The following is a 70,663-nucleotide window of genomic DNA, read 5'->3' as shown; positions in this document are numbered from 1 at the left end:
GTGACGAACGTCTAGTAAAAATTTCAGATCAAAACACCCAGGGAGTAAGGCGTAGTAAGTCCCAGACCGAGAGTGAACAAAACTGGTTTTCCGAAAACAAAACGTCCTGGATTTTCTTCCCCGTATCTCCTTTTTGTGATTCTTTTATGGACGTGCCTCCTTACCTGGGTGCAAACAGCACAGGGAAGTACTTGTGTGAACCTTTTTAGCGCAATACGGACCCAGAATAAAAATTGCCGAAAGTAGGGCGAAATTTCACAAGTATCGGTAGAGGATAGCCCTGGTTTGCACAAAATTTCCGAAAAATTCTCACGAAATAGTTTTTTCCTGAAATCCCACGTAAGAATCTCCACTGAATTTGGGACAAAACGCGTCAAATTTCAGGTCAAACGGATGAGTATTCGACCACGAAAAAAATCAAACAGCTTCGCACACAAACGAACCTTCCTTTCAGCCCTGACAGTGATCAATAAAAATTTATTGCCAATCTTGTGGGACGAATCTGGGCCTCAAACCTCAGCCAAAACTCAATCGACACAGTGACGAACGTCTGGTAAAAATTTCAGACCAAAACACCCAGGGAGTAAGGCGTAGTAAGTCCCAGACCGAGAGTGAACAAAACTGGTTTTCCGAAAACAAAACGTCCTGGATTTTCTTCCCCGTATCTCCTTTTTGTGATTCTTTTATGGACGTGCCTCCTTACAAATTTCAGGTCAAACGGATGAGTATTCGACCACGAAAAAAATCAAACAGCTTCGCACACAAACGAACCTTCCTTTCAGCCCTGACAGTGATCAATAAAAATGTATTGCCAATCTTGTGGGACGAATCTGGGCCTCAAACCTCAGCCAAAACTCAATAGACACAGTGACGAACGTCTGGTAAAAATTTCAGACCAAAACACCCAGGGAGTAAGGCGTAGTAAGTCCCAGACCGAGAGTGAACAAAACTGGTTTTCCGAAAACAAAACGTCCTGGATTTTCTTCCCCGTATCTCCTTTTTGTGATTCTTTTATGGACGTGCCTCCTTACCTGGGTGCAAACAGCACAGGGAAGTTCTTGTGTGAACCTTTTCAGCGAAATACGGACCCAGAATAAAAATTGCCAAAAGTAGGGCGAAATTTCACAAGTTTCGGTAGAGGATAGCCCTGGTTTGCACAAAATTTTTGAAAAATTCTCCCGAAATAGTTTTTTCCTGAAATCCCACGTAAGAATCTCCACTGAATTTGGGTCAAAACGCGACAAATTTCAGGTCAAACGGATGAGTATTCGCCCACGAAAAAAATCAAACAGCTTCGCACACAAACGAACCTTCCTTTCAGCCCTGACAGTGATCAATAAAAAATTTATTGCCAATCTTGTGGGACGAATCTGGGCCTCAAACCTCAGCCAAAACTCAATAGACACAGTGACGAACGTCTGGTAAAAATTTCAGGCCAAAACACCCAGGGAGTAAGGCGTAGTAAGTCCCAGACCGAGAGTGAACAAAACTGGTTTTCCGAAAACAAAACGTCCTGGATTTTCTTCCCCGTATCTCCTTTTTGTGATTCTTTTATGGACGTGCCTCCTTACCTGGGTGCAAACAGCACAGGGAAGTACTTGTGTGAACCTTTTTAGCGCAATACGGACCCAGAATAAAAATTGCCGAAAGTAGGGCGAAATTTCACAAGTATCGGTAGAGGATAGCCCTGGTTTGCACAAAATTTCCGAAAAATTCTCCCGAAATAGTTTTTTCCTGAAATCCCACGTAAGAATCTCCACTGAATTTGGGACCAAACGCGACAAATTTCAGGTCAAACGGATGAGTATTCGCCCACGAAAAAAATCAAACAGCTTCGCACACAAACGAACCTTCCTTTCAGCCCTGGCAGTGATCAATAAAAAATTTATTGCCAATCTTGTGGGACGAATCTGGGCCTCAAACCTCAGCCAAAACTCAATAGACACAGTGACGAACGTCTAGTAAAAATTTCAGATCAAAACACCCAGGGAGTAAGGCGTAGTAAGTCCCAGACCGAGAGTGAACAAAACTGGTTTTCCGAAAACAAAACGTCCTGGATTTTCTTCCCCGTATCTCCTTTTTATGATTCTTTTATGGACGTGCCTCCTTACCTGGGTGCAACCAGCATAGGGAAGTACTTGTGTGAACCTTTTCAGCGCAATACGGACCCAGAATAAAAATTTCCGAAAGTAGGGCGAAAATTTCACAAGTTTCGGTAGAGGATAGCCCTGGTTTGCACAAAATTTCCGAAAAATTCTCCCGAAATATTTTTTTCCTGAAATCCCACGTAAGAATCTCCACTGAATTTGGGACAAAACGCGTCAAATTTCAGGTCAAACGGATGAGTATTCGACCACGAAAAAAATCAAACAGCTTCGCACACAAACGAACCTTCCTTTCAGCCCTGACAGTGATCAATAAAAATTTATTGCCAATCTTGTGGGACGAATCTGGGCCTCAAACCTCAGCCAAAACTCAATAGACACAGTGACGAACGTCTGGTAAAAATTTCAGACCAAAACACCCAGGGAGTAAGGCGTAGTAAGTCCCAGACCGAGAGTGAACAAAACTGGTTTTCCGAAAACAAAACGTCCTGGATTTTCTTCCCCGTATCTCCTTTTTGTGATTCTTTTATGGACGTGCCTCCTTACCTGGGTGCAAACAGCACAGGGAAGTACTTGTGTGAACCTTTTCAGCGCAATACGGACCCAGAATAAAAATTGCCGAAAGTAGGGCGAAATTTCACAAGTTTCGGTAGAGGATAGCCCTGGTTTGCACAAAATTTCCGAAAAATTCTCCCGAAATAGTTTTTTCCTGAAATCCCACGTAAGAATCTCCACTGAATTTGGGACAAAACGCGGCAAATTTCAGGTCAAACGGATGAGTATTCGCCCACGAAAAAAATCAAACAGCTTCGCACACAAACGAACCTTCCTTTCAGCCCTGACAGTGATCAATAAAAAATTTATTGCCAATCTTGTGGGACGAATCTGGGCCTCAAACCTCAGCCAAAACTCAATAGACACAGTGACGAACGTCTGGTAAAAATTTCAGATCAAAACACCCAGGGAGTAAGGCGTAGTAAGTCCCAGACCGAGAGTGAACAAAACTGGTTTTCCGAAAACAAAACGTCCTGGATTTTCTTCCCCGTATCTCCTTTTTGTGATTCTTTTATGGACGTGCCTCCTTACCTGGGTGCAAACAGCACAGGGAAGTACTTGTGTGAACCTTTTTAGCGCAATACGGACCCAGAATAAAAATTGCCGAAAGTAGGGCGAAATTTCACAAGTATCGGTAGAGGATAGCCCTGGTTTGCACAAAATTTCCGAAAAATTCTCACGAAATAGTTTTTTCCTGAAATCCCACGTAAGAATCTCCACTGAATTTGGGACAAAACGCGTCAAATTTCAGGTCAAACGGATGAGTATTCGACCACGAAAAAAATCAAACAGCTTCGCACACAAACGAACCTTCCTTTCAGCCCTGACAGTGATCAATAAAAATTTATTGCCAATCTTGTGGGACGAATCTGGGCCTCAAACCTCAGCCAAAACTCAATCGACACAGTGACGAACGTCTGGTAAAAATTTCAGACCAAAACACCCAGGGAGTAAGGCGTAGTAAGTCCCAGACCGAGAGTGAACAAAACTGGTTTTCCGAAAACAAAACATCCTGGATTTTCTTCCCCGTATCTCCTTTTTGTGATTCTTTTATGGACGTGCCTCCTTACAAATTTCAGGTCAAACGGATGAGTATTCGACCACGAAAAAAATCAAACAGCTTCGCACACAAACGAACCTTCCTTTCAGCCCTGACAGTGATCAATAAAAATGTATTGCCAATCTTGTGGGACGAATCTGGGCCTCAAACCTCAGCCAAAACTCAATAGACACAGTGACGAACGTCTGGTAAAAATTTCAGACCAAAACACCCAGGGAGTAAGGCGTAGTAAGTCCCAGACCGAGAGTGAACAAAACTGGTTTTCCGAAAACAAAACGTCCTGGATTTTCTTCCCCGTATCTCCTTTTTGTGATTCTTTTATGGACGTGCCTCCTTACCTGGGTGCAAACAGCACAGGGAAGTTCTTGTGTGAACCTTTTCAGCGAAATACGGACCCAGAATAAAAATTGCCAAAAGTAGGGCGAAATTTCACAAGTTTCGGTAGAGGATAGCCCTGGTTTGCACAAAATTTTTGAAAAATTCTCCCGAAATAGTTTTTTCCTGAAATCCCACGTAAGAATCTCCACTGAATTTGGGTCAAAACGCGACAAATTTCAGGTCAAACGGATGAGTATTCGCCCACGAAAAAAATCAAACAGCTTCGCACACAAACGAACCTTCCTTTCAGCCCTGACAGTGATCAATAAAAAATTTATTGCCAATCTTGTGGGACGAATCTGGGCCTCAAACCTCAGCCAAAACTCAATAGACACAGTGACGAACGTCTGGTAAAAATTTCAGGCCAAAACACCCAGGGAGTAAGGCGTAGTAAGTCCCAGACCGAGAGTGAACAAAACTGGTTTTCCGAAAACAAAACGTCCTGGATTTTCTTCCCCGTATCTCCTTTTTGTGATTCTTTTATGGACGTGCCTCCTTACCTGGGTGCAAACAGCACAGGGAAGTACTTGTGTGAACCTTTTTAGCGCAATACGGACCCAGAATAAAAATTGCCGAAAGTAGGGCGAAATTTCACAAGTATCGGTAGAGGATAGCCCTGGTTTGCACAAAATTTCCGAAAAATTCTCCCGAAATAGTTTTTTCCTGAAATCCCACGTAAGAATCTCCACTGAATTTGGGACCAAACGCGACAAATTTCAGGTCAAACGGATGAGTATTCGCCCACGAAAAAAATCAAACAGCTTCGCACACAAACGAACCTTCCTTTCAGCCCTGGCAGTGATCAATAAAAAATTTATTGCCAATCTTGTGGGACGAATCTGGGCCTCAAACCTCAGCCAAAACTCAATAGACACAGTGACGAACGTCTAGTAAAAATTTCAGATCAAAACACCCAGGGAGTAAGGCGTAGTAAGTCCCAGACCGAGAGTGAACAAAACTGGTTTTCCGAAAACAAAACGTCCTGGATTTTCTTCCCCGTATCTCCTTTTTATGATTCTTTTATGGACGTGCCTCCTTACCTGGGTGCAACCAGCATAGGGAAGTACTTGTGTGAACCTTTTCAGCGCAATACGGACCCAGAATAAAAATTTCCGAAAGTAGGGCGAAAATTTCACAAGTTTCGGTAGAGGATAGCCCTGGTTTGCACAAAATTTCCGAAAAATTCTCCCGAAATATTTTTTTCCTGAAATCCCACGTAAGAATCTCCACTGAATTTGGGACAAAACGCGTCAAATTTCAGGTCAAACGGATGAGTATTCGACCACGAAAAAAATCAAACAGCTTCGCACACAAACGAACCTTCCTTTCAGCCCTGACAGTGATCAATAAAAATTTATTGCCAATCTTGTGGGACGAATCTGGGCCTCAAACCTCAGCCAAAACTCAATAGACACAGTGACGAACGTCTGGTAAAAATTTCAGACCAAAACACCCAGGGAGTAAGGCGTAGTAAGTCCCAGACCGAGAGTGAACAAAACTGGTTTTCCGAAAACAAAACGTCCTGGATTTTCTTCCCCGTATCTCCTTTTTGTGATTCTTTTATGGACGTGCCTCCTTACCTGGGTGCAAACAGCACAGGGAAGTACTTGTGTGAACCTTTTCAGCGCAATACGGACCCAGAATAAAAATTGCCGAAAGTAGGGCGAAATTTCACAAGTTTCGGTAGAGGATAGCCCTGGTTTGCACAAAATTTCCGAAAAATTCTCCCGAAATAGTTTTTTCCTGAAATCCCACGTAAGAATCTCCACTGAATTTGGGACAAAACGCGGCAAATTTCAGGTCAAACGGATGAGTATTCGCCCACGAAAAAAATCAAACAGCTTCGCACACAAACGAACCTTCCTTTCAGCCCTGACAGTGATCAATAAAAAATTTATTGCCAATCTTGTGGGACGAATCTGGGCCTCAAACCTCAGCCAAAACTCAATAGACACAGTGACGAACGTCTGGTAAAAATTTCAGATCAAAACACCCAGGGAGTAAGGCGTAGTAAGTCCCAGACCGAGAGTGAACAAAACTGGTTTTCCGAAAACAAAACGTCCTGGATTTTCTTCCCCGTATCTCCTTTTTGTGATTCTTTTATGGACGTGCCTCCTTACCTGGGTGCAAACAGCACAGGGAAGTACTTGTGTGAACCTTTTTAGCGCAATACGGACCCAGAATAAAAATTGCCGAAAGTAGGGCGAAATTTCACAAGTATCGGTAGAGGATAGCCCTGGTTTGCACAAAATTTCCGAAAAATTCTCACGAAATAGTTTTTTCCTGAAATCCCACGTAAGAATCTCCACTGAATTTGGGACAAAACGCGTCAAATTTCAGGTCAAACGGATGAGTATTCGACCACGAAAAAAATCAAACAGCTTCGCACACAAACGAACCTTCCTTTCAGCCCTGACAGTGATCAATAAAAATTTATTGCCAATCTTGTGGGACGAATCTGGGCCTCAAACCTCAGCCAAAACTCAATCGACACAGTGACGAACGTCTGGTAAAAATTTCAGACCAAAACACCCAGGGAGTAAGGCGTAGTAAGTCCCAGACCGAGAGTGAACAAAACTGGTTTTCCGAAAACAAAACGTCCTGGATTTTCTTCCCCGTATCTCCTTTTTGTGATTCTTTTATGGACGTGCCTCCTTACAAATTTCAGGTCAAACGGATGAGTATTCGACCACGAAAAAAATCAAACAGCTTCGCACACAAACGAACCTTCCTTTCAGCCCTGACAGTGATCAATAAAAATGTATTGCCAATCTTGTGGGACGAATCTGGGCCTCAAACCTCAGCCAAAACTCAATAGACACAGTGACGAACGTCTGGTAAAAATTTCAGACCAAAACACCCAGGGAGTAAGGCGTAGTAAGTCCCAGACCGAGAGTGAACAAAACTGGTTTTCCGAAAACAAAACGTCCTGGATTTTCTTCCCCGTATCTCCTTTTTGTGATTCTTTTATGGACGTGCCTCCTTACCTGGGTGCAAACAGCACAGGGAAGTTCTTGTGTGAACCTTTTCAGCGAAATACGGACCCAGAATAAAAATTGCCAAAAGTAGGGCGAAATTTCACAAGTTTCGGTAGAGGATAGCCCTGGTTTGCACAAAATTTTTGAAAAATTCTCCCGAAATAGTTTTTTCCTGAAATCCCACGTAAGAATCTCCACTGAATTTGGGTCAAAACGCGACAAATTTCAGGTCAAACGGATGAGTATTCGCCCACGAAAAAAATCAAACAGCTTCGCACACAAACGAACCTTCCTTTCAGCCCTGACAGTGATCAATAAAAAATTTATTGCCAATCTTGTGGGACGAATCTGGGCCTCAAACCTCAGCCAAAACTCAATAGACACAGTGACGAACGTCTGGTAAAAATTTCAGGCCAAAACACCCAGGGAGTAAGGCGTAGTAAGTCCCAGACCGAGAGTGAACAAAACTGGTTTTCCGAAAACAAAACGTCCTGGATTTTCTTCCCCGTATCTCCTTTTTGTGATTCTTTTATGGACGTGCCTCCTTACCTGGGTGCAAACAGCACAGGGAAGTACTTGTGTGAACCTTTTTAGCGCAATACGGACCCAGAATAAAAATTGCCGAAAGTAGGGCGAAATTTCACAAGTATCGGTAGAGGATAGCCCTGGTTTGCACAAAATTTCCGAAAAATTCTCCCGAAATAGTTTTTTCCTGAAATCCCACGTAAGAATCTCCACTGAATTTGGGACCAAACGCGACAAATTTCAGGTCAAACGGATGAGTATTCGCCCACGAAAAAAATCAAACAGCTTCGCACACAAACGAACCTTCCTTTCAGCCCTGACAGTGATCAATAAAAATGTATTGCCAATCTTGTGGGACGAATCTGGGCCTCAAACCTCAGCCAAAACTCAATAGACACAGTGACGAACGTCTGGTAAAAATTTCAGACCAAAACACCCAGGGAGTAAGGCGTAGTAAGTCCCAGACCGAGAGTGAACAAAACTGGTTTTCCGAAAACAAAACGTCCTGGATTTTCTTCCCCGTATCTCCTTTTTATGATTCTTTTATGGACGTGCCTCCTTACCTGGGTGCAACCAGCATAGGGAAGTACTTGTGTGAACCTTTTCAGCGCAATACGGACCCAGAATAAAAATTTCCGAAAGTAGGGCGAAAATTTCACAAGTTTCGGTAGAGGATAGCCCTGGTTTGCACAAAATTTCCGAAAAATTCTCCCGAAATATTTTTTTCCTGAAATCCCACGTAAGAATCTCCACTGAATTTGGGACAAAACGCGTCAAATTTCAGGTCAAACGGATGAGTATTCGACCACGAAAAAAATCAAACAGCTTCGCACACAAACGAACCTTCCTTTCAGCCCTGACAGTGATCAATAAAAATTTATTGCCAATCTTGTGGGACGAATCTGGGCCTCAAACCTCAGCCAAAACTCAATAGACACAGTGACGAACGTCTGGTAAAAATTTCAGACCAAAACACCCAGGGAGTAAGGCGTAGTAAGTCCCAGACCGAGAGTGAACAAAACTGGTTTTCCGAAAACAAAACGTCCTGGATTTTCTTCCCCGTATCTCCTTTTTGTGATTCTTTTATGGACGTGCCTCCTTACCTGGGTGCAAACAGCACAGGGAAGTACTTGTGTGAACCTTTTCAGCGCAATACGGACCCAGAATAAAAATTGCCGAAAGTAGGGCGAAATTTCACAAGTTTCGGTAGAGGATAGCCCTGGTTTGCACAAAATTTCCGAAAAATTCTCCCGAAATAGTTTTTTCCTGAAATCCCACGTAAGAATCTCCACTGAATTTGGGACAAAACGCGTCAAATTTCAGGTCAAACGGATGAGTATTCGCCCACGAAAAAAATCAAACAGCTTCGCACACAAACGAACCTTCCTTTCAGCCCTGACAGTGATCAATAAAAATTTATTGCCAATCTTGTGGGACGAATCTGGGCCTCAAACCTCAGCCAAAACTCAATAGACACAGTGACGAACGTCTGGTAAAAATTTCAGACCAAAACACCCAGGGAGTAAGGCGTAGTAAGTCCCAGACCGAGAGTGAACAAAACTGGTTTTCCGAAAACAAAACGTCCTGGATTTTCTTCCCCGTATCTCCTTTTTGTGATTCTTTTATGGACGTGCCTCCTTACCTGGGTGCAAACAGCACAGGGAAGTTCTTGTGTGAACCTTTTCAGCGAAATACGGACCCAGAATAAAAATTGCCAAAAGTAGGGCGAAATTTCACAAGTTTCGGTAGAGAATACCCTGGTTTGCACAAAATTTCCGAAAAATTCTCCCGAAATAGTTTTTTCCTGAAATCCCACGTAAGAATCTCCACTGAATTTGGGTCAAAACGCGACAAATTTCAGGTTAAACGGATGAGTATTCGCCCACGAAAAAAATCAAACAGCTTCGCACACAAACGAACCTTCCTTTCAGCCCTGACAGTGATCAATAAAAAATTTATTGCCAATCTTGTGGGACGAATCTGGGCCTCAAACCTCAGCCAAAACTCAATAGACACAGTGACGAACGTCTGGTAAAAATTTCAGGCCAAAACACCCAGGGAGTAAGGCGTAGTAAGTCCCAGACCGAGAGTGAACAAAACTGGTTTTCCGAAAACAAAACGTCCTGGATTTTCTTCCCCGTATCTCCTTTTTGTGATTCTTTTATGGACGTGCCTCCTTACCTGGGTGCAAACAGCACAGGGAAGTACTTGTGTGAACCTTTTCAGCGCAATACGGACCCAGAATAAAAATTGCCGAAAGTAGGGCGAAATTTCACAAGTTTCGGTAGAGGATAGCCCTGGTTTGCACAAAATTTCCGAAAAATTCTCCCGAAATAGTTTTTTCCTGAAATCCCACGTAGGAGTCTCCACTGAATTTGGGGCAAAACGCGACAAATTTCAGGTCAAACGGATGGGTATTCGCCCACGAAAAAAATCAACCAGCTTCGCACACAAACGAACCTTCCTTTCAGCCCTGACAGTGATCAATAAAAAATTTATTGCCAATCTTGTGGGACGAATCTGGGCCTCAAACCTCAGCCAAAACTCAATAGACACAGTGACGAACGTCTGGTAAAAATTTCAGACCAAAACACCCAGGGAGTAAGGCGTAGTAAGTCCCAGACCGAGAGTGAACAAAACTGGTTTTCCGAAAACAAAACGTCCTGGATTTTCTTCCCCGTATCTCCTTTTTGTGATTCTTTTATGGACGTGCCTCCTTACCTGGGTGCAAACAGCACAGGGAAGTACTTGTGTGAACCTTTTCAGCGCAATACGGACCCAGAATAAAAATTGCCGAAAGTAGGGCGAAATTTCACCAGTTTCGGTAAAGGATAGCCCTGGTTTGCACAAAATTTCCGAAAAATTCTCCCGAAATAGTTTTTTCCTGAAATCCCACGTAAGAATCTCCACTGAATTTGGGACAAAACGCGTCAAATTTCAGGTCAAACGGATGAGCATTCGCCCACGAAAAAAATCAAACAGCTTCGCACACAAACGAACCTTCCTTTCAGCCCTGACAGTGATCAATAAAAATTTATTGCCAATCTTGTGGGACGAATCTGGGCCTCAAACCTCAGCCAAAACTCAATAGACACAGTGACGAACGTCTGGTAAAAATTTCAGACCAAAACACCCAGGGAGTAAGGCGTAGTAAGTCCCAGACCGAGAGTGAACAAAACTGGTTTTCCGAAAACAAAACGTCCTGGATTTTCTTCCCCGTATCTCCTTTTTGTGATTCTTTTATGGACGTGCCTCCTTACCTGGGTGCAAACAGCACAGGGAAGTACTTGTGTGAACCTTTTCAGCGCAATACGGACCCAGAATAAAAATTGCCGAAAGTAGGGCGAAATTTCACAAGTTTCGGTAGAGGATAGCCCTGGTTTGCACAAAATTTCCGAAAAATTCTCCCGAAATAGTTTTTTCCTGAAATCCCATGTAAGAATCTCCACTGAATTTGGGACAAAACGCGTCAAATTTCAGGTCAAACGGATGAGTATTCGCCCACGAAAAAAATCAAACAGCTTCGCACACAAACGAACCTTCCTTTCAGCCCTGACAGTGATCAATAAAAATTTATTGCCAATCTTGTGGGACGAATCTGGGCCTCAAACCTCAGCCAAAACTCAATAGACACAGTGACGAACGTCTGGTAAAAATTTCAGACCAAAACACCCAGGGAGTAAGGCGTAGTAAGTCCCAGACCGAGAGTGAACAAAACTGGTTTTCCGAAAACAAAACGTCCTGGATTTTCTTCCCCGTATCTCCTTTTTGTGATTCTTTTATGGACGTGCCTCCTTACCTGGGTGCAAACAGCACAGGGAAGTTCTTGTGTGAACCTTTTCAGCGAAATACGGACCCAGAATAAAAATTGCCAAAAGTAGGGCGAAATTTCACAAGTTTCGGTAGAGGATACCCTGGTTTGCACAAAATTTCCGAAAAATTCTCCCGAAATAGTTTTTTCCTGAAATCCCACGTAAGAATCTCCACTGAATTTGGGTCAAAACGCGACAAATTTCAGGTTAAACGGATGAGTATTCGCCCACGAAAAAAATCAAACAGCTTCGCACACAAACGAACCTTCCTTTCAGCCCTGACAGTGATCAATAAAAAATTTATTGCCAATCTTGTGGGACGAATCTGGGCCTCAAACCTCAGCCAAAACTCAATAGACACAGTGACGAACGTCTGGTAAAAATTTCAGACCAAAACACCCAGGGAGTAAGGTGTAGTAAGTCCCAGACCGAGAGTGAACAAAACTGGTTTTCCGAAAACAAAACGTCCTGGATTTTCTTCCCCGTATCTCCTTTTTGTGATTCTTTTATGGACGTGCCTCCTTACCTGGGTGCAAACAGCACAGGGAAGTTCTTGTGTGAACCTTTTCAGCGAAATACGGACCCAGAATAAAAATTGCCAAAAGTAGGGCGAAATTTCACAAGTTTCGGTAGAGGATACCCTGGTTTGCACAAAATTTCCGAAAAATTCTCCCGAAATAGTTTTTTCCTGAAATCCCACGTAAGAATCTCCACTGAATTTGGGTCAAAACGCGACAAATTTCAGGTTAAACGGATGAGTATTCGCCCACGAAAAAAATCAAACAGCTTCGCACACAAACGAACCTTCCTTTCAGCCCTGACAGTGATCAATAAAAAATTTATTGCCAATCTTGTGGGACGAATCTGGGCCTCAAACCTCAGCCAAAACTCAATAGACACAGTGACGAACGTCTGGTAAAAATTTCAGGCCAAAACACCCAGGGAGTAAGGCGTAGTAAGTCCCAGACCGAGAGTGAACAAAACTGGTTTTCCGAAAACAAAACGTCCTGGATTTTCTTCCCCGTATCTCCTTTTTGTGATTCTTTTATGGACGTGCCTCCTTACCTGGGTGCAAACAGCACAGGGAAGTACTTGTGTGAACCTTTTCAGCGCAATACGGACCCAGAATAAAAATTGCCGAAAGTAGGGCGAAATTTCACAAGTTTCGGTAGAGGATAGCCCTGGTTTGCACAAAATTTCCGAAAAATTCTCCCGAAATAGTTTTTTCCTGAAATCCCACGTAGGAGTCTCCACTGAATTTGGGGCAAAACGCGACAAATTTCAGGTCAAACGGATGGGTATTCGCCCACGAAAAAAATCAACCAGCTTCGCACACAAACGAACCTTCCTTTCAGCCCTGACAGTGATCAATAAAAAATTTATTGCCAATCTTGTGGGACGAATCCGGGCCTCAAACCTCAGCCAAAACTCAATAGACACAGTGACGAACATCTGGTAAAAATTTCAGACCAAAACACCCAGGGAGTAAGGCGTAGTAAGTCCCAGACCGAGAGTGAACAAAACTGGTTTTCCGAAAACAAAACGTCCTGGATTTTCTTCCCCGTATCTCCTTTTTGTGATTCTTTTATGGACGTGCCTCCTTACCTGGGTGCAAACAGCACAGGGAAGTTCTTGTGTGAACCTTTTCAGCGAAATACGGACCCAGAATAAAAATTGCCAAAAGTAGGGCGAAATTTCACAAGTTTCGGTAGAGGATACCCTGGTTTGCACAAAATTTCCGAAAAATTCTCCCGAAATAGTTTTTTCCTGAAATCCCACGTAAGAATCTCCACTGAATTTGGGTCAAAACGCGACAAATTTCAGGTTAAACGGATGAGTATTCGCCCACGAAAAAAATCAAACAGCTTCGCACACAAACGAACCTTCCTTTCAGCCCTGACAGTGATCAATAAAAAATTTATTGCCAATCTTGTGGGACGAATCTGGGCCTCAAACCTCAGCCAAAACTCAATAGACACAGTGACGAACGTCTGGTAAAAATTTCAGACCAAAACACCCAGGGAGTAAGGTGTAGTAAGTCCCAGACCGAGAGTGAACAAAACTGGTTTTCCGAAAACAAAACGTCCTGGATTTTCTTCCCCGTATCTCCTTTTTGTGATTCTTTTATGGACGTGCCTCCTTACCTGGGTGCAAACAGCACAGGGAAGTTCTTGTGTGAACCTTTTCAGCGAAATACGGACCCAGAATAAAAATTGCCAAAAGTAGGGCGAAATTTCACAAGTTTCGGTAGAGGATACCCTGGTTTGCACAAAATTTCCGAAAAATTCTCCCGAAATAGTTTTTTCCTGAAATCCCACGTAAGAATCTCCACTGAATTTGGGTCAAAACGCGACAAATTTCAGGTTAAACGGATGAGTATTCGCCCACGAAAAAAATCAAACAGCTTCGCACACAAACGAACCTTCCTTTCAGCCCTGACAGTGATCAATAAAAAATTTATTGCCAATCTTGTGGGACGAATCTGGGCCTCAAACCTCAGCCAAAACTCAATAGACACAGTGACGAACGTCTGGTAAAAATTTCAGGCCAAAACACCCAGGGAGTAAGGCGTAGTAAGTCCCAGACCGAGAGTGAACAAAACTGGTTTTCCGAAAACAAAACGTCCTGGATTTTCTTCCCCGTATCTCCTTTTTGTGATTCTTTTATGGACGTGCCTCCTTACCTGGGTGCAAACAGCACAGGGAAGTACTTGTGTGAACCTTTTCAGCGCAATACGGACCCAGAATAAAAATTGCCGAAAGTAGGGCGAAATTTCACAAGTTTCGGTAGAGGATAGCCCTGGTTTGCACAAAATTTCCGAAAAATTCTCCCGAAATAGTTTTTTCCTGAAATCCCACGTAGGAGTCTCCACTGAATTTGGGGCAAAACGCGACAAATTTCAGGTCAAACGGATGGGTATTCGCCCACGAAAAAAATCAACCAGCTTCGCACACAAACGAACCTTCCTTTCAGCCCTGACAGTGATCAATAAAAAATTTATTGCCAATCTTGTGGGACGAATCCGGGCCTCAAACCTCAGCCAAAACTCAATAGACACAGTGACGAACGTCTGGTAAAAATTTCAGACCAAAACACCCAGGGAGTAAGGCGTAGTAAGTCCCAGACCGAGAGTGAACAAAACTGGTTTTCCGAAAACAAAACGTCCTGGATTTTCTTCCCCGTATCTCCTTTTTGTGATTCTTTTATGGACGTGCCTCCTTACCTGGGTGCAAACAGCACAGGGAAGTACTTGTGTGAACCTTTTCAGCGCAATACGGACCCAGAATAAAAATTGCCGAAAGTAGGGCGAAATTTCACAAGTTTCGGTAGAGGATAGCCCTGGTTTGCACAAAATTTCCGAAAAATTCTCCCGAAATAGTTTTTTCCTGAAATCCCACGTAAGAATCTCCACTGAATTTGGGACAAAACGCGTCAAATTTCAGGTCAAACGGATGAGCATTCGCCCACGAAAAAAATCAAACAGCTTCGCACACAAACGAACCTTCCTTTCAGCCCTGACAGTGATCAATAAAAAATTTATTGCCAATCTTGTGGGACGAATCTGGGCCTCAAACCTCAGCCAAAACTCAATAGACACAGTGACGAACGTCTGGTAAAAATTTCAGGCCAAAACACCCAGGGAGTAAGGCGTAGTAAGTCCCAGACCGAGAGTGAACAAAACTGGTTTTTCGAAAACAAAACGTCCTGGATTTTCTTCCCCGTATCTCCTTTTTGTGATTTTTTTATGGACGTGCCTCCTTACCTGGGTGCAAACAGCACAGGGAAGTACTTGTGTGAACCTTTTCAGCGCAATACGGACACAGAATAAAAATTTCCGAAAGTAGGGCGAAAATTTCACAAGTTTCGGTAGAGGATAGGCCTGGTTTGCACAAAATTTCCGAAAAATTCTCCCGAAATAGTTTTTTCCTGAAATCCCACGTAAGAATCTCCACTGAATTTGGGACAAAACGCGACAAATTTCAGGTCAAACGGATGAGTATTCGCCCACGAAAAAAATCAAACAGCTTCGCACACAAACGAAACTTCCTTTCAGCCCTGACAGTGATCAATAAAAAATTTATTGCCAATCTTGTGGGACGAATCTGCGCCTCAAACCTCAGCCAAAACTCAATAGACACAGTGACGAACGTCTGGTAAAAATTTCAGGCCAAAACACCCAGGGAGTAAGGCGTAGTAAGTCCCAGACCGAGAGTGAACAAAACTGGTTTTCCGAAAACAAAACGTCCTGGATTTTCTTCCCCGTATCTCCTTTTTGTGATTCTTTTATGGACGTGCCTCCTTACCTGGGTGCAAACAGCACAGGGAAGTACTTGTGTGAACCTTTTCAGCGCAATACGGACCCAGAATAAAAATTTCCGAAAGTAGGGCGAAAATTTCACAAGTTTCGGTAGAGGATAGCCCTGGTTTGCACAAAATTTCCGAAAAATTCTCCCAAAATAGTTTTTTCCTGAAATCCCACGTAAGAATCTCCACTGAATTTGGAACAAAACGCGTTAAATTTCAGGTCAAACGGATGGGTATTCGCCCACGAAAAAAATCAAACAGTTTCGCACACAAGCGAACCTTCCTTTCAGCCCTGACAGTGATCAATAAAAAATTTATTGCCAATCTTGTGGGACGAATCTGGGCCTCAAACCTCAGCCAAAACTCAATAGACACAGTGACGAACGTCTGGTAAAAATTTCAGGCCAAAACACCCAGGGAGTAAGGCGTAGTAAGTCCCAGACCGAGAGTGAACAAAACTGGTTTTCCGAAAACAAAACGTCCTGGATTTTCTTCCCCGTATCTCCTTTTTGTGATTCTTTTATGGACGTGCCTCCTTACCTGGGTGCAAACAGCACAGGGAAGTACTTGTGTGAACCTTTTCAGCGCAATACGGACCCAGAATAAAAATTGCCGAAAGTAGGGCGAAATTTCACAAGTTTCGGTAGAGGATAGCCCTGGTTTGCACAAAATTTCCGAAAAATTCTCCCGAAATAGTTTTTTCCTGAAATCCCACGTAAGAATCTCCACTGAATTTGGGAAAAAACGCGACAAATTTCAGGTCAAACGGATGAGTATTCGCCCACGAAAAAATCAAACAGCTTCGCACACAAACGAACCTTCCTTTCAGCCCTGACAGTGATCAATAAAAAATTTATTGCCAATCTTGTGGGACGAATCTGGGCCTCAAACCTCAGCCAAATCTCAATAGACACAGTGACGAACATCTAGTAAAAATTTCAGATCAAAACACCCAGGGAGTAAGGCGTAGTAAGTCCCAGACCGAGAGTGAACAAAACTGGTTTTCCGAAAACAAAACGTCCTGGATTTTCTTCCCCGTATCTCTTTTTTGTGATTCTTTTATGGACGTGCCTCCTTACCTGGGTGCAAACAGCATAGGGAAGTACTTGTGTGAACCTTTTCAGCGCAATACGGACCCAGAATAAAAATTGCCGAAAGTAGGGCGAAATTTCACAAGTTTCGGTAGAGGATAGCCTTGGTTTGCACAAAATTTCCAGAAAAATTCTCCCGAAATAGTTTTTTCCTGAAATCCCACGTAAGAATCTCCACTGAATTTGGGACAAAACGCGACAAATTTCAAGTCAAACGGATGAGTATTCGCCCACGAAAAAAATCAAACAGCTTCGCACACAAACGAACCTTCCTTTCAGCCCTGGCAGTGATCAATAAAAAATTTATTGCCAATCTTGTGGGACGAATCTGGGCCTCAAACCTCAGCCAAAACTCAATAGACACGGTGACGAACGTCTGGCAAAAATTTCAGACCAAAACACCCAGGGAGTAAGGTGTAGTAAGTCCCAGACCGAGAGTGAACAAAACTGGTTTTCCGAAAACAAAACGTCCTGGATATTCTTCCCCGTATATCCTTTTTGTTATTCTTTTATGGACGTGCCTCCTTACCTGGGTGCAAACAGCATAAGGAAGTACTTGTGTGAACCTTTTCAGCGCAATACGGACCCAGAATAAAAATTGCCGAAAGTAGGGCGAAATTTCACAAGTTTCGGTAGAGTAGAGCCTTGGTTTGCACAAAATTTCCGAAAAATTCTCCCGAAATAGTTTTTTCCTAAAATCCCACGTAAGAATCTCCACTGAATTTGGGACAAAACGCGACAAATTTCAGGTCAAACGAATGAGTATTCCCCACGAAAAAAATCAAACAGCTTCGCCCACAAACGAACCTTCCTTTCAGCCTTGGCAGTGATCAATAAAAAATTTATTGCCAATCTTGTGGGACGAATCTGGGCCTCAAACCTCAACCAAAACTCAATAGACACAGTGACGAACGTCTGGTAAAATTTTCAGACCAAAACACCCAGGGAGTAAGGCGTAGTAAGTCCCAGACCGAGAGTGAACAAAACTGGTTTTCCGAAAACAAAACGTCTTGGATTTTCTTCCCCGTATCTCCTTTTTGTGATTCTTTTATGGACGTGCCTCCTTACCTGGGTGCAAACAGCATAGGGAAGTACTTGTGTGAACCTTTTCAGCGCAATACGGACCCAGAATAAAAATTATCGAAAGTAGGGCGAAATTTCACAAGTTTCGGTAGAGGATAGCCTTGGTTTGCACAAAATTCTCCCGAAATAGTTTTTTCCTGAAATCCCACGTAAGAATCTCCACTGAATTTGGGACAAAACGCGACAAATTTCAGGTCAAACGGAGGAGTATTCGCCCACGAATAAAATCAAACAGCTTCGCACACAAACGAACCTTCCTTTCAGCCCTGGCAGTGATCAATAAAAAATTTATTGCCAATCTTGTGGGACAAATCTGGGCCTCAAACCTCAGCCAAAACTCAATAGACACAGTGACGAACGTCTGGTAAAAATTTCAGACCAAAACACCCAGGGAGTAAGGCGTAGTAAGTCCCAGACCGAGAGTGAACAAAACTGGTTTTCCGAAAACAAAACGTCCTGGATTTTCTTCCCCGTATCTCCTTTTTGTGATTCTTTTATGGACGTGCCTCCTTACCTGGGTGCAAACAACATAGGGAAGTACTTGTGTGAACCTTTTCAGCGCAATACGGACCCAGAATAAAAATTGCCGAAAGTAGGGCGAAATTTCAAAAGTTTCGGTAGAGGATAGCCTTGGTTTGCACAAAATTTCCGAAAAATTCTCCCGAAATAGTTTTTTCTTGAAATCCCACGTAAGAATCTCCACTGAATTTGGGACAAAACGCGACAAATTTCAGGTCAAACGGATGAGTATTCGCCCACGAAAAAAATCAAACAGCTTCGCACACAAACGAACCTTCCTTTCAGCCCTGGCAGTGATCAATAAAAAATTTATTGCCAATCTTGTGGGACGAATCTGGGCCTCAAACCTCAGTCAAAACTCAATAGACATAGTGACGAACGTCTGGTAAAAATTTCAGACCAAAACACCCAGGGAGTAAGGCGTAGTAAGTCCCAGACCGAGAGTGAACAAAACTGGTTTTCCGAAAACAAAACGTCCTGGATTTGCTTCCCCGTATCTCCTTTTTGTGATTCTTTTATGGACGTGCCTCCTTACCTGGGTGCAAACAGCATAGGGAAGTACTTGTGTGAACCTTTGCAGCGCAATACGGACCCAGAATAAAAATTGCCGAAAGTAGGGCGAAATTTCACAAGTTTCGGTAGAGGATAGCCTTGGTTTGCACAAAATTCTCCCGAAATAGTTTTTTCCTGAAATCCCACGTAAGAATCTCCACTGAATCTGGGACAAAACGCGACAAATTTCAGGTCAAACGGATGAGTATTCGCCCACGAAAAAAATCAAACAGCTTCGCACATAAACGAACCTTCCTTTCAGCCTTGGCAGTGATCAATAAAAAATTTATTGCCAATCTTGTGGGACAAATCTGGGCCTCAAACCTCAGCCAAAACTTAATAGACACAGTGACGAACGTCTGGTAAAAATTTCAAACCAAAACACCCAGGGAGTAAGGCGTAGTAAGTCCCAGACCGAGAGTGAACAAAACTGGTTTTCCGAAAACAAAACGTCCTGGATTTTCTTCCCCGTATCTCCTTTTTGTGATTCTTTTATGGACGTGCCTCCTTACCTGGGTGCAAACAGCATAGGGAAGTACTTGTGTGAACCTTTTCAGCGCAATACGGACCCAGAATAAAAATTGCCAAAAGTAGGGCGAAATTTCACAAGTTTCGATAGAGGATAGCCTTGGTTTGCACAAAATTCTCCCGAAATAGTTTTTTCCTGAAATCCCACGTAAGAATCTCCACTGAATTTGGGACAAAACGAGACAAATTTCAGGTCAAACGGATGAGTATTCGCCCACGAAAAAAATCAAACAGCTTCGCACACAAACGATCCTTCCTTTCAGCGCTGGCAGTGATCAATAAAAAATTTATTGCCAATCTTGTGGGACGAATCTGGGCCTCAAACCTCAGCCAAAACTCAATAGACACAGTCACTAGTACAAAATATGAAAACAACGACCCCTTATTTAGTGCGGCTTTGCGCTTAAACGCATTTGTAAAAAATGCGGTGGCATTTTTGTAATTAAATTGATTTACAAATGCGGTTCTATGGTAAGACCGCATTTGTAATTCAATTTGAATAATTTACAAATGCGGTCTTTACTATGACCGCATTTGTAAATCATTCTGAATTGAATTACAAATGCGGTCTTTAGTATGACCGCATTTGTAAATCAATTCAGAATGATTTACAAATGCGGTCATAGTAAAGAGCGCATTTGTAAATAATTTTAATTGATTTACAAATGCGGTCTTACCCTAGAACCGCATTTGTAAATCAATTTTACCCTAAAAATTGAAGCGCGCCACTAGTTTTCACTTTCACTTTCGTCTTCTCCGCTCTTCGTTTCAACGATTCGTCTTCTGTTTCAGCTCTCCCTTTGCATTGTAAGTTTCAGCTTCTCCGCTCTTCCGCTTCAACGTTTGTTTTCGTTTTCGTTTTTGTCATTGTCATTATTCACTTCCTTGGCATTGTCATTTCGTTTCCTAACTCGTTTTTGTCATATAGGTGGTTATTGTTCTATTGGGTTCGCCGGTTTTTTCAGCTCCGCCACTGCCACTGTCATAGTCGAAAACTTCCGCCACCGCTGCGCCTTCGTCTTCGTCTTCGTCCTCGTCTTCGTTTTGTGCCTCTCCGATAACCGCCTACGCCACTCCGATCACCATCAACCTAAAGGTTGGTGTTGTATTTAATTTATATTTAATATTTTGAATTTATATTTAATATTTTAAATTTATATTTAATATTTTGAATTGTTATTTTTCTGTATTATAATATATATTTAATTAATAACTAATACAACTTGGAATTTATAACTAATAACTAATAATTTATATATTTGTGTGTATTTTGAATTTTTGTATTATATAATTTCTATTTTCTTAAATTTATATTATATATTTAGTTAGTTGTTAATTACATTTTAATAAAAGTTTTATGTTATGTTAGTTATTGTTACTTTTAGAATAGAAATATCGTGTTTGGATTGAGTCCGGGGGTGTTCGACCCTCGGCAAATGTGTGAGATTGAATAGAATACTAATTATTACAAAATCCTAACTATATTCCAGACTATATAATGGATCGAAGTTGGATTAATATTGTTCGTATAAGTGATGAGTACGAAAGGGGAGTAGAGGAATTTATACAATTTGCGCAGCGTAACGCGATTATTAGTGGTCATGATGGAGCAAAGATCAGGTGTCCGTGCGTTAACTGTTTGAATGGAAGGATACTGGATGTGAATATCATGAGGGAACACCTGCTGTGTGATGGGTTTCTTCGATGTTATACAACTTGGACATGGCATGGTGAATTATTAAATTTACCACGTGTTTCCGTAACTGAGGAATGTGTGGGTTCTACCATGGATGAAGCAGTACACGATGATGGAGATGATGATCGATTGGAGGACATGATTCGTGATGTGGGAGCTGAGTGTTTTGCAAAAGCGCATGGATATGAAAGTATGTCAAAAGATGCAGAAACTCCTTTGTATCCTGGATCAACTAACTTCACACGGTTGTCGGTGGTGTTAAGATTGATGAATTTGAAGGCAATAAACGGATGGACTGATAAAAGCTTCACGGAATTGCTCCAGCTGTTGAAGGATACGCTTCCAGAGGGAAATAGTCTACCTAATCGTAATTACGAGGCCAAAAAGATTCTTTGTCCAATGGGTATGGAGTACAAAAAGATACATGCATGTCCTAATGATTGTATATTATACCGGAAAGATTTTGAATTGTTGAAAAGTTGTCCGAGGTGTGGTTATCACGTTATAAGTTGAAACAAAAAGATGATGATTCTATTGATGACATGGAAAAGCATGGACCCCCAATGAAGGTTATGTGGTATCTTCCCATCATTCCAAGGATGAAGTGTTTGTTTGCAAACCCAGACGATGCTAAGAATCTTAGATGGCATGCAGATGAGAGGAAATGCGATGGCATGTACCGACATCCAGCTGATTCTATTCAATGGAAGAAATTTGACGATGACTTTCCAGAATTTGGTAAAGAATCAAGAAATATCTGACTTGGTTTAGCTACAGACGGAATGAATCCGTTTGGTAATATGAGTACAAATCACAGTTCATGGCCTGTATTACTAGTTATTTACAACTTACCTCCTGGATTGTGCATGAAACGAAAATACATGATGTTGTCTATGATGATATCCGGTCCGAAACAACCAGGGAATGATATTGATGTTTATCTAAGTCCCCTAATTGAAGATTTGAAGTTAATGTGGGACCAGGGTGTCGAAGTATTTGACGGATTTGCTAATGAAACTTTCAAGCTTCATGCCATGTTATTTTGCACCATCAATGACTTTCCGGCATATGGTAACTTATCAGGTTATAGTGTTAAGGGTCACAAAGCGTGTCCAATATGCGAAGAAGACACTGCTTCTCAACAATTGAAACATGGAAGGAAAACAGTATATCTTCGGCATCGGAGGTTTCTTAGAAGTCATCATCCTTACCGGAGGTTGAAAAAAGCCTTTAATGGACACCAAGAGGGTAGTGGTCCACCAACTCCATTAACCGGTGTTGAGGTTTACCAAAAGGTAAATAACATAGACCACACCTTCGGTAAGTCCAAAAAAAAGTCATCTGTGACAAATATTTGGAAGAAGAAATCAATCTTCTTTGATCTTCCGTACTGGTCGAGGTTAGAAGTCAGACATTGTATAGATGTAATGCATGTTGAGAAGAATGTGTGTGATAGCTTAATTGGTACACTTCTTAACATTAACGGGAAGACGAAGGATGGTCTAAATGCTCGTTTAGATTTGATTGAGATGAACATACGCGGCGAGTTGGCACCCATAGAAATGGGTAAGCGTACATATTTGCCCCCAGCCTGTTACACAATGTCAAAAGATGAAAAAATTAGTTTTTGTCAATGTCTAAAGGGTGTGAAAGTGCCACAAGGACATTCCTCAAATGTGAAGAGCCTAGTGTCAATGCAAGATTTGAAGTTAATTGGGTTGAAGTCTCATGATTGTCACATCTTGATGCAACAGTTGTTGCCGGTAGCTATCTGTGGGATCTTACCAAAAAATGATAGACACACCATAACCCGTTTGTGCTCATTCTTCTCTTCCATCTGTTGTAAAGTCATTGATCCCTCAAAACTAGATGAACTTTAAAATGAAATTGTTGTTATCTTGTGTGAATTGGAAATGTTTTTTCCTCCGTCTTTTTTTGACATCATGGTTCATCTAGTGGTGCATCTGGTAAGAGAGGTTAGATTGTGTGGACCAGTGTACTTAAGATGGATGTATCCTGTTGAGCGGTATATGAAAATTTTGAAAGGTTATGTGAAAAATCATTATCGTCCAGAGGCTTCAATGATTGAAAGGTACATAGCTGAAGAAAGTATTGAATTTTGTTCAGAGTACATGACAAAAGCAAATCCAATAGGTGTTCCAGCTAATTCATGGCACCACAGGCGTTCTACAACTAAATGTTTACGTGGTGTGAATATTGTAAGCAAATCTCGATCAGAAGTCTTGCAAGCACATTTGTACATATTGAATAACACAGATGAAGTTGTACCTTACATAGAAGCTCATAAAGCCATTGTGAAGGCAAATAACCTAAGACAAGCAGAGAAATGGGTCTTGATGGAACATAATAGAACTTTCATGCCTTGGTTTAAAGATGAGGTGTTCAAGGATTCAACGGCATCAGAGACCTTGACTTGGTTGGCTGCTGGATTGAAGTTTGATGTCATCTCATGTACAGCGTATGAAGTGAATAATTGTATATTTTACACAAAGTCCATGGATGAAAAGAGTACAGTTCAAAATTCTGGTGTTACTCTTGAAGCCGAGTCAATGCAGTTTTCGACTTCGAAAGATACAAATCCAGTACTTGGATCAATGGCATACTATGGGTTTATAGAAGAGATATGGGAGATTGACTACACTAAGTTTTTCGTTCCAGTTTTCAAGTGTAAATGGGTTGACAATAAAAGTGGGGTTAAAATTGATGAATCAGGATTCACACTAGTGGACTTTCGAAAGATAGGGTATCGAGATGAGCCATTTATAATGGTTCAACAAGCATCTCAGGTTTTCTATGTTAAAGATCCTACGTCAGAACATTGGTATGTCGTTTTACACGGGAAAAAACAAGGGGAAGCCATAGATGATATTGAATATGCCGAAACTCGTTCATTCACACCAATGATAACTAATAAAGATGACGATGTACTTGATGATGTACATGCAACCCGTAAAGACCACAGTGAAGGAATTTACATATAAACATTCAACCCATATGCAACATGTAAATAAACATTTAGAATTTTTTGTATTATTTTTATATGATTTTAATTCGATTCACATTAACTAATGTTTGTTACCTAATTTTTGAAACAGAGACATGGATGACGACCAGACTCCAAACAGACCTCGATCTGGACGAGGCAATAGAGGACCTACTAGATTGAAGCGTCTTGCATTGAGACGTGCTGCTGGTGAGAAGACACATGTTGATATTGACGTCAACACTGGAGTGGCTTTTGGTCCTAAGGCAGATGAGTTTATGAGCTATCTTGGAGTTGTTTCTCGTGAGAGGCTCTCCATTTTGATTAATTCATGGGATGAGGTTTCAGAGGTTGATCGGAACATGCTATGGGAGGATGTTCTGGGAAGCTTTACATTATTATTGTTATCATATAATGCTTTTTAATATTGATTAATTAATTTTAATTTGATGATGTTATTTTCCAGGCAAACTTTGACATTCCTGATGTGGAACCGCTTCGATCAAAGATATTATCCAATATCGCACTTAAATTTTGTTCCTTTAAGTCAAGACTGACTTCGAGATACATTTTTGGCGACCTTAAAGACGAAAATCCATGTTTAAAGTACCAACATATTGATGAAGAGACATGGCGTCTTTTTAGAGAAAGCCGTGAAAATGAGGCTTGGATGGTAAGTGAAGTAACTTTTTTGATTATATAACATTAATAAGTTTATCTTATTTACTTCAGTTTGTTTATTTCAATTATGACAGGATCGTCGGAAGAAAGCTCAAGAGATAGCTTTGAAGAATCTTACCCCGCACGTTATGTCTCGTTCGGGGTATAGAAAACTTGAGCAAACACTGATGGTGGAAAAGGAGAAATCTCAACAGGGGACGTTGTCTGAGAATGTGGAAACAGGGGTCACTTCTCCTCCATCACCACCTTTTCGCCATGTAAAATGGAAGAGGGCCCGAATTAAGAAGTCGGGTGCACCAAGTTCTGAGCAATCCGGGGTTATAATCGAAAAAATTGTAAGTTATTTTTGTTATTTTCAATTTTTTTAAAGCATTAATTATATTAATGATTGAAAATATGGTTTTTGTGTACTCTTGCAGGATTCCTTGGAATCCAACGGTAAATTTGTTGCTGAAGGTCGTCACGATATCCTGGTTGAAGCAATTGGACGACCTGAACACTCTGGTCGTGTTCGTGCCGCTGGACAAGGTGTCAGAATTAAACTTTATTTTGGAGTTTCAGAACGACAGCCATCCTCCTCCTCCAAGAAGGAAACTCAAATGAAGAGTAAGTTACGTGAAGAAATAATGGAGGAGATGAGAAAGGAGACTGATTTGATGTGGCTGGAGATGAAAAAGGAGAATGATCGAATGCGACAAGAGTTTCTATCGCAACAAGTTTGTGCTGAGCCGATTGAACCCCTTGTTAGTCCCACTCCCAAGAGCACAAAGGGGAGTTGTGCGGCTCCTCCAACATCAGGGGATGATATCAATGGGCAGACAGAGGATTGTGAGCTACTGGTAGTGGGCGGCAAACTTCCTCGGGTGGTGGCACTTGGAAAAGTCTATAAAAACGCCACCACCTTACATAACGTTCCTCTCTCCCCTGATGTGGCGAAGGTAACAGTTGAAAAAGTACGATTTCCTGATGCTCGTGTTCCACTACCTTCAGATGAGGTAACCACTGTGGCCGATGCATTTCAGACATTCGTTACCTGGCCCAGAGAGCTCATTCGATCTATGCCCGAACCTCATGTAATAATTTCGTTTCATTATATTATTTTTTATTTATATTTATATATTACATATAATTTAATACAAATGTTGTTTATCTTGTAGAAACCTTTTCAGCCACCAAGTCCGAAAAAGAAGCGTGAGGTTCCAGTTGACGATCCTATGGCTTCCCTACGTCTCATTGCTAGTCAGATTGGCAATGATCCTTTTCCAGTTCCGTGGGATAATACATTTTTTCAAATCAACACTGAACTGCCACTGATGATTTACAACACAGATTTATCAGAATTTATATCTGGGAAACAGGAGCTCAATATAAGTATAATTCAATTTTTTATGATGTAAGTATCTTTACCTATTATTCAATTTACTTTATGTTAAATCATTATTGATTATGCTTTAACTAAAAACTTGTAGGTTTTTGCATAGAGTCTATATCACCGAGGGGAAAGAAAATATGTATGGATTCGTAGATCCTGCATATACTAATCCCGTTGGACCAAACTCAACTGAGACTCAAGCATACATCACTAACATCCTGGAAAAAGAGGGAAAACAAATTTATTTATGCCCTTATATTAATGAGTAAGTTTAATTATATGTCATCAATTATTATTATTTCATGTTTTAAATATTTACTAACTCTTTTCAATGATCATATAGGCATCATTGGCAGTTACTTGTCTTATCAATGGTTGATAAGACTGCTGTGTGGTTCTGTTCCCTACACAAGAAGATGCCCACAAAATTTAAGGATATCATTGATACGTAAGTATAGTATAAACTTAACTTTGTATGTTACTAATTAACCATCTACTAACGAGGTTTTTTGTATTAACCAGTTCATGGCGTGGATATAACATCCTAAAAGGTCGATCCAGTTCAAATAATTTGAACTACATAAGAGTAAAGGTTTGTAATTTTTTTCTTTCTCTATTATCATTGTTTATCAATATACTAACATATTACTTTTTATTGAATTATAGTGTAATAAACAACCAGGAAGCTATGAGTGTGGCTATTACATTATGCAATGGATGATTACCATTATAAGACTAGGTGTTAAAACTGGTTGGAAAGAGGTATATGTTAAATCATTTTTATAATTCTTGAACATATATATATCTAGAAACTAATTTATGTCAACTTTGCAATGCAGTTATTCACAGAAGAAACATCATTGAGTGAGGAAGGCATTTCATATGTTAGAGATTCTTGGTCCACATATTTCATTAATTTTTATAACTCTAGCATAGGTAAATAATAGTGGTTTTATTATATGTAATTTGATCACTTGTAAATGTACATTTTGATGATTTCAATTGATCACTACATTTCTGTATTTGTCTGGCTGGGTTTGATCATTATGCAGGTTATTAAAATATATGGTTTCTGCACAAAACAGAGTCTATTTTAAAAAAAAAATCACTATTTACAAATGCGGTTATTTACCAAGACCGCATTTGTAAATAGTGAATTCGCATTTACAAATGCAGTCTTGGTAAATGACCGCATTTGTAAATAGTGATTTATGAATGCGGTCTTTACCAAGACCGCATTCATAAATCCTAAACCCCAAACCCACTCCCTAATTCAGAATAATATACAAATGTGGTTACCTAAAATAACCGCATTTTTAAATGTGATTTATGAATGCGGTCATAGGACCGCATTTGTAAATTCCAGATTTACGAATGCGTGCTGATCAAATGCGGTTTTATGACCGCATTTGTAAATTGAAAATAGCCGCATTTGTTTTACATATCTGCACTAGTGAGTGACGAACGTCTGGTAAAAATTTCAGACCAAAACACCCAGGGAGTAAGGCGTAGTAAGTCCCAGACCGAGAGTGAACAAAACTGGTTTTCCGAAAACAAAACGTCCTGGATTTTCTTCCCCCTATCTCCTTTTTGTGATTCTTTTATGGACGTGCCTCCTTACCTGGGTGCAAACAGCATAGGGAAGTACTTGTGTGAACCTTTTCAGCGCAATACGAACCCATAATAAAAATTGCCGAAAGTAGGGCGAAATTTCACAAGTTTCGGTAGAGGATAGCCTTGGTTTGCACAAAATTCTCCCGAAATAGTTTTTTCCTGAAATCCCACGTAAGAATCTCCACTGAATTTGGGACAAAACGCGACAAATTTCAGGTCAAACGGATGAGTATTCGCCCACGAAAAAAATCAAACAGCTTCGCACACAAACGAACCTTCCTTTCAGCCCTGGCAGTGATCAATAAAAAATTTATTGCCAATCTTGTGGGACGAATCTGGGCCTCAAACCTCAGCCAAAACTCAATAGACACAGTGACGAACGTTTGATAAAATTTCAGACCAAAACACCCAGGGAGTAAGGCGTAGTAAGTCCCAGACCGAGAGTGAACAAAACTGGTTTTCCGAAAACAAAACGTCCTGGATTTTCTTCCCCGTATCTCCTTTTTGTGATTCTTTTATGGACGTGCCTCCTTACCTGGGTGCAAACAGCATAGGGAAGTACTTGTGTGAACCTTTTCAGCGCAATACGGACCCAGAATAAAAATTGCCGAAAGTAGGGCGAAATTTCACAAGTTTCGGTAGAGGATAGCCTTGGTTTGCACAAAATTCTCCCGAAATAGTTTTTTCCTGAAATCCCACGTAAGAATCTCCACTGAATTTGGGACAAAACGCGACAAATTTCAAGTCAAACGGATGAGTATTCGCCCACGAAAAAAATCAAACAGCTTCGCACACAAACGAACCTTCCTTTCAGCCCTGGCAGTGATCAATAAAAAATTTATTGTCAATCTTATGGGACGAATCTGGGACTCAAACCTCAGCCAAAACTCAATAGACACAGTGACGAACGTTTGGTAAAAATTTCAGACCAAAACACCCAGGGAGTAAGGCGTAGTAAGTCCCAGACCGAGAGTGAACAAAACTGGTTTTCCGAAAACAAAACGTCCTGGATTTTCTTCCCCGTATCTCCTTTTTGTGATTCTTTTATGGACGTGCCTCCTTACCTGGGTGCAAACAGCATAGGGAAGTACTTGTGTGAACCTTTTCAGCGCAATACGGACCCAGAATAAAAATTGCCGAAAGTAGGGCGAAATTTCACAAGTTTCGGTAGAGGATAGCCTTGGTTTGCACAAAATTCTCCCGAAATAGTTTTTTCCTGAAATCCCACGTAAGAATCTCCACTGAATTTGGGACAAAACGCGACAAATTTCAGGTCAAACGGATGAGTATTCGCCCACGAAAAAAATCAAACAGCTTCGCACACAAACGAACCTTCCTTTCAGCCCTGGCAGTGATCAATAAAAAATTTATTGTCAATCTTATGGGACGAATCTGGGACTCAAACCTCAGCCAAAACTCAATAGACACAGTGACGAACGTCTGGTAAAAATTTCAGACCAAAACACCCAGGGAGTAAGGCGTAGTAAGTCCCAGACCGAGAGTGAACAAAACTGGTTTTCCGAAAACAAAACGTCCTGGATTTTCTTCCCCGTATCTCCTTTTTGTGATTCTTTTATGGACGTGCCTCCTTACCTGGGTGCAAACAGCATAGGGAAGTACTTGTGTGAACCTTTTCAGCGCAATACGAACCCATAATAAAAATTGCCGAAAGTAGGGCGAAATTTCACAAGTTTCGGTAGAGGATAGCCTTGGTTTGCACAAAATTCTCCCGAAATAGTTTTTTCCTGAAATCCCACGTAAGAATCTCCACTGAATTTGGGACAAAACGCGACAAAGTTCAGGTCAAACGGATGAGTATTCGCCCACGAAAAAAATCAAACAGCTTCGCACACAAACGAACCTTCCTTTCAGCCCTGGCAGTGATCAATAAAAAATTTATTGCCAATCTTGTGGGACGAATCTGGGCCTCAAACCTCAGCCAAAACTCAATAGACACAGTGACGAACGTTTGATAAAATTTCAGACCAAAACACCCAGGGAGTAAGGCGTAGTAAGTCCCAGACCGAGAGTGAACAAAACTGGTTTTCCGAAAACAAAACGTCCTGGATTTTCTTCCCCGTATCTCCTTTTTGTGATTCTTTTATGGACGTGCCTCCTTACCTGGGTGCAAACAGCATAGGGAAGTACTTGTGTGAACCTTTTCAGCGCAATACGGACCCAGAATAAAAATTGCCGAAAGTAGGGCGAAATTTCACAAGTTTCGGTAGAGGATAGCCTTGGTTTGCACAAAATTCTCCCGAAATAGTTTTTTCCTGAAATCCCACGTAAGAATCTCCACTGAATTTGGGACAAAACGCGACAAATTTCAGGTCAAACGGATGAGTATTCGCCCACGAAAAAAATCAAACAGCTTCGCACACAAACGAACCTTCCTTTCAGCCCTGGCAGTGATCAATAAAAAATTTATTGCCAATCTTGTGGGACGAATCTGGGCCTCAAACCTCAGCCAAAACTCAATAGACACAGTGACGAACGTCTGGTAAAAATTTCAGACCAAAACACTCAGGGAGTAAGGCGTAGTAAGTCCCATACCGAGAGTGAACAAAACTGGTTTTCCGAAAACAAAACGTCCTGGATTTTCTTCCCCGTATCTCCTTTTTGTGATTCTTTTATGGACGTGCCTCCTTACCTGGGTGCAAACAGCATAGGGAAGTACTTGTGTGAACCTTTTCAGCGCAATACGGACCCAGAATAAAAATTGCCGAAAGTAGGGCGAAATTTCACAAGTTTCGGTAGAGGATAGCCTTGGTTTGCACAAAATTCTCCCGAAATAGTTTTTTCCTGAAATCCCACGTAAGAATCTCCACTGAATTTGGGACAAAACGCGACAAATTTCAGGTCAAACGGATGAGTATTCGCCCACGAAAAAAATCAAACAGCTTCGCACACAAACGAACCTTCCTTTCAGCCCTGGCAGTGATCAATAAAAAATTTATTGCCAATCTTGTGGGACGAATCTGGGCCTCAAACCTCAGCCAAAACTCAATAGACACAGTGACGAACGTCTGGTAAAAATTTCAGACCAAAACACCCAGGGAGTAAGGCGTAGTAAGTCCCAGACCGAGAGTGAACAAAACTGGTTTTCCGAAAACAAAACGTCCTGGATTTTCTTCCCCGTGTCTCCTTTTTGTGATTCTTTTATGGACGTGCCACCTTACCTGGGTGCAAACAGCATAGGGAAGTACTTGTGTGAACCTTTTCAGCGCAATACGGACCCAGAATAAAAATTGCCGAAAGTAGGGCGAAATTTCAAAAGTTTCGGTGGAGGATAGCCTTGGTTTGCACAAAATTTCCGAAAAATTCTCCCGAAATAGTTTTTTCCTGAAATCCCATGTAAGAATCTCCACTGAATTTGGGACAAAACGCGACAAATTTCAGGTCAAACGGATGAGTATTCGCCCACGAAAAAAATCAAACAGCTTTGCACACAAACAAACCTTCCTTTCAGCCCGGGCAGGGATCAATAAAAAATTTAGTGCCAATCTTGTGAGACGAATCTGGGCCTCAACCATTAGCCAAAACTCAATAGACACAGTGACGAACGTCTGGTAAAAATTTCAGACCAAAACACCCAAGGAGTAAGGCGTAGTAAGTCCCAGACCGAGAGTGAACAAAACTGGTTTTCCGAAAACAAAACGTCCTGGATTTTCTTCCCCGTATCCCCTTTTTGTGATTCTTTTATGGACTTGCCTCCTTACCTGGGTGCAAATAACATAGGGAAGTACTTGTGTGAACCTTTTCAGCGCAATACGGACCCAAAATAAAAATTGCCGAAAGTAGGGCGAAATTTCACAAGTTTCGGTAGAGGATAGCCTTGGTTTGCACAAAATTCTCCCGAAATAGTTTTTTCCTGAAATCCCACGTAAGAATCTCCACTGAATTTGGGACAAAACGCGACAAATTTCAGGTCAAACGGATGAGTATTCGCCCACGAAAAAAATCAAACAGCTTCGCACACAAACGAACCTTCCTTTCAGCCCTGGCAGTGATCAATAAAAAATTTATTGCCAATCTTGTGGGACGAATCTGGGCCTCAAACCTCAGCCAAAACTCAATAGACACAGTGACGAACGTCTGGTAAAATTTTCAAACCAAAACACCCAAGGAGTAAGGCGTAGTAAGTCCCAGACCGAGAGTGAACAAAACTGGTTTTCCGAAAACAAAACGTCCTGCATTTTCTTCCCCGTATCTCCTTTTTGTGATTCTTTTATGGACGTGCCTCCTTACCTGAGTGCAAACAACATATGGAAGTACTTGTGTGAACTTTTTCAGCGCAATACGGACCCAGAATAAAAATTGCATAAAGTAGGGCGAAATTTCACAACTTTTGGTAGAGGATAGCCTTGGTTTGCACAAAATTTCCGAAAAATTCTCCCGAAATAGTTTTTTCCCGAAATACCACGTAAGAATCTCCACTAAATTTGGGACAAAACGCGACAAATTTCAGGTCAAACGGATGAGTATTCGCCCACGGAAAAAATCAAACAGTTTCGCACACAAACGAACCTTCCTTTCAGCCCTGGCAGTGATCAATAAAAATTTATTGCAAATCTTGTGGGACGAATCTGGGCCTCAAACCTCAGCCAAAACTCAATAGACACAGTGACGAACGTCTGGTAAAAATTTCAGACCAAAACACCCAAGGAGTAAGGCGTAGTAAGTCCCAGACCAAGAGTGAACAAAACTGGTTTTCCGAAAACAAAACGTCCTGGATTTTCTTCCCCGTATCTCCTTTTTGTCATTCTTTTATGGACGTGCCTCCTTACCTGGGTGCAAACAGCATAGGGAAGTACTTGTGTGAACCTTTTCAGCGCAATACAAACCCAGAATAAAAATTTTCGAAAGTAGGGCGAAATTTCACAAGTTTCGGTAGAGGATAGCCTTGGTTTGCACAAAATTTCTGAAAAATTCACCCGAAATAGTTTTTTCCTGAAATCCCACGTCAGAATCTCCACTGAATTTGGGACAAAACGCGACAAATTTCATGTCAAACGGATGAGTATTCGCCCACGGAAAAAATCAAACAGTTTCGCACACAAACGAACCTTCCTTTCAGCCCTGGCAGTGATCAATAAAAAATTTATTGTCAATCTTGTGGGACGAATCTGGGCCTCAAACCTCAGCCAAAACTCAATAGACACAGTGACGAACGTCTGGTAAAAATTTCAGACCAAAACACCCAAGGAGTAAGGCGTAGTAAGTCCCAGACCCAGAGTGAACAAAACTGGTTTTCCGAAAACAAAACGTCCTGGATTTTCTTCCCCGTATCTCCTTTTTGTGATTCTTTTATGGACGTGCCTCCTTACCTGGGTGCAAACAGCATAGGGAAGTACTTGTGTGAACCTTTTCAGCGCAATACGGACACAGAATAAAAATTGCCGAAAGGAGGGCGAAATTTCACAAGTTTCGGTAGAGGATAGCCTTGGTTTGCACAAAATTTCCGAAAAATTCTCCCGAAATAGTTTTTTCCTGAAATCCCACGTAAGAATCTCCACTGAATTTGGGGAAAAAACGCGATAAGTTTCAGGTCAAACAGATGAGTATTCGCCCACGAAAAAAATCAAACAGTTTCGCACAAAACAAACCTTCCTTTCAGCCCTGGCAGTGATCAATAAAAAATTTATTGTCAATCTTCTGGGACGAATCTGGGCCTCAAACGTCAACCAAAACTCAGTAGACACAGTGACGAACGTCTGGTAAAAATTTCAGACCAAAACACCCAAGGAGTAAGGCGTAGTAAGTCCCAGACCTAGAGTGAAAAAAACTGGTTTTCCGAAAACAAAACATCCTAGATTTTCTTTCCCGTATCTCCTTTTTGTGATTCTTTTATGGACGTGCCTCCTTACTTGGGTGCAAACAGCATAGGGAAGTACTTGTGTGAACCTTTTCAGCGCAATACGGACCCAGAATAAAAATTGCTGAAAGTAGGGCGAAATTTCACAAGTTTCGATAGAGGATAGGATAACCTTGGTTTGCACAAAATTTCCGAAAAATTCTCCCGAAATAATTTTTTTCCTAAAATCCCACGTAAGAATCTCAACTGAATTTGGGACAAAACGCGATAAATTTCAGGTCAAACAGTTGAGTATTCGCCCACGAAAAAAATCAAACTGTTTCGCACACAAACGAACCTTCCTTTCAGCCCTGGCAGTGATCAATAAATAATTTATTGCCAATCTTGTGGGACGAATCTGGACCTCAAACCTCAGCCAAACCTCAATAGACACAGTGACGAACGTCTGGGAAAAATTTCAGACCAAAACACCCAAGGAGTAAGACGTAGTAAGTCCCAGACCGAGAGTGAACAAAACTGGTTTTCCGAAAACAACACGTCCTGGATTTTCTTCCCCGTCTCTCCTTTTTGTGATTCTTTTATGGACGTGCCTCCTTACCTAGGTCCAAACAGCATATGGACGTACTTGTGTGAACCTTTTCAGCGCAATATGGACCCAGAATAAAAATTGCCGAAAGTAGGGCGAAATTTCACAAGTTTCGGTAGAGGATAGCCTTTGGTTTGCACAAAATTTCCGAAAAATTCTCCCGAAACAATTTTTTCCTCAAATCCCACGTAAGAATCTCCACTGAATTTGGGACAAAACACGATAAATTTCAGGTCAAACGGATGAGTATTCGCCCACGAAAAAAATCAAACAGTTTCGCACAAAACAAACCTTCCTTTCAGCCCTGGCAGTGATCAATAAAAAATTTATTGCCAATCTTGTGGGACGAATCTGGGCCTCAAACGTCAACCAAAACTCAATAGACACAGTGACGAACGTCTGGTAAAAATTTCAGACCAAAACATCCAAGGAGTAAGGCGTAGTAAGTCCCTGACCGAGAGGGAACAAAACTGGTTTTCCAAAAACAAAACGTCCTGGATTTTCTTCCCCGTATCTCCTTTTTGTGATTCTTTTATGGACGTGCCTCCTTACCTGGGTGCAAACAGCATATGGAAGTACTTGTGTGAACCTTTTCAGCGCAATACAGACCCAGAATAAAAATTGCCGAAAGTAGGGCGAAATTTCACAAGTTTCGGTTCGCCTTTGGTTTGCACAAAATTTTCGAAAAATTCTCCCGAAATAGTTTTTTCCTGAAATCCCACGTAAGAATCTCCACTGAATTTGGGGAAAAAACGCGATATGTTTCAGGTCAAACAGATGAGTATTCGCCCACGAAAAAAATCAAACAGTTTCGCACAAAACAAACCTTCCTTTCAGCCCTAGCAGTGATCAATAAAAAATTTATTGTCAATCTTCTGGGACGAATTTGGTCCTCAAACGTCAACCAAAATTCAATAGACACAGTGACGAACGTCTGGTAAAAATTTCAGACCAAAACACCCGAGCAGTAAGGCGTTGTAAGTCCCTAACCGAGAGTGAACAAATTTGATTTTCCGAAAACAAAACGTCCTGGATTTTCTTCCCCGTATCTCCTTTTTGTGATTCTTTTATGGACGTGCCTCCTTACCTGGGTGCAAACAGCATATGGAAGTACTTGTGTGAACCTTTTCAGCGCAATACAGACCCAGAATAAAAATTGCCGAAAGTAGGGCGAAATTTCACAAGTTTCGGTTCGCCTTTGGTTTGCACAAAATTTTCGAAAAATTCTCCCGAAATAGTTTTTTCCTGAAATCCCACGTAAGAATCTCCACTGAATTTGGGGAAAAAACGCGATATGTTTCAGGTCAAACAGATGAGTATTCGCCCACGAAAAAAATCAAACAGTTTCGCACAAAACAAACCTTCCTTTCAGCCCTAGCAGTGATCAATAAAAAATTTATTGTCAATCTTCTGGGACGAATTTGGTCCTCAAACGTCAACCAAAATTCAATAGACACAGTGACGAACGTCTGGTAAAAATTTCAGACCAAAACACCCGAGCAGTAAGGCGTTGTAAGTCCCTAACCGAGAGTGAACAAATTTGATTTTCCGAAAACAAAACGTCCTGGATTTTCTTCCCCGTATCTCCTTTTTGTGATTCTTTTATGGACGTGCCTCCTTACCTGGGTGCAAACAGCATATGGAAGTACTTGTGTGAACCTTTTCAGCGGAATACGGACCCAGAATAAAAATTGCCGAAAGTAGCGCGAAATTTCACAAGTTTCGGTGCCTTGGTTTGCACAAAATTTCCGACAAATTCTCCCGAAATAATTTTTTTCCCAAAATCCCACATAAGAATCTCCACTGAATTTGGGACTAAACGCGATAAATTTCAGGTCAAACAGATGAGTATTCGCCCACGAAAAAAATCAAACAGTTTCGCACACAAACGAACCTTCCTTTCAGCCCTGGCAGTGATCAATAAAAAATTTATTGCCAATCTTGTGGGACGAATCTGGGCCTCAAACCTTAGCCAAAACTCAATAGACACAGTGACGAACGTCTGGTAAAAATTTCAGACCAAAACACCGAAGGAGTAAGACGTAGTAAGTCCCAGACCGAGAGTGAACAAAACTGGTTTTCCGAAAACAAAACGTCCTGGATTTTCTTCCCCGTATCTCCTTTTTGTGATTCTTTTATGGACGTGCCTCCTTACCTGGGTGCAAACAGCATATGGAAGTACTTGCTGAACCTTTTCAGCGCAATACGGACCCAGAATAAAAATTGCCGAATGTAGGACGAAATTTCACAAGTTTCCGTAGAGGATAGCCTTTGGTTTGCACAAAATTTCCGAAAAATTCTCCCGAAATAGTTTTTTCATGAAATACCACGTAAGAATCTCCACTAAATTTGGGACAAAACGCGATAAATTTCAGGTCAAACGGATGAGTATTCGCCCACGAAAAAAATCAAACAGTTTCGCACAAAACAAACCTTCCTTTCAGCCCTGGCAGTGATCAATAAAAAATTTATTGCCAATCTTGTGGGACGAATCTGGGCCTCAAACGTCAACCAAAACTCAATAGACACAGTGACGAACGTCTGGTAAAAATTTCAGACCAAAACATCCAAGGAGTAAGGCGTAGTAAGTCCCAGACCGAGAGGGAACAAAACTGGTTTTCCAAAAACAAAACGTCCTGGATTTTCTTCCCCGTATCTCCTTTTTGTGATTCTTTTATCGACGTGCCTCCTTACCTGGGTGCAAACAGCATATGGAAGTACTTGTGTGAACCTTTTCAGCGCAATACGGACCAAGAATAAAAATTGCCGAAAGTAGGGCGAAATTTCACAAGTTTCGGTAGATGATAGCCTTTGGTTTGCAAAAAATTTACGAAAAATTCTCCCAAAATAGTTTTTTCCTGAAATTCCACGTAGGAATCTCCACTGAATTTGGGACAAAACGTGATAAAATTCAGGTCAAACGGATGAGTATTCGCCCACGAAAAAAATCATACAGTTTCGCACACAAACGAACCTTCCTTTCAGCACTGGCAGTGATCAATAAAAAATTTATTGTCAATCTTGTGGGACGAATCTGGGCCTCAAACCTCAGCCAAAACTCAATAGACACAGTGACGAACGTCTGGTAAAAATTTCAGACCAAAACACCCAAGGAGTAAGGCGTAGTAAGTCCCATACCGAGAGTGAACAAAACTGATTTTCCAAAAACAAAACGTCCTGGATTTTCTTTCCCGTATCTCCTTTTTGTGATTCTTTTATGGACGTGCCTCCTTACCTGGGTGCAAACAGCATATGGAAGTACTTGTGTGAACCTTTTCAGCGCAATACGGACCCAGAATAAAAATTGCCGAAAGTAGGGTGAAATTTCACAAGTTTCAGTAGAGGATAGCCTTGATTTGCACAATTCTCCCTAAATAGTTTTTTCCTGAAATTGCACGTAAGAATCTCCACTGAATTTGGGACAAAACGCGGCAAATTTCAGGTCAAACGGATGAGTATTCGCCCCGCGAAAAAAATGAAACAGTTTCGCACACAAACGAACCTTCCTTTCAGCCCTGGCAGTGATCAATAAAAAATTTATTGCCAATCTTGTGGGACGAATCTGGGCCTCAAATCTCATCCAAAACTCAATAGACACATTGACGAACATCTGGTAAAAATTTCAAACCAAAGCAACCAAGGAGTAAGGCGTAGTAAGTAAGTCCCAGACCGGGAGTGAACAAAACTGGTTTTCCGAAAACAAAACGTCCTGGATTTTCTTCCCCGTATCTCCTTTTTGTGATTCTTTTATGGACGTGCCTCCTTACCTGGGTGCAAACAACATATGGAAGTACTTGTGTGAACGTTTTCAGCGCAATACGGTCCCAGAATAAAAATTGCCGAAAGGCGAAATTTCACAAGTTTTGGTAGAGGATAGCCTTGGTTTGCACAAAATTTTCGAAAAATTCTCCCGAAATAATTTTTTCCTGAAATTCCACGTAGGAATCTCCACTGAATTTGGGACAAAACGCGATAAAATTCAGGTCAAACGGATGAGTATTCGCCCACGAAAAAAATCAAACAGTTTCGCACACAAACGAACCTTCCTTTCAGCCCTGACAGTGATCAATAAAAAATTTATTGTCAATCTTGTGGTACGAATCTGGGCCTCAAACCTCAGCCAAAACTCAATAGACACAGTGACGAACGTCTGGTAGAAATTTCAGACCAAAACACCCAAGGAGTAAGGCGTAGTAAGTCCCAGACCGAGAGTGAACAAAACTTATTTTCCGAAAACATAACGTCCTTCCCCGTATCTCCTTTTTATGATTCTTTGTTGGACGTGTCTCCTTACCTAAGTGAAAACAATATATGGAAGTACTGAACTTTTTCAACGCAATACGGACCCACAATAAAAATTGCCGAAAGTAAGACAAAATTTCACACGTTTTCGTAGAGGATAGATAACCTTGGTTTGAACAAAATTTCAGAAAAATTCTTCCAATATAGTTTTTTCCTGAAATTCCACGTAAAGAAAAATGTTGCAGCCTAATTAATTTTATTTCGTATTACAAAACTAATCACTAGGAGTATGATATTTTTTGAATAAATCACTCATTTAAAGGCAATCCTTAAAATGAAACTTTCAATAAATTTTTTATCATATTTAAATGAATATTTTCAATAATTATATAAAAAAAAGTTTAGGATGAAATTTGAAAAAAGAAAATATAAGTTTGACTATTAATCTATTTTTGGTAAACTTTATAACATATAGGGGCGGTGGGAGCGTTGGGATGTATAACAAAAATTAGACAATTTCTTCATGCGGTATATCAATTCCAACATACACTCAATCTGCAATTGAAAATGACAAAAATTTCATCCAAAATAACAAAAATAACCTTAAATGAAAGGAGGGTGTGGTGGTAAAACCATAAGGGAAGCAAATGATTAAACAGAAAACGTATACCACCAGCATTCAAAACTTTGCTGCAAAAAGTGGAGCAGCAACCTTGGAATTTCATTCTAAAATTTCTCCCTCCTCTTCATCAGATTTCTCAAATCCTTCTTCACTACCTTTAACCATGGAAAAAAGTTCTTTGTGTGGATTGCTATGCACAATAGAGTCATTCTCATCCACATCACTGTCTTTGTCTTCACTATCATGATCATCATCGTTGTTGAGGCTAACGATTTTTTTAACAGCTGCCTCGTTCCCGCGTTTAAGAACATTTTTTTCAGTGTGAACTTCAGACCCGTTTTCTTTAACTATGACTGATGGATATCTAAGTGGCTTGTCAGGACAATGTTTGAAGAAGGAATTTGTTACCATGAACCTGAAAACCTGAAACAAGTGGCTCTTATCCTTCTTTATATCAGCACTCAAGAGTTTTTGCAATAAGGTTGGCTTCGTCTTCTTTAAAAAAGGGCTTTCTGAAGAGTCTTTGTCAGCAAACTTTTGCTTCTTGCCTAACCGACCTTTTCTGTCTAATTTCTTGTTGAACTTATTTTGGAACTTTCTTTTGTCACTAAATTTGTTTTTCCCTTCATTGTGAAGACCTTGATTTTCAGAATTCTTAAGGTAATGTGATGGTATTTCAGCAACTTCGATTCCCAATTCAGCTTGCTTTGCTAAAACCTCCTTAAGCTGCAAAGACAAAATATATACACTGCATTAATGAATTGGAATACCATTTGCTGAGTTAAAAAAGTAATTGAAGTAGAGTTGGGATAATTGCAAGGTTAATTACATATTAACATTAATTATTCCTTTAATAAACACACATAACAAATATTATATACAAAACACGTACTTAATTACCTTAACTATTAATGGAGTTCAAACAAAACTAACAGAATTAAAGCTTTTGTACAAAGGTTTTTTTGTATTAAAAAGGAAATATGCCAATACTATATTTGATTGCATATTAACAGAAGGTTAATTACTTATTAATGTTAATTTATCCTTTAATAAAAGGATATGGCAATTACTAAAGACCAAACATGTGCTTAATTATCTCAACTCAATCATTAACGGAGTTCAAACAAAACTAAAGAAATTAAAGTTTTTGTATGTTATTTATTTATTTATTTATTTTTTCGTTCTAAAAACGAAATATGTCAATTCTTATCATACAGAACCATTTATGTACCCGCACTTACATTTCATGCTAAAAAAGACTATTTGCTTAACTTCTATATCAAACAACAATATTAAATTTCACGACATGATATATATTGGGAAGTGTTACATGCTAATAACATCCCTCTAAGAACTATACCTCTCTTTGTAAGACCTCCCTTTTAATGACCTTGGAGTCCATCGGGCATTCACTGTGCCTCTGCAATTAGTATTCAGGAATTGATATTTAGAAAATAATGTGTGATAACACACAAGCAATGGATAGATCAGTTTGTTTACAACCTTCTGAAAGTTGTTACAAGGATGATTCTTTTTCCGTGCTTCACGCCATTGTTGAATTTCTTGCTCAGAGTAAGTCACGCAGAAAGATCTAACCATTCAAGAATCGAGGATAATAGCAATCATAAACAAAATCAGGTTTAGAGTTAATGTATTTTCAGTATAAAAGAATAAGTTGTGAAACTATATGTCTAAGAAAAGTAATTCAATAGTGAAAAGACAATAAAAATCTGATAAGAAAGCAGAAATAATTTATAAAAATAACACCGAAAGGAAATCTAATTTCATTTAGAAGGTTATCTGGATTCTGGAAGACATTTATTTAGACAAAAATCACAAGTATGGTACTAAAACTGTGAAAGGTAACAAGCTTATTGATTCAATATGTTGAAGGTAGTTAGGTCATTTTAATTATATAGAACCACGGGTGTTTTTTGACTACCACACTTGTCTCAATTAAAAATTCAGATGGATCAAATAAAAGTAAAACATACTTACAACACATAAAAGGCAAGAAAAGTTACCATTGTTGGATCCTTAATGCCACATACACTGCAAGAGTGTGTGCACTGAAGGTCATCCCAAATAAACTTGTGCTTTCAGAGGTGTTCAAAAAATGACCTACAAAGTACCGTGGTTGACACAATTTTGGGTCTCTAAGATGGCTTGATGTCACCATTATGTTCATACAGTATTTTCAGTCTCAGATATTTTCTAACGACCATGCCTGATCTCATAGTTCAAAATTAAAATAGACCAAAATATTTTCCTGTCCTACAACAGGCTTATATGTCAAGTATTTTTACTTTGCGAACCTTTAGTTAAAATGAATAGCTGATAACTGCATTTATTAAAGTTTGTTACAGAGAATGGTTCAATATAGAGTTGACTTATTCCCTATGTCCCATATGTAGTGACTAATGACAGTCTAGAAAACTGGACATTTGTACACAGAATCGAGGATAATATGATATGACTAAACTTCTATCAGAGTGGCAAAAAATGTCTATTAACATTGTTTTACTTTTCTGGTGCACATCATTCTTTTTCAAGTAAATTCTCACATTTTCAAGAAAATATTACACTGAGTTGATATCTAGTACCATCTTTTTTAGGACTCTAGAAACAGCAATGTGAAATAACCTTCACTTTCAGGAAGTACCAAATAAACTAAGAACTACTTAATTAGCATCTCGTCGTTACACATTATCATTATGAACAGAGACAATTAAAACATGACTGCTTGCAAGTAATAAACTGGGACCAGATAAAAAAGGATCAGAAAGTGAAGCAGAAGCTACCTTTCAGGTTGCTGCTTATGTTCCTTTGATCTTAATCTATCATGTCCTGCCCTCCCACTGTAAGGGCCTGCTTTCATCACAAGCATTAGCCTAACCACATAAAATGTTTCATCTGGGTAACAAGGAAGAAAAGTTCAAACCTCTTCCATCATGTTCTTTAGGAAACCCATTTCTCCTCTTTCCATTATTGACATCATGAAATTTAGACTTCTGGAATCTAAAGGAACAAGGCAACATTGTAACTCGCAGGAAAAGCATGCAAGTGATCAGGAGTAATAAAAGAGAAAAGAAAATAACATACCCTCCTTGAAAGCCCCCTCGATTTGGTCTATTTTTGAAGTTTTTACTTGGTGATCCATTCCAGTTAGTGTTTGGAACATTAGTTTTAATATTGCCACAAGGATTTTCCTGCAGCAATTATTGGGATTTGCGGTAAATATAAATACCACAGCTTCATTTACAATAGTATGGTATTTATGCGTAGTGAAACAACAAACTCTGTTAACACACATTAAAAGACAGAAAAGACTTCAGTTTTAAATACCTGCGAGTGTGACTTCATGAATGCAGGAGGTTGAGAGTTACTTGTATGAGCCAAATTAGGATTAAGTGATCCAGAAGCATTCCCTTGTAACTGCTGAGATGAAAAAGGAGACCATGATACAAATGCATTTGCACTCACATTTGGTGGAGCAAGGTTTTTCTCGTTCAGGTCCATCTGCGGCCGAACCTGATTTCCAGGAACAAAACCTAATTGGGCATTTGGAGAAAATAATGAATTCTGAGGGACCATAGCCTGAGGCACTTGGTTTGGAAACCCAAACACAGGGCAGGAACCAGGATGCATGACATGAGGAACCCCTTGAGAAGGGTTTGGCATTTGATTAGGTAACTGTTGATTCATATTCTGCATAGGATAAGGGGCACAAAATTGGCCATTTGGCATACTCAAATTCATATTAGGCGGCTGAAGCATATTCAAAATACTTTGTGCCAACATTTGTCCTTGTAATTGAGACAAATTGAGTTGAGTTGCGTTTTGCATGACTTGTCCCTGAACAGGATACATCGGATTGCTGTAATTGGGATTGCCAACACTATTTTGGGGACCTAAACCCCCCACATGGGGTTGACATTGTTGATGACCAGGCAAACCCATTTGAGGCAGATGCATCTGATTGTTTTGCAGGGGAAAATGATTGTGATTTGCAGCATTCATGAAAGGTGCTGCACTCATGGGTAGTGGCTGCATAAAAGGGGTCATCAAGCTTTGGCTTAGGTGGTTGCCATTGCCAGAACCTAATTGGGCCTGGGGTGTCATGCCCACACCATTGTTTTGCAAGAAATTTTGATGGTTAGGATTAGGAGCATAAGGGGGTTGGGTTTTGGAGGAAGAGTTGGCATTGTTAGCCATGCCGTTAACATAAACACAAGAAATCTATACAGTTCAAGGTTTCAATTAAACTCGGTTTTGGAGGGTGAAGTATAGTAGGAAAGGAATTCAAGAACTCTGAACCTGGCCAAAACAACAAGAACTCTGAGACTTTACCGAGAAAATCGACAGTTGATTTCAAAACTCCAAAATGCTTGAGCGGCAATTGGAGTGAACTTGCTCTGTTTTTGTTCCTCCTCTGAACTGCGCACGAAAAAAGAAATTTCAGGGCAAATGCAAGGGATAACAGCATTGGGAGATCTTCCAAGAAATTAATAATTTATATTTATACTTATAATATACAACAAAGTTATCATGATGGACATGTTTAATTCATAATAATTATTATTATTATTTCTTAATAATTTGAATAGCTTGTAATTAAGTAAGAAATACATATTCAAATGAGGAACATTAAATGGAATAAACTCACTTTAGGGTTTCGCGTTGCGTTTTGGTTTCAGTCACATTCGTTGCGTCTTCTCTGGAGCGGAGGTGGTGGCGATCGAGCGGAGCAGGTCGCGCGGTGATGACAATTGGGCAGAGGTCGTCGCGCGGTGGTGGCGGTTCGTGCGGTGTTTGTAGGTTGCGGGTTTTAGGTCGACGGTAGTCCCAGTGGTGCCGTTGGGTGGTGCGGAATTAGGGTTACATTGGGATTTAGGTTATTTGGGTTCTGTTTTTTTTTTATTAGGCTGCAGAATACAAGAGCGGCTCCAAATTGGATATTTTTATTTAATTGATGTACATTTTATTTTATTTTTTAATACTCTGTTTTTTTTTTAATTGGGAAAACTTCCTTCAAATTTTATTTTGTTTTTTCAGAAATTGAATTTGTAACAATGTATTTTTAAGCAATGTGGAGTAAATCAAATTCAATTGAGGTGAATCTAACTGCATCTTCTATTTTTAATAGAAGAAAAAATACTCCATAAAATTAATCAATTTAATATTATTTTAACAACTGAATTTATTTTACTTTTATCAATTAAAATTTACATATAAATATATTTTTTTTCTAAGACCCGGACCGAATACCTGTGCATTGCAAGGGTGCAGAAACCAGTAACGGTACCATTTAGCATCAGAAAGAAGGCTGCGCCTGCGACTGCGACTGCGACTGCGACGGCGACGGCGACTGCCAGCACAACATGCAAATGAAGTTTGTGGTGAAGAAGGCATGCTGTGGCGGTGGTCGGGTAGGAGCACTAGAGATGGGAAGCTGCCCAAAAGCCATGGAGACCCCAGCTCTTCTCCTATCCACTCGTAAAGGGCTTCCACATTTTATCGCCCCTGACCTACTCACTTCTCTCCCTTTTCCTGATTCCCATCTCCTTCAAACTTCTCCACTCCACTTGTAAGAAGTAATGCCTCCAATTTTCATAATCTATAATTCACGTTATTCTGATTCTCTTCTGCTCCATTTTTCTAGTTTGGAAGGTCTTGCTTCAACCACGATATCAAAAATAGGAGGCCTTCACCAGATGCTTGGTTTGCACCAATATGGAATTGCGGCGGTACCCAGAGATTCCATCCAATGCCTTCCTGAGTCTAAGGGAGCTACCAAACTCGGAGCATCTTTTGAGACTCCTTGTGGTCGTCTGTTGGTAAATTTAGTGTCAATCTGCTGTAGTTTTACATTTTAAATAAGGATGAATCTAATGTATCTTCAAATGCCCAGATTAAACCCAAAGATTATGTTGAAATGATTTCATGCATGAGGCCAAATATATGGGCCACTTTGGCTGATGAGGTACCTGCTTGGGTGTCTGATAAAAGGAACAAAACCTCAGTAGATAGAACTGTGCGATGGCTTGACGATTGCCTTGCATTAAATCCGGTAAAGGACAATTTGTGTTTTCTTCTTTTGCTCTACTTGTGATATGAATTGTGTCCTGAAGTTCACGAATTCTCAGAAATTTAATAGATGTAATGAATGTGGTTTCGATAATGTTGTCATAACTAGTTTAATTATATTAATGTCTGAAAATTAGGCAGCTGGGTCAGTCTTTGGTGCTATTGTTGGAGGCCCAAATTTGGATGAAAGGAAGCGATGTGCAGTGGAGGTGGCCAAGCGAAATGTTTCAGGTTTTTTTCTATAGTTGTCTTATACATTGGTGTTACTGTGTTCACACTTCTTTTTGTGTTAGAATCTCTAAAAGTATGCTGAAGATGGTGTTCTCTAGGAATATGCTGCTGAAGATGGTGTTCACACTTCTTTGTACAGATTTTATTGTTCCATAATTAGGAGAAATGCTGGCTGAATATTGTGTATTTATTGCATTGAATCAATGACGCTGAATACTATGTGTGATTCATTTGAGATCTTCAAATGCATGTATTGTTTTGATACATATTATTGATGAACTGTAATGACTGATGCAGGTTATTGGATTGGAGGATTTGGTCTAGGCGAGGGCATTGAAGAACGAGGTGCTCTTCTAAGTGCTGTTACAGTAAGTCCAACTATAGTTATGGGTTGTACATTTCCATTTCATTCTTACTACACACTCTTGGATGTTTCTATTGTTAATATGATAATAGATGAGGAAATTAGGAAATAGAGGAATAATAATAGATGAATGAGTCACATAATCAACAAATACAAATTCATTCATGTCAATAAATAGCTTAAGCTTTTGGGAGACTTTGTTGGTGAAAGTTATATCATTTGATATCATAAGGTGACCTTGTTCCCAGGATGTCTTGCCGGATGAAAAACCACGCATGATCAGTGGGCTTGGGCTCCCAGGTACACCTAGTTTAATATCTATGTTAGCCTCCTGCTTTGCTTAATACATGTGTTTTTACATCTGTTTCTTGATGTTTCTTTATTGAGTTGGAAAACAAATTTATTGTGCTTAAAACTGATCTCAACCTTACAGAGGAGATCTTGGAAGGAATTGAAGCTGGGATTGATCTTTTTGATTCAACGTTAGTAGCTAATTCCAATTTTCATTTGCTCAATATCCCTAATTTCTTGATCTATTGTGTTATGGAATTTGGATGGTTTTCTGTGATGGTTCATAGGTACATATATTCCCTTACACTTGGAGGATTTGCACTAACGTTTTCACTAGACAAGGGTGGAGATCAATATGATTTTCAGAAATGCCAGATGGATAGGGACTTGACTAAAATCAATTTGAGAGCAAAAGTTTACAGGTAGGCACCATTTTAACTTCTTTCTGATTTTGATGCTATCCATTAACCCCACTTTATGAAACTTGAATGTAAATGGATGCTATTTAGTTATAGCTTTTATTTAAATAGCTATTTAGTTATGCTATTTAGTTATACCTTGTTTTAGCTGAGAGGAAAGAAATAGGTGTGATAGAAATAAGTTGGTAAAGTGGAAATAGATGAGGATTGAAGGTGTTTAGTTGAAGAGGATTCCAACAAAGAACACATTGATTAAAAATGAAATCAACTTAATATCACCTTGTTTACTCATCTTTCTGCTCTTTTTTTCATGCAGGAAAGATATGTCCCCAATTTTAGGAAACTGCACCTGCTATACATGCCAGAATCATACTAAAGCATACATCAATCACTTATATAATGTTCATGAAATGCTGGCACAGACTCTGCTAGAAATGTATGAATTTCTTTACTTCAAATTATAGTATCAAACAATAATGTTACAAATAATTAATACTTTGAACATGCAAGCATTAATTTATACTGAATTTTGCAGCCATAATACGCACCACTACCTGATGTTCTTTCGTGTAATAAGAGAAGCAATAAAGGACGGAAGATTTAAGAAATTTCGACTGACATTTATTGAGAGCAGGCGTGTGCATCAGGAAGCGGAAGCAGTATGTGCTTGAGGTCCCATAAGTTTAGGTGTATTTGTCTGGATTTAGCTTAGATTTGATAGACCTATGAAACATGAACATTATATATAAAAGGACATCAATTTTTATAGTGTAAACTGGTTTGTTTAGCTGTCATTAGATAGAATTTATTTCATTGCAGAATGTTTGTCTTTGATTCTTACTTTTGTAATTAATGATGCTAGCATTACTCATCTTTCAGAGAAAAAGTATCATATGATGTAGTTATGATAGTGTATGTAAATCAACTTGATGTGTCTCCTGCTACACGGAATATAGACATGTCATCTATTCCGGGAAAAGTAAAACTATCTTTTTTGTTGAGAGGGTTGGTGTCATACATTATAAGCGCATTTCTTGCTTGCAATCTTCTTAAGGAAACAATTCAAAAACATTCATAATATATGACAATTAAAGCAGTTAACACATAATCAATTGTGAGACCTCTTACCAAATCTTCAGGTCTTTGAAAACGAACATGTTACTCGTTCTTAGCTTTCTCCCTACCTCAAATAACCTATTGAAACATTCACTATAACCCATCAATTCTTGATTCCATCCTTGTGTAATACCCCAAAAACACACAACAATGCCAAGATCGCATATCTAAATACTGATTCATATAACTGATATAAGTACAAGAAACAAACAATCTTGAATTTTATTGTCAAACTAAATCCAATCCAGAACCAATGCAATAATGAATGAAGTTAAGGAATAAAAAAAACATCAACTCACACTTTCAATAAGAGGTTATTCGAGAGAACCTCACTCTCCAAAGTGTCTGCTTCAACTCTTCTCTCCAAAAGTCGCTTTAGTAACTCTCCTGTTACGCCTGTATTAACTACTTTATCATTTCCTTCTTTTATACACTTTATTAAACTTATCACATTCTTTCTTCTCGTTATCTTTTGTCTACACTTTATAAAAAAAAAAAAAAAAACTATTCAATTATTTCAAATTTTTCAATTATTTCAAATTTTTAAATGTTAAAACATCCATTTATCTTCTTAATGTTTTACAACCTACTTTTACTCATACTTGACTACTATCAACAATGATTTTGAAGAATGAGTATTTATATTAGTCATTTGGTTGTAAAACAAACTCTCTTTATTCTTCTTCTTTTTTTTTATTTGTTTTGTTGGAATTACTTTTACCTAACAATGCAAATTTATTACTTTGTAAATAAACCACTAGAGATAATTTAAACACGAAGTAGTGTGTAGGCATCTCAATTTTTCTATTTTGATTATTTTTTTTATTGGTCATCTATAAGATTCGAACATGACTCTTAAATGATGTGTCTGTATCGGATACCGATATTTTTATGACACTTGTAGAATATGTATCAGTGAAATATCTTATCTAAAAATTATTTATTAAATTTTTAACAATTTTTCAAAAATTTAAATTTATTATATAAAATTTTATTATGATTATCCGTATTCATGTGGTATTAATATGCGTGTTAATATAAGTTACATAACTTGCCATATCCAGTTTGCTAGCTACAATGATGAGTTGTTAGTTATCGTGATTTGAATAGAAAACGGGTGGCAGAGAAGAATAAACAATAATTGATTTGATGAGTGTGAGTGTGAGTGTAAGTTAGAAGAGAAATAATAAAGAAATGGCGAGCGTAAGCTCCCTGTGTGTTCCGTGGCGAGTTGATGTCCATGGAGGCAGAAATTCAGAACTCCGCAAAAGCATCCAAAGGCTTGACCTGACGGTGGAGCAGGACGAGGTTGTTAGCCGTCAAAAACTGATAAACTCCTCCCTTCTCCTCAAAGCCTGCATCAGGTCTGGTAATTTGGAGCTTGGCAAACTCCTTCACCACAAGCTCATTCACTCTCAACTCTCCCTCGACTCTGTTCTTCTCAACTCCCTCATTAGCCTCTACTCCAAATCTGGCGACTGCCAAAACGCGCTTTCCATATTCCAAGGCATGGGCGCTAAGCGAGACTTGGTCTCGTGGAGTGCGCTCATCTCCTGTTTCGCCAATAACACCATGCACTCCCAGGCGCTTCTTACCTTTCTTCGCATGCTCCAATGCGGGATTTATCCCAACGAATATTGCTTCACGGCTTCGATTCGCTCTTGTTCTAATGCTCGGTATTTTTCTATCGGAATTGTAATCTTTGGCTTTCTTTTGAAGACCGGGTACTTTGATTCTCATGTGTCTGTTGGTTGTGGCTTGATAGATATGTTTGCGAAAGGCGGTGGTGATATCCACTCTGCACGCATGGTGTTTGACAAAATGCGAGACAGAAATCTAGTTACTTGGACTTTGATGATTACTAGGTTTGCTCAACTTGGTTTGCTGAGCGATGCTGTTGATTTATTCTGCAGTATGTTGTTATGTGGCCACACACCTGATGGGTTTACTCTGACTAGTCTCTTGTCGGGCAGCGTGGATATGGGGTGGTTCTCACTTGGGAAACAATTTCATTCTTGGGTTATCCGCTCTGGGCTGGCTTCAGATGTCTGTGTGGGTTGCACTCTGGTGGATTTGTATGCAAAATGTGCAGCTGTTGGATCGGTGGAAAATTCTAGGAAAGTGTTTGATAGCATGCCACTTCATAATGTTATGTCTTGGACTGCTCTCATTTCTGGTTATGTACAGGGCAGAAAAGAGCAGGAAGCCATGAAATTGTTTTGTAACATGCTTCATGGTCGTGTTGCACCAAATTGCTTCACATTCTCCAGCGTGCTCAAGGCTTGTGCAACTCTTCCTGATTTTAGCTTCGGCAAAGAACTTCATGGCCAGACAATTAAACTGGGCCTTTCCGCAATTAACTGTGTGGGGAACTCTCTTATTAACATGTATGCAAGGTCTGGAAGAACGGATTGTGCTCGAAAAGCTTTCGATATCTTGTTTGAAAAGAATTTAATTTCGCACAGTACTGATATTGATGCAAATGCAAAAGAATTGGATTCTGAAGAATCTTTTAACCATGATACTGAGCACACTGCTATTGGAGCTAGTTCTTTTACATATGCATGCCTCTTAAGCGGCGCAGCTTGTTTAGGTACAATCGGTAAGGGTGAACAAATCCATGCCCTCGTAGTGAAGTCAGGATTTGGAACCGATTTATGCATTAATAATGCTTTGATCTCTATGTATTCCAAGTGCGGAAACAAAGAAGCTGCTTTGCAGGTCTTTAATGACATGGGGCATCGCAATGTAATAACTTGGACCTCTATCATAAGTGCTTTGGCAAAACATGGATTTGCTACAGAAGCTTTAGAATTGTTCCATGAAATGCTTGAAATAGGTGCAAAGCCTAATGAGGTCACTTATATTGCGGTTTTATCAGCCTGTAGTCACGTTGGTTTGATTGATGAGGCATGGAAACACTTCAACTCTATGCATTATGATCATGGTATCAGTCCAAGGATGGATCATTATGCATGTATGGTTGATTTGCTTGGTCGATCTGGATTGCTTTTAGAAGCCGTTGAATTTATTCGTTCAATGCCTTTTGATGCTGATGCACTGGTATGGCGTACATTTCTTGGTTCTTGTCGGGTTCATCGTAACACCAAGCTTGGGGAGCATGCTGCAAAAATGATTCTTGAGCGGGAACCTCATGATCCAGCTACCTATATACTATTGTCAAACTTATATGCGTCAGAAGGGAGGTGGGATGATGTAGCAGCCATAAGAAAATGCATGAAACAGAAAAAAATGATGAAAGAAACAGGTTATAGCTGGATTGAAGTCAACAACCAGATGCACAAATTCCACGTAGGGGATACTTCACATCCCCAGGCTAAAAAGATATATGATGAACTTGATGAATTGGCTTTAAAAATAAAGAACTTGGGTTATGTCCCAAATACAGATTTTGTTCTTCACGATGTGGAGGATGAACAGAAGGATCACTATCTGTTTCAACACAGTGAAAAAATTGCAGTGGCATTTGCTCTTATAAGTACCCCGAAACCAAAACCTATTAGAGTATTTAAAAATCTCCGAGTTTGTGGGGACTGCCATACGGCAATGAAGTACATATCAATAGTTAGTGGAAGAGAGATAGTGGTCAGAGATGCATACCGGTTTCATCATATGAAGGATGGGAAATGCTCTTGCAATGATTATTGGTAAATGATTCCATATGCATTCAATTGTTGTTATGTAATTAATCTCATGTAATGTATTTCTTTATAAATAAATTTATAATAGGAGAATTAAAATTAAATTAATTGTTTCAGTAATATTATGTAAATGGTAAACAAAAATTGATTCTTTCGATTTCTTTAAACTTGGAAGTGTGTAAATTATAGCATGTACACATAAAAATCTTAAACTCTTACTAATGGGATGTCAAATACACAACAAAAGATTATTGAATTGTATATTACAAATTTTACTATATTTTACAAAGACGGTGTTTTATTGAATGATTAGACGAAGTTTTCGGGTTGATAGATTCAATGTCAACTCTTTTTTTTAAATGTTTCAAAGCAACTCCTTTTTTTTTAATATGTTTTCAAAGCAACTCATTCCTTAAGCTTTTGTAACAGTTCAATAACATTGAAAATCTAAAATAGAATTACATTTTTTATCTTAAATTGGTTTCTTAGTTAACCAAAATTACATATAATTCTTGATTATATTATTATTACAAAATACAAAACAAATATTCTTTAAATATAAATTATTTTTTATTAAAGAATCGAGTATTATTTAAAAACACAATCAATCTTATCTAACATTTGTTTACAAAGAAAACTTGTTGATTATAAAACACGCAACATAAGAAAATATTATAAGTTAAGATAAGAATAAAAAAAAAAGCAAAAATTTGAATTAGTCCACAAAAAGTATGACATTGATTAATAGCTTCTTGAATAATTATATATATATATATATATATATATATTAATATTAGTCTTTGAATTATTCACGTTCGAGTATATGTGTTATTTCTTCAATAGAACTCTTAATAAAACTTCATTTGGCACCTCCTCCAATCCCTCATTGCTTTGAAGCCCGATTAAAAGACTAAAAATAAGATCATTAAAAAAAAAAACATGGAACATAAAAAGGAGACTACAATAGAAAGAAGGTAAAACATAAGCTCAATTAGAAATTCTTATATATTTTTTTATTAAAATTGAATACTTTATTTGAGATTCATCCTTCTAAAGAATTATGGAAAGCATTTTAACATATTAGGTGGATGCATGTGATAGGATTTTGGGAAGTTGGAGTGAGAAAAGAGTTTTCTTTTTGTCGCATCCCATAATTTGTAAAAAGATCATACTATGTTTTTTCATGTTATTTTGTGAATTACATTTTCTACAAATATTATTGAGTTAACATTCCGAAATATATAATTTAGAAAATAAAAGTGTGTTCTATATATAATGCAATCTCTAACATAAAAAAAATACATCTTTATCATAAAAATCAGAATACTTAATACAAAACACATTTTTTTAAAATTTAAATTAAATAATCAGCAAAAGCCCTTTTTCTTAGTGGACTTTGTTAGAACCAAATCAGCAAAAGTAGTTCTAAACATTAGACTAGTAACCTAAAATCTTTCTCAAATGTTACCATCTAAAGAAACAACCAGTTACTAGCACTATTATTGACAAAATCTTGGATAGTTCAAGAACTTTATAATATTTTGATTTTATTTCCAGAAAAGTATAAAAATTTAAAAGAGAAATCATTAATTGTAAGGAGAAGGTAGGGTGAAAGAGATGTGGGGAGAAAAAGACGAATTATAAAACGTGACTTTTACCAAAAATACTATTCACATTGAATCTACTTATTTGATGGGATGGGGAAACGAAGAAATTAGGTTTGGGCCACAAAAAACAGAAGAATAATTAATTGATTATGTAGGTGAGTGTGTGTATCATTTAAGCACAAGCATTCATGTTCAATTCAATTATTTTAATATTCACATTTACAAAATAAATTCAAACACATTTTGGTAAATTATTAAATTTAATTTTTTATTTTTTCCTACTTACATCAATCACATGAAAAAAAAGTGTGTATATATATTATATTAAAACTGAAAAATATTAGAAATATTTTATTGAATAAAAAAAGTTCATTATGTTTTGTAGTTTTTTAAATAAAACGTGATTTGACAAATTTATTAAGTTATTAGGTTGGCATGGGTTATTCATGTGAATCTTATATGAGTACAAACTTGCCATTAAATCACAGAAGTGATTAGGTTGGCATAAATGGCATTATGCATGTGAATCTTATATGAGTACAAACTTCCATTAAATCACAGTACACATTCAGACACATTAATTTGTGTATAAAATTTTGAAATGAATTCAAAGTTGAGGTGTTGTGGGCCAATATTTGGTATCAACATTATTCATTATTATTGGTTATGATGTTGTATTCACCCTCTTCCAAACAAAGGCTTAGGAAAAAAACATTATGCCTTTTATACAATTTCTCAAACAATATTTTAGAATAGATTTTGAACTATTTTAAAATTTTATTCTACAATAAAAAATATAAATATGTTGAAGAGTGAATAATTTTAAATAGTTTAATAGTAATTATAAATTATATATTCCATAATTTATTTCTCATTCTAAAATATTTTTTTTTAATTGGTTCCTGATCCTACACTTTTTCTAGTTCAAATACCTGGATGTCTTACTCAAAAGAATTAGTAAATAAAAAATGTTAACAACACACTCCTAATCCATGAATTACAATAAATTTCAACTAATTTAAAAGAGTACCACTGAAATTGTGTAACAAACAATTCTCATGGATTAACTAATCAAAACAACCAAGGAAAGTGAGAATGCAATTTTACTCTCTCATATTTTTATTTTACTTTTTATAAAAGTTTTTAGGGTAGATAATATCATACAATAGGGAGAATGCAATTTTACTCTCATATTTTTATTTTACTTTTTATAAAAAAAATTAATGTTAGATAATATTATACAACTTCACATCTTAAGAAGATTAAGATCTCAATACCTCAACAAAAATTATTTGTTATCACATGAAAAAAATATTATTAAAAAATAAAAAAAATATGGAGAAATAAACCAAAACTCATATCTTAACCAACAAAACTTTGAAATTCTATATAAAAGAAATAAAAAAGCAGAATATAAAGCACATACCATGTTCACAAAAATGATTTAAAAAGACAGACTCAACCATTGTTTTATTAATACTAAGCCAATCTAACAGGTTAAACAGTTTCAAACAGAACTCGACGCTCCAAGAGTTCTGATAAAACACCCCTCATTTTGTCAACGGAAGTAGGTTTTGATATAAGGCCATCCATACCAACCCTCATGCAGTTCTCTTTTGTTACCCTTTTGGTGTTTCCAGTAAGAGCAACTATCAGTGGTCTATCTTGATGTTTCGTAAACTTCTCATGCAAACGTGCTGCTAGTTCATAACCATCTAACCCTGTACAAACATCCATGAAGACCACTTCGTGTTCCACAGAAACCACACCAAGGCATTCTTCGCTTGAGCTTGCAGTGTTAACATCACATCCTAAATGCATAAGAAGTCCCTTTGTTACTGTCCTGCTAACCCTGTACACAAGTTTCACCATCAGTCATGAGAATCAAACAGAAACTTCAATGGCCTGCTTTGCTTCCAATTTCACACACACAACAATTCCACCAGCCACTAAGGCATTTTAACTTTATTGAAAGCAGAAGGCGGATAACAAGAATAAGACTGCACATTGATACATTCATATTACATGTAGTAGAAAATCACATACATTTTTTCTTAGAATTTATTAGTTTTGGTAAACTCAAATTTTAGAATGTACCATGGTGGCAACAATTGAAATTCAAAGCATGAAACCAAAGGAGCCTTGGTAATTAGAAGACCATGCATAATGAAAAAGAAAGAAAACAAACTAAGCCCAATCAAAAAATACTTTAAAAAGTTAATAAAAATGTTACAGAATTGAATATATCTAATCTCTAAATTATACTTTTCTATCACTGATATGACGCTCTGAAGGATCCTGAACACTTTTAGAGCTTGTAAATTATAAATTTAAATAGCATAAACCCTTTTGGAGAATCAAAAGGCCTGTATGTTGAGGTCATGGAGGCTATTCTTGCCACTGAATATGCTCTAAGTGTTAAGTGTTAAGTTCAGAAAGCTTTGGTTGGAGAGTGATTCTACTTTGCTCTATCAAGTTTTTTCCTCTATTGATGTGGTTCCTCGGACTCTTAGAGGGAGGTGGAGAAGGTGTATGCACCTGTGTTGGTATGGACTTCAAAGTTTCTCATAATTTAGGGGACTTCAAAGTTTCTTGTGTTTTTTAGGGATTTTTAGGGAGGGCAATAATTGTGCTAATAAATTGGCTAATTCGGGTGTCGATATTAAGTTAGACTTTTTTTTGGTACTTTGTTATGCCTTCCTGTGGGTTTTGGTTTGGTCCCCTCATGTTCTGTATTCCTTCTTTTTCTCTTTTATGTTATGTTTCATGTGATGGCAGATGATTTATGATTTGTGGATTTTGGGGGTGTCAACCTAATTAAGATATTAAAATTCATGCCTAGCATGATTTTTAAAAAAAAATTGACATGGAAACAAATTTCAGAACTAAAGGTACAAGAATAAAGTGTTGACTGACCCATTGTCATCCATGACAAGAACCTTGAGACCAGCAAAGTGTGTACATCCATGAACAGGATTTCCCGGAACTTGAGGTACAAAAGGTAGCTTAAGTTCATTTGATCGGTCTGGGATTCCAAGTTTTACAATAAACGTGGCTGTACATCCTTTACCAATACCTTCACTTTCAATCCAAATATGCCCTTCCATAAGATTTACAAACCTGTTCATAATCAAGTTACAGAACATAATCAACAGAAAAAACTCAAATAGGAATTCTAGAAAGAACCTGATTCCAAACTGACAATATTCTAAGGAATGGCAAATAAAACATGTGCTTCACATCCTAGTTTAAGGTTGTAAACAGACAAGAATGTAGCACCTCCTACAAATTGCCAGGCCAAGTCCACTTCCAGCAGGATTTCTTGTTGTTAATGATTGGTTTTGTGCAAACTTGGTGAATAACTTTGAGATATCTTGTGGGTTGATTCCTGATCCTGAATCTTTTACCTATAATTTATATAAAACTTATACTCCATATTTTGAGTCGAATAACAGAGAACACAATACCCCAAGGTAGAATATTATTAACTAAGCTTGAAGAAACAAACCTGTACTCGCAAATAAAAGTGGCTATCACTTGGCACTGGAAGAAAGTCAGGAATTCTAGCATCTCTAAAGGATTCAGGTTTTGCAACGAAAGCAGTGATGGAAATGCAGCCCTCTTTTGAGAACTTAACAGCATTACCAACAACATTCAGAATAGTTTGCATGAGACGGTTTTCATCACCAATGGCATACATTGGCAAATCTGAAGCTAAATTTGAAGTGAGTGACAACTTCTTAACAGATGCAACAGGCTTAATCAAGTTTAGGACCTGCAAGCAGAATAACAGCTCTGACAACATCAGCTTTTAACATGAAGTCAGACTGATATAATGGAATTTCAGAATTTAATATGAAGAACTCACCTCTCTGAACAAAGAATGAAGGTTAAATGTTGTGGCTTCAAGTTGAAGACTGCCATCTTCAAGCCGTGAAAGATCCAAAACATCATTGATGAGGGTAGCCAACAAATTGCTGCTTCTCAATATTGTCTCCACCATCAGACGTTGCTCAGCAGTCAAATCTGTTTCCTGTAGTAACGAAGAGAGTGCAATAACTGCATGCATGGGAGTTCTCATCTCGTGGTTCATAACAGCTAGAAAGTCATTCCGAGCATGGATTGCAGTTTCTGCTTCTCTTCTTGCCAGATCCAGTGCAACATTCTGCTCCATGAGCTGATCCCTTGCCCTCATTGACTCTTCTAGGATTGCAGCATGTGAAAGAGCGACAGCTACCTAATGTACGAGACAATTGTCATAGGCAAATTGAAGGCATAATCAAACGAAAGACTAATGCAGTAAAAGAAACCGATGGTTCCCACATCATATACTTTTATTGCAATGGTGCATTAAACAGTAGTACATCATTTAATCTTCTGATGGTTTCTTTACCATAACTATTCATTGTGTAAAGCAGGCACAGATTCATATGAATATAGAAAAAAAAAATCACAATTATTTGCTGTTTACTCTGAACCGAAAGATTTTTATCATTCATAAAAATGCAGACACATAACAAATTGAACTTAAGAGAATTTATACATGAAACAATCTATCAAATAACTTAAGCTCATCTATTAGAAATAATAACATACAAATATAAAAAAATAAAAATAAAAAATAAAAAAATAAAAAACCACTTTGTCAAGATTCCAAAATTTAGTAACTTAAGGTACAAAGTAATGAATGAAAAATATATCAAATGCAAAATAATTAGGTGCAATTAAAATGTAAAGGCATGTAAGATGGAAATAAAATACAATAGAAAGGTAACTGAATAAAATGAAAAATTGCTAACCTGGTCAGCAACTACCTCAACCAGTTCTAACTCATGCACATGCCATTGTCTAGCACTATCTGATGGAAGCATCAAAACCATCAAAGCATAATTTCTTGTTGAAACCTCAGGCCAATCATATATTTGGAAATTAGATAGATGTAGGAGAGGAACTCGAACAGCTACAACTGTCCCAGGCATGTATTTTCCAGCATAAGATCGTAATCTAGCAACTGGACAATTATGCGAAATTTTTACTGCCTTGTTGCTACTAAATACTTGATCGATCACAGGAAGATGAATGGGTACTGTGTATCCAACTGGGTTCTGCTGTCGCAATGTGTAAGAGAGTTGAAGCTCCAACCCAGTTCGTGTTGGCATCCATAAGGCACATTCCTCTAGTCCCAGTGTTCTACCCAGCTCAACAAGAGTCGTTTTCAGTATTGTGTGTCTATGAAGAGTGCTTCTAATCTCATGAGTCAACATCCTAACATGTCGACCGGTTTCTTCCTGTGTGCGAATCAGGCCCATTTCTCTATCAAGCTCTGCAGCCTTGTTCTTCAAAAATAATTCCCTTGTTTTAACACTTAATAAATCAGGAATAATATGTACAAGCATGAGGGCAGTTGCACACGATACTACAGCAGTTAAAACCTTAGCAGTGGTCATTACAATGGCCACAGTTCTTGAATGAATTGCAAAGGTCCATAAATTAATTAGATGTGTTGCTCCACATAGAACTATGAAAGCACCAAACTGAACAAGGACCCATTTATATGGAAATACTGCTGATTTCTTAACAAAGTAGATAAGCTCCAAAGGGATTGAGAAATAAGCAAGGGCAATGAAGAAATCAGACATATATTGGTATTTCACCAATATGTCATCAGCTGGCATTTGAGGGTCAATACAATTGCAGGATTCCATAGTGAATGAACCGCCAAATCTTCCCTTTCACATAACTACATTTAAAAGATGGAAAAAAGTTAAGCATAAGATAGAATGGAACAGATCAAAACAACAATAACACTAGAGTGAAAAAAAATACCATCAACTGAATATTAACATCAGAATATTCAGTGCTGTAAATGAGTGAACTCAAACTTAACCAAACTCGACCCAGTTCGATACCAATGGACTCAGCTTGAAGTTTGACTCAAGTTCAATGTGAACCTTTAGATTCAACTTGAACTCAACTCAGTTCAAGCTCGGCTCAAGTCAATCTACAATTATAATAATTTTACATTTTTTTTATTTAATTATACAAAATAAAATTAATATGAAACTAATTAAAATTAGTTATATAAATTTAATAATATAAAATATATTATTTAATATATATATATATATGTGTGTGTGTGTGTGTAAAAGTTATTCTAATGAAAAAGTTAAATTTCAACAGAAGACAGATGGGTCTGTGCATTATCCATTTTAACCCCAAAAGGCTCTTGCATGAGGGAGCATTTCAGAGATGCAATATAACATATAGCTTAAGCTTTTGAGATAGTTTATTCAGGACAGAATACTACCTACAAAAAGTTTCCACTCCTTTTAAAACAGAAAACAATATTTTATGAGAGAAAACAGAGTACAGCAAGAGGGGAATAAAATATGATCCAAAACAAATTAAAAACTCAACAAAGTACAGCCACTGATTTAGAGACAGAATTAGTCCCAATAAGGCTACGAAATTTGCCCCAATCGGGGAGAAATACCAAGAAGCAATAAATAGCCTATCACCTATAATCTGATCATAATTCTGACTTTATTAAAATCAGATTCTGAAAAAATTTACTACAATATCAAATGAAGACAAAAATTAGGAGATAATTGATGAAAAATTAAGGACAAACTTGTAATAATAACAACAATGTTGTGTACATTATACGAAAAAATAAATGCACAGATTCTAGAAAGACAATAAACTAAGAAAATCCTTTTTAATCGGCATGCAAGTGCAGAACTCATCAAATGCAACAAGCACGACCCCTTTTATTTCTCAAAGCTCAGAGCTAGTCTGCTTACAAGAACATGGAGCATAAATGCACCAAGAAACCAAGTATTTGTATGTACAAAAAGTATTGCAAACATGCCCAAGTGGATGAAAAACGGAAGACAGAAGTGTAGTCCAATGGGCAGCTACAATAATATAAACTCCATTGAAACAAATCATGAGTAGAGTACAAGAAAGAAAGACGAAGGCAGAGATAGAAAGTTGGAAATATGGTGTTCCTGTGCAGCCAATTACAGCAGAAAAGTGAAGGGAGAGTGGTCGAGGGTCAATTAAGAACAAGAAAACAACCCCAGAGCCCAATAAGCATTTATTTAGATTGAATTGAAGAAAATTAGAGATAATTTTTGAAAAAATGAAGACATGGGCATGAATGGATTAAGGAGAGAATGAATTTAGGCATAAAAAAGAGTAGTGGGGTTGGTATGAATGATCGGTGTATTTACCCATTGAAGAGCAGCAACAGAGAAGAAAATGAAACTTACATGAAATGGAATGAAACAGGTGAGAGATTATGGAGAGACACAGAAGCAGAAGAGAGAATAGGAGCAAATTGCTTAAATAAAGTTGAATTAAATGTCAAAAAAATTTATTTAATTTAATTTCAATATTCGTTATTCCTATGGCGGTCAAGTTCAATGAATTGCACTCTGTCGAAGAGCAGCTTACCAAATATGATGGAGACGTCTCCCTGCAAGTCTCAGACAGTCATGCCTCTTCCCCATTTTTATCTTTCATTTACATTCTTACTTTTTCTTTTATCATTTTCTAACAATAATCATAATCATCTATAATATCATTTTCTAACAATAATCATAATCATCTATAGTTAGATTTAGAGATAATATGTGTCATATTTTTTATATGCTAATAAATTGCCAAAACAAAAATTAAAAGGTAATTTTAATAAAAATATTAAAACAATTGTAGAAAAGATAATAGTTAGCAATTAGTCTTGGTAAATAAGTATAGGTGAAACACAGTTGTAAGAAATCCCCATCTAAGGGTTTTCAAGATTCCACACATCACCATGTCAGAAATGACAGAAGAAGGGTGTAAAGGAAAAACCAAAACCATGGAAATGGAGATGAAAATCTGATCCACACCTGTTTCGATCCAAATGGAACAGAGCATGGCGTGGATGAAATTGAAGGTGCTGAGTGCTTTGTCATCCCAAAATTCACGTCGCATGTCAATTTCAGTGGATGAATTGATTCCAAGCATGGTGAAGCGGTGGAATTCGTTGCTTCTCAGATTGATTCTCTCGGTGTTGTCTTCAACCTACACAATAAACAGGGTCTCTGCGCAACTTCTGTACGCTGAATGGCTTTATTCACCATCCAATTACTGCTGGTGGAATTTGGAGATTTGTGAAACGGATTGGAGCGGGCATTGTTGGATTCTCCAGCGAAGAATATACGACAATTTTCAAGCTGTGAAACTGAATTATTTTCTCATTATCCTCCAAGAAAAATCGAACGAGTTGTCTTTTTAGCAACAGGGTTCACAGAACCAGAAGAAACCCTAATTTTATTGAAAGAGTTGTAACATGTTTTTCTCTCATCTGTGTGAAACAGCAAAGGAGAGGCAATAACAGCTTGAACTCTCTCTTCTAATGAACCTGGTAGATGATAGTAAGGACTCAACTTATCTCTCAATTTCCTTCTTTTGAAAGGGTCTAGAAAAACATGAATAATCCTAGTTAAAACAAGTTTATGGTTGGTAATTAAGTAGATTTTCACATATGATTGTTATTAATTGATTGAAGGATTAGGATAAGTTAGATTAGTTGAGATATTAGTATAACTGAGGTTACTTGAGTTGAATTGAGATTATTCGAAATATTCGTCTAATTTTTACTTGATGTATCAGTATAACTAAGATTACTTAAAGTATAACTGAGATTACTTAAAGTGTACACTAAGATTACTTGAAAAATACAGTATAACTGAGATTATTTGAAGTATAACTGAGATTATTTGAAGTGTACAGTATAACTGAGATTATTTGAAGTGTCTGTCTAACTAAGATATGTTATATTGTGATACCTAATAAGGTGTTAATCTAGAAAAGATGTGATGTTTCACATGTTTAATAGTAATTTTTTAAGATATTTTATATAGTGATACTTAATAAGGTATTTTTTAAGATATTTTATATAGTGATACTTAATAAGGTGTTAATCTAGATATGATGAAATGTTTGATATTTAATGATGTAAAATATTTTATACAGTGATACCTAATAAGGTGTTAATCTAGATAACATGTAATGTTTGATATTTAATGTGAAAAGTTTTTCTTTTAAGTAGGTTCTTGAAAGAGTTCCTTAAAACAGTTGTTATACCAATTGGTCTTGTTTGCATGACCAGCAACATTGGTTGACCTTTTGCCCATTTTAAATTCCCAGATATTTGAACATTCTGGCCACTCTATAACACCACTATCTCACCTTGATGCTCAAAAGTCATAGAATCACAATTCTAAGATATCACCCCAAAATGATTACTAGGCAAAACAAGGAAATGAGCATGGAACAAGTGATTATTAAATTTCCATGCAATTAACTTGAGGGCAAATTTTAGTAATACGCAATTTTTATCTGAAATCCCTTTATCTTCCATGTTTCCTTGGGCCAAGAAAATCGCATTTAACTTTCCCTAGACCTTACACCAAACCTTATGGTTTTTTTTATCCCATTTGTCTCCATAAAATTTATATAACCCTTTAGTGGTTCTATCACCAATCTCTTTTCCTGAAATAGATCTAGTAGAAGAAGGTTCTGAATCAGCCATAAGGGATGCTTTTAAGACATTAGTTAGATGATTCTCCTTTAGTGTGGTAAGAGATGGTGCACAATTGATAGAAAAGTCGTTTTACATTCAAATTCAAATTAAAATGATATTATGTGTACACTGTTTAAGTAGTTTTAGACGGTCTAAAACAAAATATATGATAGTGTAAATGTGGTCACAATCATACTTATAAAACAAATCAAAGTATAATTCCCTTTATTTCAAAATTACACAAATATTTTCATAATAGAAATTTGAATTCACATAATTTTGATGTTTCCTTTTTGTCACAAGCATATGTCTTTTTCAATTTGTTACAAACTCAAATTATTAACATAAACATATATAAATTAAGACTTCTTTTTGAATACCATAAAAAATAAGTTAAAAATAAAATAAAGAATTTTTTTTTTAGCACACGGAATTGTTCATTCTAAATTAGAACAAAAGAGCCAGCTCAATTCTAAACCAAATGAATGGAAAATTTTAAGTTGTCTCACAATAATAAATTCAATCAAGTAGTGTTTATAACTTCCATGCAACTAATAAAATTAAAAAACTTATTCTCTAATTTTTTAATTTAGATTTTGTTTTTTTTTATGATTTAGAAAAGTAATTTGAACTTTTGTTCAATAGACTCACAAAGTTCATATAATAGCCTACTCTAAAAAATATCTGATCATCTATTACAAATAAAAATATCTGATTAGCATAAATTAAATTTAAACTCTAAATAAATTCAATTAGATTAATTATAGTTAAAATAGTAGATTTATAAATAATTTTAGTACAAATCAAAGTACAGCTTTTAAAGTGTGAGTAAAATTAACCATTATTCAAAATCTGATTAGATCACATTCCAGAATATCTCAATTGGAATTCTAAATTGGAATTTCCCATGCCATCTTGTTAAGCACACTGATTCTTGAATCATGGATGGTGATGCAAACGAACATATTTCTCCAATTCCACATTGAAACCTGAAAGAAAGAAACTGAAGGTTATATATCATCTGAAACTCTTACTTCAACCAAAAGATTGTCAAGATTTTCCAAGTATTCAATTAAAGAATTTCCTGTTTCAATTTTGCAACCTCTGCCACCATTTTTTTTTTTTTATCAGCAATAACAAAAATATAAATGCGAGCCACTCTTTCAGAGGTGGATCAACCCTTATACAATAAATACATAATCCAACGTCTAACAGTACCCTCTAAACCTAACAGGCAAAAGCAAAGTCCGCTCTAAGAACCTAAAAACTTAAAAAGCATCAAATAACTAAACGCATACATTCCAAAGATTCCAAATACCAACTGGAAAAGGAAATCGAAGTAGTGCGAGATTTTGCAGAAATTCAAAACCAAACCTTTGCTTGCATCAGGGTACAAACTAAACCCTAAACCCCACCATAAAAATATCTTCATCAAATCTATAACCCACATCTTGCAAATCTGCTGCCAACTTTTAATCTTGAAATCATGACTCTGCAAGAACAAAACCTTGTCATCATAGAAAGAAGCAACAACCAAGCAAAATGATCAACAGGGTCCTTCTAACTTTAAAAAATTACTATGTGTTCTCTCTCCAATCCCTAGTATTTGTTCCATCAAAAGATTGGAAATGAGTGGATGTACTTTGATGTTTGACTTCAACACTATCATACAATAAACAAAGCCTTCATGTTACTAGAAAATCATGAATAAAAATTAATTTTAAAAACTAAAAATAATTAGTTGTTATATTAATTAAATTAGATATTATTTTAAATACTAATAAAATTATTTTTTTTATATTTTTTTTAAACAAATAATTTTTAAATTAGTATATAATTAGGTATCAAGATTTTAACTATCAATTAAATTTTAAATTGAATAACAAAGACCCTGATAGCTAATTAGATATTAATTTAAAAATTATTTACCAATAATAAAAATTAATTTAAAAATTAATTAAATCTTAAAATTCATAAAATAATATCTAATTTAATTAAAATAACAAATAATTAATTATTCTGTATTTATAAAATTGATTTTTGTTTAATAATTTTATAGTAATATCAGTCTACTTCTATAAAGCTTGTAAAAAGCTTGTTGTGTGAATTCTTGATACTCTGCCATGGTTTTCTCCAAATAAATCTACGTTGTTCTTCAATTCATGGTGCTTTTATCATAATCGAATTTAGGGTTTAGGGTTCTGTTTCGGTTAACGAAGTTTGGGGTACAATTTGGGTTGGCATTGTGAGCGAAATCTGAAAACATAGGAACTCGGTCATCTTCAATAGAGGTGTGGCAGATGTGTCTGAAGTGTTCGCTTCAGTGCAAGTAAAGGTATGGTCTTGGATTTATGCAAAGTCTCGTTCTGCTTATTTCCCTTATTCTAGTTGGGTTTTAAATCCTCTGGCTTGTATGAGGTTGATTCATTAATATTGGTTAGTGTTGGTATGGTTATCCCTTTGCTAATTTGGTAGGCGTTCTAATAGGAGATTAGTGTCAAGTATTTCTGTATAAGGGTTGGACCATCCTGAAGTGGTTCCTATTTATTTTTATTTTTTATTGATGATAAAAAAAATCATAATCAAATTTTGTTGGAATGAATGAAATATGTGAATTGGTGACAGATTAAATTAGCGCCAGAAACAACTTTGTTAAATTGCCAGATCTTTGAATTGGAAAAGATTAAGTGGTAATTGCGAATTCTAAAGCACACCTCTTACTATTTGAAGTTGTTTCAAGAAGGTGAAGAAGAGATTTGGAACTAAATTCAAATGTGGTTCCAAATTGTTGTTTAGCTCTAAATTTTTTAAATTAAATTTATTAGTTCTATGCACTATTTTTGTTTGTTTAAAAAAATTTCTTTCATGCCATTGTTTTGATTTAAGTTTTTTTTTTTTAATTTTCCTTAATATCTTTGTTTTTATTTAAGTTTATATATTGGTTTTTTGCATGAGTGCTAATTAGATAGCATATTGGATTATCCTAATTAGTGGATGAATATGATAAACTTATGTTTACTTTTGTCAAAGTTTAATACTCGTTTTTATGAATAGACGTTAATATTGTGAGAAAAAAATTCTTTCTAGGTTATTTTTTATGAATGGACGTTAATCCAAACATATTACAATATAAATATCCAGATGAAATTGATAGATTGAATATTATAATATAAATATGCATAAGTTGAATTGAAGAGTGTATTTAAATATATTAAATATGTATACGTTAATTATTAAATATTAAATATTACTATATGTAATTAGATAAATCATAAATGTTATATCCGTTAGTTGAATATTTAGATTAAAATAAAAAGTTTTGATTGAGTTGATTTAGATTCAAAATTTTAACGGAAATGGGTGTGACTTGTGTAAATGATGTATAATATTTGACATTAAGATTTAATAAATTTTTTGTGTATAAAAAATGTGTATTTATAATACACCATATGGTCCATGAAAGACATTTTTCACAATTTAAATTTAAGAATTAAATATTATAAATATCAATGTAAACAATTTTTTTGAGATGGTACATCAAAAAATTACCATTATAATAAAGATTTGATGACCTTCAAAACTTTTTTTAATAAAAAATCTCTTCAAATGATTTTTTTTTTCATTATTATAATTTAACTGTGTTTTTTTTATCTTATTTTATTATACTATTGGAATTTTAATATTAGTTAGGTGTTAATTTGTTATACCAATTTTAGTATATTTTTTGAAATTTTACATTTTTTCTTAAATATTTTAAAATTATTTCTATTTAAATTTTATTTTCTTTTATCAAAATCCTTTTTCTTACATTTTTCCCCTCTTTGAAACAAGGAATAAACAAGATCATCTTATGTTTTTTATTTTTTACCTCTTGAGTGAGGTTGGATTGGACAATTTGTTTGGACAACTAAAATAATTTATTTATTGAATTAAAATAAATTAAATTATTGAATAAAAACTAGTAAAAGTGATGGTGGATATTGGTATAATTAAAATATAATTTTTTTCTTCCAATGAAATCTGTTTGCTCTTCCCTAGACTGTGGTTACCAATACAAGGCAAAGGGGATGTAACAAAACTCAAAAGACCAACCATGGAATAAGGAGACAACTCATTCACACTATTCATCAATTTTTTCTAAACTACTTCCCACATAATTCACTTTTTTAAAACTGCTAAAAATAATTTAAATAATTAAATATAAAATCATTGTGAAAGAATTTGTAGAGAGAATAAACAAGCAACATTTTTTAAAATTGTAAGAAAAAATAATAACATACTATAAGAAAGAATAATTTTAATTTTGTTTGTAGTAGGTAACTTTATTTGCATGCACTTTTAACTTTTACTAGGTTATTTTTGTCATCATTTAAAAACATTTGTCTTTTCTCCCTTTGTAGAAAAAGAGAAGAAATAAAGAAAATGGAACAAGAAAATAATAGAAATTGGTAAGAAACAAAATGAAGAATTTGTATTGGAGTGAAAAAAAAAACGAATAATATAAATAAAGTTGGCGATAGTTTTGGTATATTTTGATGAGGAAAGAATGATGTGTTTGAGTGTTGCCACCTTATTTCCAACCAATGAAACAAAGGTTTAGTGGTGTCCAAGGAAACCCGTTTCAACTTGCACACAATTTTTATTTCATTCCAATAAAGCCCCTTCGACATTCAGAATACACCCACACTCATTGGTCGTGTTTTTCGGACAGAATAATAATAAAAAAAACATAACATGATTCTTAGTAAAAAATACAAAATTAACTTCTTTTTTATAAAAGTATTTTAGGCATCTTCATGCAATTTGGTATCTAAATAGGTCCTTAAATAATAATAATAATAATAATTTAATAGTATCACATAAAAAAAAATATTATTAAAAAAATAAATATAGCACATGTTAAAAAATATATAAGTAAACTATATCTATTTATAATAAATTCTAAAAACATATTAGATAAAAGTGTATTAATACAATATATAAACACATTTTAGTTTATTATGCAACTTAGTATTTCATTTAAATCTCAAGTAAAAATAATTATTCATCATCATAAAAAAATATTATTAAAAATAATATCGAAAGATTATATTAAAATTTATATGTTAATTAAAACTATATATAAGTAGAATATATATATATATAAAGAATTTTAAAAATAAATTAAATATAAGTTTATTTTATTAATTAATTTATCAACACATATTTTTTTCATAAAAAAATATAAATAATCCAAAAACTTAATAAGATGATGATTGTAGCTTAGAAATGAAATATGTGGTGTGAAATTAGTTTTTAAATTAGTTTTATTTTTATACATTAAACTAAGATTAAGGAGGATAATTTAGCACTTAAAAAGGAAATTTACTTTATCTTTGAAAAAGTGAGTGTGTAGCAGCTGAGCTGACACAAACCATATATAGGCATCATCTGATCAGTGTCTGCGTCTCTGTCTGGTCTCCACTGTGAGTAGCAGCTTCAAAATCAAAAAGGGGCCATCTTTAGCATCTTTCACATACATGACCATGGGGATGAGGATGATGATGATGATGATGATGGCCATGGTTGTGATGTTTCTTGTGCAGATGGTGGCAACATCGGATCTCCGACCTGGGTTTTACTCAACAACATGTCCGAATGCAGAAGTGATAGTCAGAGATGTCATGAAAAAGGCCCTTGTGAAGGAACCCAGAAGCCTTGCCTCTGTTATGCGCTTTCAGTTCCATGACTGTTTTGTGAATGTACGTGAAAAATGGTTTTTTGTTTTTTTTTGTAAATTGTAATTTTGTGAGTGTTCTTGTTTGATTTGTGGATTTGGTGATGCATGATGGTTCAGGGGTGTGATGCCTCCATGCTGCTTGATGATACACCGAGCATGGTTGGGGAGAAACTTGCTCTCTCCAACATAAACTCTCTGAGATCATTTGAAGTTGTTGATCAAGTGAAGGAAGCCCTAGAGAACGCATGCCCTGGAGTTGTTTCCTGTGCTGACATCATTATCATGGCTTCCAGAGATGCTGTTGCTCTGGTTCGTTCCTCTTTCTTTCTTCCCAAAACTCTTCCCTCCTTTCTGTCTCTGTTTCACATCATTTCATTACAAGTTGGTCTCTTTTTATTTTCCATCAATGAAAATTACTTTATCTGTGTGAAGTTAACCCAATCATACAGATTTTGATGATGATCTTTGTTTAGCAAGAACTTTAGAATTCTTTTTCTCTCTGTCTACTTTTAGAAGAGAAAAAAAAAACGTTTGTTTCTGTTAGTTTAGAAGTTAAACGCTTTATGAATTATTAATTTTAGACTGATGAAAGAGATGGTGTTGGAAATATAAAGGAGGGTATATGCTGCAGTTTCTTATCTAGATGGAAAAAAGTATAAAGACTAAATTAATTGCATTTTGAAAGTGTGTCTGATAATTTATTAGTAATACATTTTAAATCAGATATTTATGGTATTCTTCTATTTCTTTTCCTTTGTCATTTAATGTAATTGGAGAAGCATTAAGTAAAGAATTGATGGTTGTTGTTACATGCGTACATTGATGTCAAGTTGTATAGTGATGTCGAATATGCAGAACATAACTAAGTGTATAGCTGAGATGTTAAGTTGTATAATGATGTCGAACATGAATAACATAGCTAAGTGAATAGCTAAAATGTCAAGTTGTATAGTAATGTCGAACATGGTTTGAATTTGTTTACTTTGATTGCAGACAGGTGGACCCGATTGGGAGGTGAGGTTGGGAAGATTGGACAGCTTGAGTGCTAGTCAAGAAGACTCAAACGACATCATGCCAAGCCCAAGAGCCAACGCCAGTGCTCTTATTGATCTCTTCCAAAAGTACAATCTCACTGTGAAAGACCTTGTTGCACTCTCAGGGTCTCACTCCATTGGCCAAGGTCGTTGCTTCTCTGTCATGTTCAGGCTCTACAATCAATCTGGCACTGGAAGGCCTGATCCTGCCATTGACTCTGGCTACAGGGAAGAGCTTGAGAAGCTATGTCCACTTGATGTTGATCAAAATGTGACAGGGAACCTTGACTTCACACCTCTTCTTTTTGATAACCAGTATTTCAAGGACTTGGTTGCTGGAAGAGGGTTTCTGAACTCTGATCAAACACTTTTCACATTCCCTCAGACAAGGGAGTTTGTGAGAAATTTCAGTAGAAACCAAGATGATTTTTTCAAAGCCTTTGTGGAAGGAATGCTTAAAATGGGAGACTTGCAATCTGGTAGGCCTGGGGAAGTTAGGACAAATTGCAGAGTTGTGAATGCTCGCCCTGCTCATTTGCTGTTTGAGTCCCAACAGCACAACCTCCTTAGTGATAATAAATCCATTTACTCAATATGAATAAATAGATGCATGTCTCTTCAGATTCATGCATTCTATATATGTTATCCAAGTTTTCAACTATAACCAAGGCTTGAACCATCTTTGGCTAATTAATTTTGGTATTTCCCCAAAATATGCAAGCCTCCCTGCTCATTTTGTTCTCTTGCTTCCCAAAAACTACATTCACATTCCAAGTTTTCATATTATAAACTGCTGGCTAGTCTGTGTTCTGTGCTTGTAGTAAATGGATTCAATTAATAAGTGAGAAGTGTTTTATAGCCTAACTAAGCTAAAACTTTTAAAAAAAATAGGGAGACGTGGTTTATGTGGTACAAAATCAGTATTTTGAACAGTAACTATTAGTGTGTGAAACCGTAAACAAATTGTTGAAGATTTTGACAATTTATAAATTGATCAATGTTTATGCAAGTTAGCATCAACTTTAGCTGTCAAGAAAATTTCTTTTACAATGGGTGGTGAACTCTGGATGGTAAAATTAATCCTATAGTGGTTCAAAATCAGAGGAATGTCTTGGTAAAAGGTTCTAATTTCAAACAATGTTCATATTGCAATTGGGTTGGTCACACAATTGAAGATTGTTACAAGAAACATGTTTTTCTCCCAATTTCATGAAGATAGAACTGTGAATTGTGTAAATTCTGATGTCTCGAGGTTCAATGATGCTACTGAAGAAGATTTTGCATGCACTAAAGACTCAAGTCTAGCTTTTACTCGTAAGCAACATAAAGTTTTGTTAATCAATTTTCCTTTTCACTCGTGTGCAACATAAAGTTTTGTTAATCAATTATCCTTTTCACTCGTGAGCAACATAAAGTTTCGTTAATCAATTATCCTT

General features: G+C 37.4%; 7 protein-coding genes across 11 annotated transcripts; 5 read left to right on the top strand and 2 right to left on the bottom strand.

The window, feature by feature from the left end:
• The first annotated feature begins 25,297 nt into the window (after positions 1-25,297).
• On the top strand, positions 25,298-26,269 carry LOC150023405 (uncharacterized). Its single transcript, XM_090297837.1, has 2 exons — positions 25,298-25,945; positions 26,030-26,269. Exons 1-2 carry the CDS (start codon positions 25,472-25,474, stop codon positions 26,267-26,269), a joined length of 714 nt encoding a protein of 237 aa, XP_090153963.1. The 5' UTR covers positions 25,298-25,471.
• Positions 26,270-26,360: 91 nt separating this feature from the next.
• Positions 26,361-27,091, top strand: LOC137832473 (uncharacterized). Its single transcript, XM_090297884.1, has 4 exons — positions 26,361-26,509; positions 26,588-26,692; positions 26,767-26,836; positions 26,911-27,091. Exons 1-4 carry the CDS (start codon positions 26,382-26,384, stop codon positions 27,028-27,030), a joined length of 423 nt encoding a protein of 140 aa, XP_090154010.1. The 5' UTR covers positions 26,361-26,381; the 3' UTR covers positions 27,031-27,091.
• Positions 27,092-38,998: 11,907 nt separating this feature from the next.
• Positions 38,999-43,930, bottom strand: NUFIP (GATA zinc finger protein). Its single transcript, XM_068630583.2, has 8 exons — positions 43,790-43,930; positions 42,469-43,560; positions 42,226-42,332; positions 42,065-42,141; positions 41,925-41,991; positions 40,627-40,714; positions 40,484-40,543; positions 38,999-39,849 (listed from the first exon to the last, which is right to left on the bottom strand). Exons 2-8 carry the CDS (start codon positions 43,336-43,338, stop codon positions 39,223-39,225), a joined length of 1,896 nt encoding a protein of 631 aa, XP_068486684.1. The 5' UTR covers positions 43,339-43,560; positions 43,790-43,930; the 3' UTR covers positions 38,999-39,222.
• A 241-nt stretch (positions 43,931-44,171) lies between these two features.
• On the top strand, positions 44,172-47,516 carry LOC137824952 (uncharacterized). The gene is made up of 10 exons (XM_068630645.2): positions 44,172-44,710; positions 44,786-44,960; positions 45,035-45,193; positions 45,348-45,441; positions 45,739-45,809; positions 46,054-46,105; positions 46,239-46,287; positions 46,384-46,518; positions 46,832-46,951; positions 47,051-47,516. Exons 1-10 carry the CDS (start codon positions 44,505-44,507, stop codon positions 47,184-47,186), a joined length of 1,197 nt encoding a protein of 398 aa, XP_068486746.1. The 5' UTR covers positions 44,172-44,504; the 3' UTR covers positions 47,187-47,516.
• Positions 47,517-48,697: 1,181 nt separating this feature from the next.
• EMB2261 (Tetratricopeptide repeat (TPR)-like superfamily protein) lies at positions 48,698-51,409 on the top strand. The gene has a single exon (XM_068633599.2). The coding sequence runs from the start codon at positions 48,826-48,828 to the stop codon at positions 51,301-51,303; it is 2,478 nt and encodes an 825-aa protein (XP_068489700.1). The 5' UTR covers positions 48,698-48,825; the 3' UTR covers positions 51,304-51,409.
• Positions 51,410-54,262: 2,853 nt separating this feature from the next.
• Positions 54,263-61,389, bottom strand: ETR1 (Signal transduction histidine kinase, hybrid-type, ethylene sensor). Of its 5 annotated transcripts, none has more exons than XM_068621040.2 (7): positions 60,796-61,389; positions 57,700-58,640; positions 56,769-57,137; positions 56,409-56,675; positions 56,180-56,307; positions 55,817-56,020; positions 54,263-54,752 (listed from the first exon to the last, which is right to left on the bottom strand). In XM_068621040.2, exons 2-7 carry the CDS (start codon positions 58,603-58,605, stop codon positions 54,398-54,400), a joined length of 2,229 nt encoding a protein of 742 aa, XP_068477141.2. In that variant the 5' UTR covers positions 58,606-58,640; positions 60,796-61,389; the 3' UTR covers positions 54,263-54,397. The 5 variants fall into 5 exon arrangements, with proteins under 5 accessions (XP_068477141.2, XP_068477151.2, XP_068477135.2 ...); XM_068621050.2 differs by lacking the exon at positions 60,796-61,389 and adding an exon at positions 60,359-60,484; XM_068621034.2 differs by lacking the exon at positions 60,796-61,389 and adding an exon at positions 60,175-60,310.
• A 6,470-nt stretch (positions 61,390-67,859) lies between these two features.
• LOC137811221 (Peroxidase superfamily protein) lies at positions 67,860-69,940 on the top strand. Its single transcript, XM_068612871.2, has 3 exons — positions 67,860-68,215; positions 68,311-68,502; positions 69,187-69,940. Exons 1-3 carry the CDS (start codon positions 67,994-67,996, stop codon positions 69,823-69,825), a joined length of 1,053 nt encoding a protein of 350 aa, XP_068468972.1. The 5' UTR covers positions 67,860-67,993; the 3' UTR covers positions 69,826-69,940.
• The last annotated feature ends 723 nt before the right edge of the window (positions 69,941-70,663 follow it).

The sequence above is a fragment of the Phaseolus vulgaris genome, chromosome 11, assembly GCF_051622355.1.
Source record: "Phaseolus vulgaris cultivar YP4 chromosome 11, ASM5162235v1, whole genome shotgun sequence".
Lineage (NCBI taxonomy): Eukaryota > Viridiplantae > Streptophyta > Magnoliopsida > Fabales > Fabaceae > Phaseolus > Phaseolus vulgaris.
This window is presented reverse-complemented; position numbering and strand designations above follow the sequence as displayed.

Coding starts and splice junctions, on each gene's coding strand:
- LOC137824952 (XM_068630645.2), top strand. CDS start 44,505: ATGCAAATGAAGTTTGTGGTGAAGAAGGCATGCTGTGGCGGTGGTCGG. Junction 45,194..45,347: donor ATTGCCTTGCATTAAATCCG/GTAAAGGACAAT, acceptor TCTGAAAATTAG/GCAGCTGGGTCAGTCTTTGG. Junction 46,519..46,831: donor TTGAGAGCAAAAGTTTACAG/GTAGGCACCATT, acceptor TTTTTCATGCAG/GAAAGATATGTCCCCAATTT.
- EMB2261 (XM_068633599.2), top strand. CDS start 48,826: ATGGCGAGCGTAAGCTCCCTGTGTGTTCCGTGGCGAGTTGATGTCCAT.
- LOC137811221 (XM_068612871.2), top strand. CDS start 67,994: ATGACCATGGGGATGAGGATGATGATGATGATGATGATGGCCATGGTT. Junction 68,216..68,310: donor TCCATGACTGTTTTGTGAAT/GTACGTGAAAAA, acceptor ATGATGGTTCAG/GGGTGTGATGCCTCCATGCT. Junction 68,503..69,186: donor CCAGAGATGCTGTTGCTCTG/GTTCGTTCCTCT, acceptor CTTTGATTGCAG/ACAGGTGGACCCGATTGGGA.
- LOC150023405 (XM_090297837.1), top strand. CDS start 25,472: ATGAAGAGTAAGTTACGTGAAGAAATAATGGAGGAGATGAGAAAGGAG. Junction 25,946..26,029: donor GATCTATGCCCGAACCTCAT/GTAATAATTTCG, acceptor TTTATCTTGTAG/AAACCTTTTCAGCCACCAAG.
- LOC137832473 (XM_090297884.1), top strand. CDS start 26,382: ATGTATGGATTCGTAGATCCTGCATATACTAATCCCGTTGGACCAAAC. Junction 26,693..26,766: donor TTTAAGGATATCATTGATAC/GTAAGTATAGTA, acceptor TGTATTAACCAG/TTCATGGCGTGGATATAACA. Junction 26,837..26,910: donor TGAACTACATAAGAGTAAAG/GTTTGTAATTTT, acceptor ATTGAATTATAG/TGTAATAAACAACCAGGAAG.
- NUFIP (XM_068630583.2), bottom strand. CDS start 43,338: ATGGCTAACAATGCCAACTCTTCCTCCAAAACCCAACCCCCTTATGCT. Junction 42,142..42,225: donor CGAGGGGGCTTTCAAGGAGG/GTATGTTATTTT, acceptor TTGTTCCTTTAG/ATTCCAGAAGTCTAAATTTC. Junction 39,850..40,483: donor GGGAGGTCTTACAAAGAGAG/GTATAGTTCTTA, acceptor TTGTCTTTGCAG/CTTAAGGAGGTTTTAGCAAA.
- ETR1 (XM_068621040.2), bottom strand. CDS start 58,605: ATGGAATCCTGCAATTGTATTGACCCTCAAATGCCAGCTGATGACATA. Junction 57,138..57,699: donor TTGAGGTAGTTGCTGACCAG/GTTAGCAATTTT, acceptor CTCGTACATTAG/GTAGCTGTCGCTCTTTCACA. Junction 54,753..55,816: donor CTTGTCATGGATGACAATGG/GTCAGTCAACAC, acceptor ACTTGTGTACAG/GGTTAGCAGGACAGTAACAA.